This window comes from Dermacentor variabilis, chromosome 2 (assembly GCF_050947875.1).
Source record: "Dermacentor variabilis isolate Ectoservices chromosome 2, ASM5094787v1, whole genome shotgun sequence".
Lineage (NCBI taxonomy): Eukaryota > Metazoa > Arthropoda > Arachnida > Ixodida > Ixodidae > Dermacentor > Dermacentor variabilis.
In genome coordinates, this window is record NC_134569.1 from 113,356,536 (window position 1) to 113,424,708 (window position 68,173).

At 46.7% G+C, this 68,173-nt stretch overlaps 2 protein-coding genes across 3 annotated transcripts in view; one reads left to right on the top strand and one right to left on the bottom strand.

Annotated features, from left to right (window-relative positions):
* The window catches only part of nolo (ADAMTS-like no long nerve cord), a 269,799-nt gene extending 268,492 nt beyond the window's left edge, over positions 1–1,307 (top strand). For both annotated transcript variants that reach the window (XM_075681789.1, XM_075681790.1), the window contains exon 23: positions 1–1,307. This exon is cut by the window's left edge. The gene's annotated coding sequence lies outside the window, so the exon portion shown is untranslated.
* Positions 1,308–16,955: 15,648 nt separating this feature from the next.
* Positions 16,956–49,133, bottom strand: LOC142572577 (cathepsin B-like). The gene is made up of 8 exons (XM_075681791.1): positions 49,048–49,133; positions 47,995–48,129; positions 32,931–33,140; positions 30,058–30,173; positions 27,076–27,308; positions 23,275–23,391; positions 18,284–18,412; positions 16,956–17,059 (listed from the first exon to the last, which is right to left on the bottom strand). Exons 2-8 carry the CDS (start codon positions 48,124–48,126, stop codon positions 16,968–16,970), a joined length of 1,029 nt encoding a protein of 342 aa, XP_075537906.1. The 5' UTR covers positions 48,127–48,129; positions 49,048–49,133; the 3' UTR covers positions 16,956–16,967.
* Between the last annotated feature and the right edge of the window lie 19,040 nt (positions 49,134–68,173).

The window sequence follows — 68,173 nt, forward strand, 5'->3', positions numbered from 1 at the left end:
CATAAGAAGAAAAAAAAATTATATACACATTGTTCAAGCTAAAATTGAGGACTTTTTGTTTTTTTGCTTGGCCAGTTACAGCAGGCAGCGGTGCAGGGTGTGGGTCGTTTGAGGCATCTGCGACTTGAGACAGGGTATACATATCATTTTCGGTTTACGTGCACTTCGTTTAGATGCGCAAGTACCCGCATTCACGACTACTGTGCGACACTTGAGCCATGGTTTGTATATATGCATTTCTCGGTCGATTGGGGCTGTATGAAATTGGTAGCGAAATTCTCGAAGGTGACGGAAAACTTGTGTTTCATTTCTAGGGCCTAGTGGAAGAGAAACGTAGACGAGAGATTAATAGTGATTTTCTCGGCAACGCAGCAACAGATTGATCCGTCTTTACCCCGGAATGTGCTGACTAACGCAAAGCTGAAACAAAGTGCTAGTAATTTGCCCAAGGTATAGCGTTTCGTTTTTATATCCTGCTTTGTGAGTTACATATTAACTAGTTTTTTTTTCGTGCACCTGCGAATAACTGAGCACACCGTGCGGCCACCAAACCATTCAACGCATGTCGAATGGATTCATGGCACTCAGCTGGTGATTGCTCACTTTGGTATTACTTCAAGGAAATTTGGCGCCAAGGAAAGAAAAACAATAAGCTCTGGTTGTTTGGATGCTTGAATTATTTGTGGCTTCTCACGTATCGCAAAGGATGTGTAGTCGGTTCATTGTGCCAGGCGTCATTTATTGCCAAGAACATCAGTGAATTGACTCTGTGAGGCAGCATTTTCTTATATGTATGTTTCAGAATGGGCGTTAGTGCAGTAGCTGTTTGTCCATACTGTTAACGCGTCTCTGAAACCCACACGGAATGCACGCTTAGGCATGTTCCTGTGCCGCAGTACCTTGCAGGAAGTGGCACGCACGATTAAGAAAAAGCGCATGCAAAGCACTATTAACAGTGTGAGTGAATCCCTATTTTCTTTAATTTCTTGCTTCTGCGCGCACGTTTTGCCAAGGCTAACTCTCGCGACTCATAGGATGAGATGACAACGCTTAGTAAACTAATCAATGGGCGAGTGAGTACGCTTTCTAGCGCTCCCACCAACAATTGAAAACAGCAGAGCGCTGCCGTCGACGGCAAGACGCAACGGTTAAGATACGTTGCGTTATCATCTACATTTAGCTAAGAGAAAGAAACAAACACGATGAGCCTGATGTATTGCTGTCAGAACGACAGAAAGCTGAGCTAGTTGGTAAGTATTCATTATGCAAAAAAGAAGTGAGGCGTGCAGACAGGACACAAGAGTAGAGAAGTGGACAACACGAACGTGTTGTCCACTTCTCTACTCTTGTGTCCTGTCTGCACGCCTCACTTCTTTTTTGCATATTGCTGTCAATAGAATTAAACTGGGAACGTTCAAAACGTGTTTCCTTCATCTGTATAGAGGGAGGAACGTAGCACATGAAGCAGGACCAATGTGTTCCCCAATGTTTACCACATTGGTTAAGTTTTCTGTGGCGCGAAAAAAAGAGAAAGAGAAAAGGAGGAAATAAGAAAAGCGTGTGAACGGGATGTCAGGATTTGTTTTAGTTCAAACTCACGCCTGCGGGAAATTATTTGTGCACATTCATTATTTCAATACGGAGAGTCGTGACCCGCGTTTCCCCGAACGTATCAGTGTATATTTATTGTGTTTTCTTTTGCTGCATAGACAAAGCCCGAGATATTAGAATAACAGAAAGATGAGAAAATCGGTAGGGGAGGCAGGAAGCATACAAAACACTAACACAAGACGAAGTCGGCCCTCTCAGCCTTTCTGTCGTTTTTGGGTTCAATTTCTAGCATACTCTGAGCGCCTGCAACTTCTTTTCCAAATTATCTGACCAATCCAACGTTTGCCAAAGGCGCTTGCATTGTCCTTTTCGCTCCCTGTGTGTCGTGTTTTTGTACGCGTACCTTTTTTCAAATCATGCATAAGATCTAGTATTTTCTTTTTGGGGTTTGCCAGAAAGTATCACGAAGTGTTTGAGAAACAACTCGTTCTTTCTTTTTTTTCTCCTACCTCGCAATTCTGCGCATTTCTCTTTAGTTGTATTTTAGAATATTGTGCTCTGCCACCTTTATTACTCAATAGAGTCAAACTGTTGTAGATAATATTTAATAGCATATGCTCTCGCCTCGCTCATTGTCACTTCTTTCCCAGCTGTCGCGCGGTCTTCAAGCGAACACTGGTACCAAACTTGACTTGACGCTTTTGAGTTACAAATCGATATCATGTTGGTCAAGCACGATGGATTGTCTCCACTGGACAAATGTCGTGGCACCCACGATGTTAAGCAGCCATCACGCGTCAGCTGTGTAGTGCTCTGTAACATAAAACTCACGTGTGTTCACTTGAAAGTATACGATGAGCCGCCTGTTGAAAAGGCGTCACAGAGAGCTATTCCCCCGAGGTGTGTATGAAAGTTCACTACAAGAGCAATAAGTTTTTTTTTGTGTGTGTATGTGTCTGTGTGACATGTTATTTATGATCTCGTAGTGCCAATAAATTATGACCTAGAAAAAACTGAGTTGTCTTGCGTCTTACAGCATGCGGGCGTAAAACTGCAGAAAATTGCACCGATACGTATCATTTACAGAGTGATATACAATGAAGAGCTGTATTACTCATGAGTCCTGAACAGTCTTCTGCAATTATGTGGCAAACCGGATGACATGGGATGCTAAAATTTTAGCGTTGTGCTCAACAGATGCGAAAAATGTGTGTTACGTTTGTTATTATTATTATTATTATTATTATTATTATTATTATTATTATTATTATTATTATTATTGTACATAACAGCAAATATTACAATGGAGGGAGTGTAAAATATGGAAGGAGCTGGTTGGCAATTTTCATCAAGAAGCGCCCAAGTCCTGTCTACTCCTTAGGAAGGAGGGACTACAAAAACAAGTTGAAGATAGGAAGAAGGGGAGTAAACACGAAGAAAAACAACAAGATGACGGGTCATCAAGACTGAAATAAAGCAATTAAGGACAAGAGAGAGAGAGAGATAGCAAAGAGAGGAAAGGCAGGGAGGTCAACCAGACGAGCGTCCGGTTTGCTACCCTACCATGGGGGAAGGGAAATGGGGAACAGAAAGAGGGTAGAGGGATAGAGGGAACACTGCGCACGCAGCAAAATGCCTGGAAATCAGTCAAGTCAAAGCAAGTGCTCCGTCGATACGTTAGGCTGCTGTCAATCTTGGTGGTTCATAGCTGGTGATGCACGTTGAAGTTACCAGTGAAGACCAAGGATCCGGTGAGCATTAGCAGTACGTTGCAGTGCGTGGCAATATATTTTTAAGCTAAACCCCAGCCGTTCTGACTTCAGTGCGAATATGATGATGCGGGTGAGCCATGATGCTTACGCAAGAGTTGCAAGTACTGAATTGAGAGCATACAGCACTTGCATTGCATTTCGCGCTGACGGAGTGTGCAGGTTATTTAAGAGCATTCGAAAGGTATTCATCAGAGCTTGGAGCAATATAACGACTTGCCGGTCTTCTTCGGGCAATTTTTCAGGAACCCGCGCTGTTCGCTCTACAACTGCGCGCAGCTGTATCACTTGACGTGGCTCCGGCTCCGGCTGTGACATCGGCTGCGGTATCGCCTCCAGCTGTGACATCTCCTCCGGCTGTGGCATCGGCTGTACCACCGACTGTGGCATCGGCTGCGGCATCAGCTGTGGCTGCGGTTGTGACTTCCGCTGTTGTTCTGGCTTTGGCTGTTGCTTTAGTAGTGAGGACGAAGTTGTATTGTTCTCCGCCATGGCCTTGTTAGATTTAGATTTAATCGCCCCAGGCCTAGGGGGCAGAGGAGGAGGTGTTGTCGGATGAGGCGTACTCTTCATAGAGGTATCAGCGTTCTTTGAAGTCCGGCGGCGTCGGTAGCGTCGCTTTCTAACGACCACTACAGCTTCCCGACGAGACGAATGGTCTCTCGCCATCTGCTTGAAGATCGTTTTTTCCTTCTTCATTTCGGGGCAGTCCTTCGAGGAAGCATCATGGGACCCAAAGCAATTGGTGCACTTGAGAACCGTGACTGCACAAGAGTCTGCAGCGTGGGGCTCGCTGCAGCGTGAGCAAACTCTCGTGTTCTTGCACATGGCGCTCACGTGTCCCAGCCTCATACAATTGCGGCATTGCAGTGGCCTTGGAATGAATGGATGAATGAATGGAATGAAGGGTGTCTAAAGTGGCCCATCTTGACGTGCGAAGGGAGAGTCTCGCCCTTGAATATAATTTTTACACAGCGGGATGTGCCGAGGCGATAGACCTGTGTTATGGCGACGCCACCAACGGCAGGCTTTACTAGAATCGGCAAGTCAGCGCTGGAGATGGAGACGTCCACGTCGTAGATGACACCAGTAGTTGAACCACTGTTCTGGGGGATGTACGAGCGCAGTTTAACGCCCCCTCTTCAAGTTGCACCGATACGGACTGTCTGTTGAGTCGCCTCAGGTTGTCGGTAGCGAGTTCTGGTACAAATAGAATCGTGCTGACTGCGGTATTCTGAGTTGGTCCTAGCGTTGGCGTGCTCGAAGACATGGATGCCCTGGTGGTGTGTCTTCGTTTCGCCTTGCGGCTCCACACAAGCTCGAAGGCGTCATCGGAGAAAGCCTCACTGCTGAGCGAGTAGACGCTGGTGTCATCGCCGTCGGTGTCGCTCTGGAGGCCGGTCCGCTTCCTAGACGCAGCCGCCGCTGAAGTCGTCATTCCCGGGAGAGGCACGGGGACGTCAACTTGCATCCGCCCCACGAACCATGCCGGCTCTTCAATGATCTACGCAGAAATAAGGAAAAAACAGCTGAGCTAGAGAAATAGCGTTCTGGTGATGATGATGATGATGATGATGATGATGATGACGATGATGATGATGGCCTCATGTTATGGCTCATAACCACACTGGGGGATCTGGCTCGCAGACACTTCGACTTCGTCCCCCAAGCATGGATAAATAATACAGTGCGCCAGTAGGAGTAAAGGAGGCTCGTAGGAACTAAAGATAAGAAAGAGCACACAGGTTTATCAAACTACTAAAGAATGTAAAAAATTGAGAAAATAAGCAGAAAAGTATATGTACTAACCATTGACGATGATTGTCAATGTAAGTGAATAGCCGGAACGAACAGACGAACGAACAAGTGAGCGAGCGAACGAAAGTCTTTCCTCCTTCTTGCCCTTCCCTCGATTGCCCGACCTCACGCGCCCTTTACCTTGGCGCCTTCCCGCGACGAACCAACTAGAGAATGACAGCCTCCCTTCCTCCTCCTTCCCGCCCCTCCCCGCAACTCGGTTGCGTGAGATCTCACGTACGGCGGTCCTACCTAATCATAACCCTGTCTAAGCCTATCTAATGTGCTAACCTGCGGGAAGTAGAAGTACAGTGCTTTGGCATGCTTTACCGTAAAATTCAAGCTGTCTTTCTTCCTCAAAAGCACGTCTTGCGCAGTACGGTAGGCGCTGAACTCGATGATATGGGTTGCGAACGCAGGGAGAGCACTGCAACAGGTAAATGAGCCATGGACAGGTATTTGTTGTAAAAGGAAATTCTGCGCATGTGCGTGCAGAAATAAACAAAGCACGTGGAAATGTTCTGCGCCACTCGCAAGTCACACATTTACACTACTCTACGCATAACCAATCGATGTACATTTCCCAAAGCGCAAAGAGACATACAACAGGCACGCCGCACGAAGCAGTAAGTGAAAATACAAACCATACTATTGATGAAATGATCGCATTACATGGACGACCCTATTCTGCGAATTGCTCTGTTGTATTTCTAGCTTCGGGAAAACAATTGTATGTATGGGCTCGTGCAATAAAATGGTTATTTTCTTCCAAGTTCTTTGTTTTTTTTTTGCTGTTTACGCGTCGCAAAAGGTGATGCTGGATAAAGCTTTTTCAATGTGCTCTATGCTGGCAGATTCTCGCGGGACATCATATGGAACGAAACCTATTATGACGTCACATATTGAAGCAACAAGTCTCTAGCCGAAAAGGCGAAGTGGTGACAGCGACAGCAAATAATTAGGCTATCACACGAATTAGGGCCCGTAGTTTCGTTGGCAGTATACATTGCCTGTCAACATTCTCTTGCTAACTAAATAAGAGAGGCGTCACGTGCCGAAAGACAAGCACGAATAGACTTCATTCGATGACCGCATGCACCCGTGGTCCGAACGCTGGCTTGATGAGGAGCGCCGACAAGCGGGCGACGCCGGCGCTTGTCACGAAGCGAACGTCCCATGTTTCCGCACCCTTTGCAACTTCATCTGCGCTACGTCACCAAAAACTGAACTGATCACGTGACCTCCAACATTGGGCATCAAGCTAAACAGACTTCTCCGTTAACCCTCGCACGCTCGCCTTGCACCCCGACTTCTGCGGTAGATCGTGCGACCTCCGAGATACGGCGTGCGGGCGGAACAGATTCGGCGGACTGCGTAGCGCATACTGCGCACGCGCTGACGCTGCATAGACAGCACGCAATGGCAAAAGCATGCCTCGACTGGCCGAATGATTGCAGCAAAAAAAAAAAAAAAAGTAACTAAGCAGTGCCACGCTTGCCTGATGCTTCGAAATACGGTGATGAAATCATAGATGCACATGCACGTGTACAGAGAGACGCGTGTAGACATATATATATATAACCACAAACACCCAGGCATGCCCTGGCGCGCGCAAGCACATGCAAGCTCTTACACTTCAAAAACCTGTATATATTGTAAATGGGAATGAGCCATCTTCGTCTCATTTCATTCATTCATTTTCATTTCCTTAGAGACCAACAACGGTATTACATCTTGACTGACACGCTTCAGAGACGAACGGTAAGCCGGCTAACACATAGTCCTGTCACCGGTAGTTGCGATAACTGCCACCAGGGGCAACAACGTCTGGGAGTGCGAACGCAGGCGTTGTTAGCTCACACATGCGTATTCTCCGGGTTACTCTTCAACAGGTAAGAATTCTCCAACGTGTCCAATGAAGTGAATGCAAGTCCAATCTAACGCTTACTATAGAAAGGACAGACGGACTTCGCGAGAGCGGGCATCTTTTCAAAGACCGAAACACTTCGCGAATCATCAAACGACTACGTACACAGCAATCATGCCCAGTCGAGTCATAAAACTGACTTTATAGTGCACACACATTTAACCCGTAAGTATAAGGTCGAACACTTTGTAATTTAAACGTAAAATTTGTTTAGCCTTTTTCGCACGCTTGCTATAGTAGTTGCAGAGAAGGGTCAAGTTTTTACAACATAAAAGTGGGAAATGTAGAATAAATGAATAAAAAGATCCGCCTCATTTCCACCATGTGAAAGTGGATGCATAGCGAGGCTGCTGCCGACGTTCGCCAAGCACAACCGACGTCAGACAAGCGCCACCACCACGAGCGACGTATGTCACACGCACACGCACGTGTCCGAAAGTCCAGCGTATATCTTCATTCTTCTAGGCCTTCCGACAAGAGCAAGTGCTTTATTGAATTATGTGTACTTTTAAAAGTAAATTGTGCCAGAAAATTCGTAAAGTGCGACTTACACACAAGCTGTAGACGTGATAGCTTCGGTCTGTAATTCGAATATATGAGAAAACACAATTCTGTTACGTGGAAACGTAAAGACGAAACCCTTCTCCAGCTGGCGTTTGAGGTCTGTCTGAGTGGCTGCGGCCGTTAGGGGGCGGTACTGCTTTTCGGTAAGCGACAGAAAGCATCCCGAGAGCACAGGCAGGCAAAGAATACGCAGTTGCCGCAGGATGAAGTATAAATGGCAAATATACCGGGAGAAAAATTCTGTCGTTCAAAAACTCGTGCAAGCAAAGATAGAAAGTGAAAGGGAATGTTGGTTGACAGAAAATACGCGAGAAAAAGGAGGCCGCACCTAGAATATTTTGGAACCACATAAAACTATTAGGCAGGAAGTCAACAACAATACAACAACATATCCTAGACGAAGATGGAAACAGACTGGAAGGGGAAGCGGCATTAAATTACAGCCGAAAAATGATAACCGAATCTTTCCACGGCAATGGCGAGGTTTTATTTGAGGAAAAAAAAAGAGTATGAAAGAGATCCAGATGGGAAGAGGAGCTGGTGCTGACATATTTCAACTGGAAGAAAGTGGAAGAGAAAATTATGAAGCGCACAGCTACAGGACTAGATGAGGTTCCCGTTAGGCTCATTAATGAACTAGGTCCAAAAAGTAAGGAAGCTCTGTTTAAAGTAGTATAAAAAAATCTAAAATATGGGCGAATACCAGACAGTTGGCCATAAAGTAGAATGAACTGAACTTATTAAGGTGAGGGGGAGAAATATAGAACTCACTCGCATAGACCGCTGACCATTACATCGGTAATATACAGGTTAGCAAGGCAGGCAGTTAAGTTAAAGCTGCAAGCTTTGGCAGAGAATACTGGCCCTTGGGGAGAACTTCAAAATGGCTTCAGAATAGGTAGGTGTTTGGGTGATAACTTATTTGTCCTTACTCAGTGTATTGAAATATCAAGAGTAGAAAGGAGACCGTTATATGTGGCCTTTTTAGACATTACAGCAGCGCATGACAACGTAGACCGCAACATCTTGTGGGATATTCTGGAAAGAGAAGGCTTAGGCGACAATCGTCTGCAGCTTTTGAGAAAGATTGACCTAGAAAATACCGTTTGCGTTGAATGGAAAGGGACGAGGAGCGAGGAGAAAGTTGATATCAACAAGGCAGTGAGGCAGGGGTGCCGTTTATCCCCACCGCTGTTTATGATGTACATGGTGAGGATAGAAAGGGTGCTAGAAGGAAGTAATATCGGGTTTAATTTCTCATACAAACAGGCGGGTACCGTAGCAGAGGCTACCAGGTTTGCTTTATGCAGACGGCATTGTGTTGCTAGCTAACAAGAATAGTGATATGCAATATCTGTGGACAGGAAGGCGATAAGTTACGTCTGAAATTCAGCATTAAAAGTTCAGGTGTTATGGTATTCAGTGAAAAAAGCCAACAGACAGTGACAATATAGGGCCAGGAAGTACAGTACCTCGCGTAAAAGAATATAAATACCTTGGTATATGTATAAACGAAGGCAATATATATATATATGGAAATACAGGAAAAAACAATATCAGTAAAGGGGAAGAGAAGTGTGGCCATAATGAAACACAGAGCGCTATGGGGATACAATAGGTACGAGGTGAGTGGGACGCCTCGCATTGGGCGCTCACGGGAAGACTACAAGTGAAACTGTGCAGGGTGATATGGCCTGGACAAGCTTTGAAGTGAGGCAAGCTCACAGTAAAATTAATTAGGAAGAACGTCTGAGAAATACGGAAGAAAGTAAATCGGCTGGGAGAGCGTTCCATGTATTTGTACAGGAATAACATTGATTTACAGCGGAGGAAAAGAACTAGGAAGCGTACCAGCAAGTATGCGGCTGTATGGTGAGCAACGCAGCAACAAAGAACGTCAAGCGGAAAGTCAGAGAGGCTAGGACAATCTCATGGGTGGCGGCAATGGGAAAGGAACCTGCCATGAGTAATTACTTAAGAGGAAAAAACGAAATCAGGAAAGAAGCAATTTATGATAACTCAAAGGTAAGCTCACTACTTTTCGAAGCGAGATCAGGATGCCTTAGAACACGCACTCATAAAGCGAGATATAAGAAGGAAGAAGAAACATGTGCTTGCTGTGCTAAAGCTATAATGAAACGATGGAGCGTGTTTTATTAGAATGTGAAGATGTCTTCCTAGCTGTCGATGTAAGATTCACTGGCCTCCTTGAAGCCCTTGCTTTCAGCGAGAGCAGGAGGAAAGTAAACATGTCCACAATAGAGATAAGTAAGATGTGGTTGGAAGATTGGTGGAGGCATGGAGACGACAAACAACGGCGGCGTACAAAAACAAAGTTCGCAATAGAGGTTCCGAAACTTTGGTTATGGAAATTCATCGTGTTTCTTTCTTCTTTATTTTTTTTTTCTTTTTTGACATAGGTAAGACATTAGGCAATAAAATAACAAGAACTTGGTGGCGCAGCCCACCACCCCGTGCCAAAGGGGATATTCATAACATCCATCCATCCAGCCATCCATCCATCCCAGCATGAGCCCACGAAAAATTCCAACTAATTAGAGGCTGACTGCTTCGCTGTAAAAGATATCGCGCGCTAGTGGGAGCCTTACTCATGGACCTATATACGTGCCAATTTCTGATTATATTGATTCTAACCTAGTTATTTTCGACTAGTGTTCAATTTTTTGCTTTTTTCTTCATTTTTGCTGTATTGTGCTAAGAGACTCTCGGCCGATCCCTGACAGTGGTCATATGCCACTGACGCTTAAGGCTTTACATCTAGAGATCTGCACTTCACGCACAGCGCAATCTTCATCCTATGATGGCTGATACTTCCTTCAGCCACTGTCGCAGCCCTTTTACCCTGATGTAAATGGTTTTAAGTTTAAGGTAATTCCATGCGATGCTTGGTCGTGTTTTCGTATGATTATCAACGTCATCAAAAACTCTCCTTTTAAACACGCTTAATGTTAATGGCCGTGCAATTATGTAGATGTAGCGGGTAGGATTTAGTGGCACATACCCACTCTGGGTAATTGGCCAAAAGCTGGATAGTTCAAAATAAAAGGAAGAAGAAACATAAAAGTATTCGAACAAAATTTTAGAATAGGTAGATTAGAATAAAGAGATGGGTTGTAGAAAATGATTTTATAAAACTTAAGGACAAAATGAAAGCAAAAATACACGTAATGGAACTCAAATTGGTGAAAAGGAAATGAAACATTCAGGTCTAAATGCATACTTTGAATTTCATTGGCCCTGCAAGAAAATTCTGGATGGCTGCGCAAACCTTCCCTTCACTGTGCCCAAGAGTCTAAGAAGACGGAACAGTGTTTCTCGGGTTCTTCATTTTTAAATTAGAAAATGTTTGTCAAGCATTTCGAAAACTATTTTTTGTCTCCGCTTGCCCACAAAACGAACATGTCGGTGAAAATGCCAGGCCAGTTTTGTGCGAGTAAAAAAAAAAATTCAAATGTTATTTGAGAGCGTATAACCTGGTAATTCGACTTCAAGTGTTCGCGTTTGACACAGTGTAGTGTTCCGAGGACGTGAAAATTGTTTGAAATACGTGAATTTTGTTGGAGACGGGGCGCAAAATTCACGCAGCATTAGTTGTCTCCGAAATAGTGTCCCTATGCTAATAGCTAATGACTACCGGATTTGAATAACCGGTCCATTCGGTACACGTTCACAGATGAATCTGACAGTTCATTCACCTACACGCCATTATGTCCAGGGACCCTACCCAATTAAATCTTGTCTTGTCTTGTGCCCCAGACAGTGGCGCATACCCACTATGGAGATTGGCCAAGAAGCAGGCGGTTTTTCGTATGCTTAGTAGTAAAGCCAAACTAGATTTAAATTGTGGAGCGTGAGACTAGAACTGTAATTTAGACGTGTGATGAAAATATTGTGAAGAATTTTGATAAAATAAGTTAACGTAAATAAATGAAATAATAGAAAATATTGATAATTTTAGAAAGTCAGCAAGGTACTCTTTTTGTATCTCTAATAAAATTGTAAATTGCAAGAAAAGCGTCCCTGTGGCTTGATCTAAATAAGTATAATCGCGCTCCTATGTTTTCTTCTTCGAACGCCCCAGCAGTAATCAAACATCATCAGTGACCAGGTACTGGCATTCCCATTCCGCGTGACATCAGTCGTAGTGCATGCAACCCACGTGGACAACAAAGAAGACGAATAACTACTAGGTCCAGATGAAGCAGCAAGCAAGCTAGCAAACGAAACCGTCGGCCACCATGAGACGCACCGCCAGCCAAGCTTCGTCAACGTTTGAAGAAACGCTCGAGAATCGGGGACCCAAGCTTGACGTTGCCACCACCAGACGGTTGAGCTCATTGACGGACACTTCGGGGGGCCTCGCTGTTCCAGCTTCAAGGGCGCCGCCGTTGAGCAATATACTCAGCACTTCTCGTAGCGCGCTTTCTCAAAGGGGCGCATCTCCAGGTAGTCTAATTCCTTGGGGTTCCGTTGATGCGACCATGGCCACCCCATCTTTGGCTCCCAGCCATGCGCCTGACGCCTTGACGTCGGTCGCTCATGTGCCGACTTCGGCTCATAAAAGAAGCCCAGCATCGCGACACGCCAGCCAAGAGCAATTCAAAACGGCGGCACCAAGACCGGTAATTTATTCACTAAAAAGCCAGGAGTTCTCGTCGAGATCATTGCCGGAAGTGAACGTGGATGCGAAAAAAGATTTAAGCTGCATTGCGGAAGGTCGTTCTATGGACTGCGTTCGTGTAGAAAACAGCAACAAAAGCATGGTGCAGGTTCCAGACGAAGAGCATGGTAGAAAGGCTGCCACTGAGTACGCACTAGGGCCGTACTATGCGCGTTCTGACTTTGATGGATCTCCTTCCAGCACAGGCGTCGCTGCGTCAAGTCCAGGAGTAGTCGCGCATCAAGAGTACAGTGGTACGACAGCAGCGTCAAGCCTGCAAGCCTCGGCTAGTCTCCAGAACGGCGGCCGACAGCGGCAGGAAGTGGCAAGAGAGAAACCTCTAATTTTCTCGCAGCCTCGTTCGAGGGAAATCTTCGTAATTCAGGGCCATCGCGGGACAGCTAGCAGAACCTATTCGGATGCAGCTACTGGGCACGATGTCTCGCTGAAAAACTTGGTTCCTGCGACTGTGAGACCGGATAGGGTACTGGCACATCCTCGAGCGGTCAGCGACCAAGTACGTGGACTGAAACACTCGAAGAAGGAAATTCTGTTGGGGGATCCTGACGTGACCGCAGGAGTCATCGGGACGGTCCTTGGATGCAGCAGAGAAACGCCAACTTCGCGACGCCTAATATCGCCGCCTGCTCAAGAAGCATCTTCAACAACCATAATGCTCAGGGAGGAGATTCCAGCAGCAACAGCGCGCATCAGAGCGGGCCCTTTCACGCTTACAAGCAAAGCTGAAACAGTGAAGAGACCGGACGCAAGTAGAAGCGAGGCGCGTCAGAAAACGCTTGCGGCAGAGGACCACCCGAAATATGTCACGCCGTCTCTCGCGCCACGCGATAATTCTCCAAGCAGTAAGAAAGCAGTACTGCAGGTGTCAGAGAAATTTTCACTGCCGAGCGACACATCGGAAAGCACAGAATTCTCATCAGTCGTTACGGCACCGTTAAATCCCATGACATACCGATTGTCCAGATCGCGTGCTCCTGATGCTCCGCTGCTCGTTCCTCCAGAGAAGAAACAATCAAAACTGAGTCTCGCAGGAGGTGGGGAGGCTTCGTCGGACAGTGATGTCTCGGCGAAACGAAAGAGCTCGCAGCGCTCGACCAAGAACAGTCCCAACAGACAAAGAAGTAAAACGACTGCTCAAACACCCCGCCAAGTGGAAGAACCCGCAAGTGCCGCTGCTGATGTGCTTGATGATGGCGAAGCAGAGCTAGTCCCAGCCAAGGAATACCTCCTTTACCCAGTTGCAGTGTGCCTCGCGATTGTTCTTATTACGGTGCTCGGCCTCCTATTCTTCCCCGCTAATTGGCCATCTTTTTGGAACGCAAGTAGAGCAAAAACTCTGAAGGGGCGATCTAATGTAAGATGCAGCTCCGTCGGCTGTCTGCAGAACGCCTTGTATCTGACGACCCTTCTCTCATGGGATAGGAAAAAGCCTTGCAACGATTTTTACGCCTTCGTCTGTTTTCGATGGACAAATGCGTTTTCCTCACCCTTCGAGAGTTCAGTCTCAGCCAACGACGACTACGTAGCATTTCTGGAGCAGAGAGTCCACGCGACGCTTCAAGACAAATCTCGGAAATCTAAGGCGCTCCGGCCGCTCAAGGACCTGTACAAAAAATGCGGCAACTACGAAGTCATTGAAGAATCGGGCTGGGACGCACTCAGGAGTCTTTTCTCCGAGTTATCTTTAGTTGACTTTCCGCTGACGCCCCTGACATCGACTAACCTCTCGGTCTGGAAAATAGCTGCTGAGTTACTCCGGAAAACCGGCACCGCTGCACTGCTTAGCGTCGGCGTCGCCTTCCATCCTGTGTTTACGGCCATAGACATAGCCTCGGTTGGACCACCCGAGCTGATGACCAGAGAAAATGTCGGAATCGGAGATGCAGTCAACCTGTATGCCACGGCCATTTTCTGGGCGACGCGCTTATCGCAGGGCAGATCTTCGTGGCCGTCAGTCGCCGTCGCCACGGAGAAAATTGCGGGGGACATCGAGAGGCTTACTCAGCTCAGGACAAAAGGCAGTAGGGCACAGCTCCAAACCCTCTCGACTCGATCGCCTTTGCTGAAATTCTTGAGTGAAGCTTTCGGCGGATTTCAGGTGAGCTTCTTTGCCGGGACACCAGCAGTTCTTATCCACTCACCCGACCTCGTCGGCCTCGTCGTGAACATGGTGGAACACACAGAAACGCACATCGTCGTGAATTACCTCGGCCTACGACTTATGATCCAGGTGGCACCATTCCTACCCTATTCAGGACTGAACGACATCCACGGTGCTTTCATTTACGGTAAGCGCACCACCAAAGCTCCCCGTTCGCGACTTTGTGTGCGGGCCGTCGAGAGAGCGTTGTTTCCAGCCGTACATATTCACTTATTTGGCGAGACAAAACTAAAGAAGTTAGCGTCCATGTTGGTGAATTTTGTCCACCTCGTCGTCAAGGAGTTCAACGCAGTGGTCGATGATTCTCTGATCTTTGACAACCGCTCCAAGAAGGCCCTCAAGCACATACTGGCGAAGACCGATTTCCAAGTGCTTGCGCCGGGATGGACGAAGAACGCGGCGTTAGTATTAACGTACCTCGACAGCTTACCTGCTGTCGAAGCAAACAGGTCGGCCCTCAGCACCTACGTTGAATACCACCAGCGCACTTTCGTGTACGCCTTGGAACGCGGAGCGAGAACGCGCTGGAGTGGTTCGGCGTTCAGCGACGACTGTTGGCACGAGTCGAACCCTTGGACAGTGTACGTACCGCTTCTCGCCTTCAATGGGACGCAGGTCTTGGACAAGGGCCTCCTGGACGCCATGCAGATTGCGCGACTTGCACCGAGACTCGGACGATGCCTCTTCGACATGCTCCTGGAGGCAGCCGACTCGAACAAGGACGACGAGCGCTGGTTGACAGACAACACCTGGCGGAACCTCATCGATGCCGAATCGATTTTCAAGCAGCAGCTGGTTGACCTGCGATTTGGTCACCTGCGCGACGTGTTGGCATCGCGCACCGCCTTCAGGGTCTTCAAGAAGGTCGTCGACAGCAGCGACGTTGTAGACTTTACCGTTATGCGCAAGGGAGGTAGCATGTTCACCTCCGCGCAGATGTTTTTTGCAAGCCTGATGCTGCAAAACTGCGAAGTTAACGGAACATCTCGTAAAATCAGGCCCTCAGCTGACGGTGAGAGGTGGAGCATTGCCCTCCGAAACACCAAGGAATTTGCCGAAACGTTCAACTGTAGCCTGGAAACCCATATTAACTGATGGTGATGCCCGAGCAGTTGGATATGAGTGCGTCATCACACTAATACCAGAGACTGTAGTGTTCCTGTTAAGAACTTCATTTTCTAGTCACGAAAGAGGTAACTCTTTCTATTATGTTTAGAAACTTTTTCATACTTGTAGTTATGCCATGTCATTAGCTGAATGCTTCCTCGTGATGTTGGCTCGTTAGCAGCGAAGATACCCCGCTGATTGCCGCTGCATGTGGCGATCGGTAAACGTACTAAGAAGCCAACTCTGCGATTTGCTTTGCAGAGTAACGTCTTGATGGTTGCCGAGTCATGGTACTCGAATAATTGCCTCTGAAGCCTATAAAACAGCTTGAAACATCCAGCCTTATTTGCTCTCTTAAACAGCATAAACTGGACTGAAGTTGTACACATTAGAAAGCACAGAAAAGCATATGTCAATACTTCTGTCTAAAAATCTGGCTTTTTACGATGCACGTCGTAGTGGGAGACCCCGGATTAATTTTTACCACATTTTTTTTTTTGACGTATGTGCAATGCACGGCACACGGACGTCTTTCTTTTTTTGCATTTCGTCCCCATTGAAATATGGCCGGCGCGACGTCGTGCTTAACACTAGAACACCATAGACGCTAAAACACCTCGGCGGACATCTCTGTCGTTGTCCGCTTTACGTTGTCTCCTTTTCATCAATACATGGCAGCGTCTACTTTTCTTTCTCTTTTTTAATTTGATAGTTTGTTCCAATTTTAAAGCGAAATTTTCTTTGCCTACCATTACATGCTTTCACCTGATCGGTCGCTCGTTCGCTAGTCCCATTTGACCCCCCCTATCCCCCCCCTACCCCGCAGTATAGCAGCCTTCTGCTGCAATTATTCGGTCACAATCACACATTTGTTGTTGTTGCTGTTGTTGCTCGTGGTGGTGGTTGTGTTGTTGCAACTTCAAGACATGACTCATACCGCGCACGAGGGGGATTCGCCACAATGTTACTTGTTCCTAGGCGACGTGGTACATCTGAATGACAACCTGAAGGGCCCAGACACATGCGCATACAGTGTATAGCGAATAAAAATAGGAGACAGACAAACGGACAGACATATGTTTGCGTCTTTCAGGCAGTCGTTAAGCGGTACCAAAAATTTCTTGCGCATGTATTTGCAACTTTCAGACTGTAATTAAGATGTACCAACTAGCGCACCAAGTTTTGCTAGACTTCATTTCTGGTGCAGTGGGGCCTTCCTTCTGTGTAGGCGCTCCGTTCGTCTGTAGGCGCTCTGTTCGTCGCTCCGTTCGTCTTATTTTGGAGACAGACAAACGCGCTCATCAATTTTTCGAGCTAATGCTGTTCATATTACGCTTGGCGATAACGCGAAGAACGACACGGTAGCTTTGAGTTTTTCTTTTATCTTTATTAGTCGATCGAAGTGCCTTGCCTGGGGATTCCAGCGATGATGTCGTTTTCTATACCACATTCGTTCGTTCCACGAAGAATTTTGAAGTACCCTGCAAAAAGGAAAAGAAATTCTGGCATAAACCATCGTAGATGACCGTCAAAGTCAGCAATAGATTTGTTGCATGACCCTGTTTCCCATAGAGTTTCCTACGATAATGATGCTGCCGATCACCGTGTCATTCCGTGATCCGTGGCAAGCCTTATGGGCACATGCGCCCACACACTTACTGCAACGCGATATCTGCTCACTACAAGATGCGCGAGTGGTCACATAATTGAAACGTGATCCGGTGCGCGCCATGTGCTCGCCCCTGGTAACGTGTTGGAGACGACGTCACCGCACGCATCTGTGTTGGGCGCGCGCTTTCCTTTCAGCGCTAGCGCTTTATCTAGGTGGCATCATCGCTGGCGCTGCTCTCCAATTGCGCGCTCCACTCTCTTCGCCTGCAGACATGTGTGTAATCCTCTAGCCTCCCGCTCTTCTTCTCCATAAACCTTGTTGCCCTCTACGTCTATATATAGACCGTGAAAGAGCCATAATGTAAAGTTGGTAAAGTAGTTTGAAAAAAAAAATATCGCTTTAAAACCGCGCTATTAAAGCAGATATCATGCATAGCTAACGTAGTTTTATTTATTTATTTATTTAGTAATACTGGAGGCCAATAATTTGGCCGAGGCAGGAGGGGTTTTTCAGTAAGCAAAAAGAAAGTACAGACAAGCGTAAATAATGTTGCATAAAATGAAGATAATGCATAAACAGAAGTGGTGATGATACTTCGACATCACTAAAGTTCACAAAAATGCTTTGCCAATGCAGCCACAAAATCATTTGACTCAAACACAGCAATGGGAAGTGAACTCCACTCGCTCAGCTCGAGGGAAAAAAAAAACGTGCTGTAAGGTGGAATGAAAGCCAAGAAAACATCATCCGGAAAATTTTCTATAGAACATTTTCAGCACTCATGTTTTCTAAAAAAGGCTTAACGAAGGAACGACTGAAGGAATGTAAAAACGTTGTGACTGACTGACTGTCTAACAGAATCACTCATCGATCACTTATCGACTCATCACTCACTCACTCACTCACTCACTCACTCACTCACTCACTCACTCACTCACTCACTCACTCACTCACTCACTCACTCACTCACTCACTCACTCACTCACTCACTCACTCACTCACTCACTCACTCACTCACTCACTCACTCACTCACTCATGGATCGATGGATCCATCCCTAAATTACTCAGTGAACTAGTTCATTTCATGTTTACCTTTGTCGCCCCAGTTTGGATTCCATGAGTTGGCTGCAAGCCAGTAGGGCACGCCATTTTCCGTGCCCCATCCCAGGATTTTGACGGCGTGTCCACTCTGCTGGTCGCTGCTAAGCCTCTGGTAGACGCCTGCACGTTATATTAGAAAAGCTCATTAAATTTATTTTCACACCCCATTACATACACAGGTTTCGCGAGTTTAGTCGTGCGTCACTTCCTCCTTTGAATGCCGCTGACCTATGCGCGTTGTCGACGCTGGCTTCGGTGTCGAGGATTAGGGCGAGTTAGAACCACTAGAAGGATTAGGGCGAGTTGAAACAGACAATTCATTATCATTATCATGACAATAGCCATCCTGTCCGTTGCAGGACGAAGGCCTCTCCCAGCGATCTTCCTGTACTCCTGCCTTGATCCATATGCCCGTATGACCCCATCATATGCTCTAGCTCGTATCGTACGCTTATCGTATGACTCCGTCGTGTGAAGACCCAATTTCTTGCCGTCTATCTATTAAACGGCAGTGGGCTTTGGCTGCATTTACTGTTTTTCTTAGGACCCATAGTGCTTCCAGCTCTCCCCTTCAAAAGAGATCTTGCTCCTCTGCGGTTGCAAACTACCTTTGGTTGGATACATTTAGCAGCAGAGTGACCTTTCTCATTCGTCGTTGTATATGTTCTGGTATCTCTGTGGTTTGCGTGCCCTCCTACCTCCTATCGCCATTGTTGCTCCTAAGCAACGCGTCTGCATCTGCTAGAATCATTTGCCAATATTTTAGCATTTAGGTCCACCGCAGGCTAGCGCCCTACTGTGGCTGCGCCACTGCTATAAAAGAAAAAAATAATCCGACATTGCTCTTTGTATACCTTGCCATTAAGGTCACAATTCTGGCTCTCTATTTACTTAAAGCCTTTTTCTGAACCGCGGGAACGTGACTTTCATCATTCCGGATTTTATTAACGCGCCATCTCGCTCGGAAATAGGTTGCCGTTCGCGTTCCGCGAGCAAAACGTTGTCGTCGGCTACATCACACTGAATGAACAATGTTGAAGCGAAACCATCGAATGGTCCATTGAGCAAAAAAGCCGGCGTCTGTCGTCTGTAGCAGCGGAACTGCACCTAAATTCGCATGACATTGGCTGCGATGCCACGTCACGACAGCGCCTCGACGGAGCATATCGGGCGAAAGGGAAACCGCCTGCCTCGATATCGCGCCAGCCATTGTGTGAGGGGAGAGGGCCTCGCCGCGACGCCTCGTCACCTTCACTCTCGCTCTCGGAAGCCGGCCTTGGTCGCTGCTGCTGCTTCCTCGGTCTCTCGTCACGCAGGACGTCGGTGGCAAGCAGCGTTGGGATGCAGGCTGCTGGCTGGCTCGGGCAGCGCGTACCGCTATGATACATTACTCGCAGCGCAAAACTCAAAAGACCGCTCAGCGCCGTTCAATTGGACATTAATGCTTTCACACGCACAACCGATAAGTAGTACTTAAGTGTCCCCGGAATTTCGTGATGGATGAAGCGGACGCGAATACTAACCAATATTGTTAATTACGCGTCGCGTGCCCTCTGAGAGCACGTGGTTGAACCACTTTCTGCCCACCATGAAAGACCCTTTAGATACAAACTGGTGCCTTGGTGTCGTCATCTTTAACAAACCATCACTGCGATAGCAGTTAGATGCTCGAAGCCGGGTTTGCTGCGTCCATCCGCACTTCCCATCATGCCAACGACGACAGCTATCATTGTCATCGTATCGTTCTCAAGTTACCAGCTCATCAACATCACCCTCGCCACAATGCGAAGGAAAACTAAACTCTGCCCTGCACCGCCACTGGAAGAGAACTCATGTTCCTGCAACACTGTGCAGTTTCGAAACCGGACGCCCTAACCACTGTGTTATCCCGCAGCATTGCGGCATGTCAATTTATTCGGGGCTTTCTGCCCTCGACAGCCTCTGAGAGTGATTGTATTTGTTCCTTTATTTCCGATGCGACAACAGTCCCACAACAGACGAGGGCGACGTTGTGTGCAACGCAAAGACGTCCTTTCTGGGAATGTGGCGGTCTCCGCCGTAAGGGCCTGGTGCTGTTGCTGCAAATATGCTCAAAACCGGAGGAATCGCTGCAACCTTCTGAGTTTTTTTTTTCAGTCATGTTTACAAATTCTTTTTTTTTATTTTTTTATAATCGATTTCTTTCTGGAAACATGAAACTTTATACCAGGCTTCTTAGTTTTATTTGGGTGTATACAGTTTTTTTATCGCTACACACATAATGGATATGAGTATTTATATCCGCTATGCGTACTGTACTTCTATCAACTCAGCTCGTACTCATATCACGTAGAGACAAGAAGAACACCGCCATCAAAATTGGAAAAAAAAGACATTTTGCATATAACAGATATCTTACTTACCGTACAATGGAAATAATTAGAAAAGTTGAACGTATGATTGGGTATACTAACGACACCAAGAAAGGGAAGGCGCCAATATAATATGCACGCCCATTCGAGCTAGGGCTACAGGCTATTCGCAACTTTCACAGATGGTAGCGACGCCATGCGGCAGCCGTCGTAAGCCTCAACGAGGTGATGCCCGCGTTTCGTAGCCGCGTCGCCCGTGTTCAGTTAGTGTGGTGCGCTGGAGCCTTTGTTTTGTATTTGACTGGGGTCCCTTTTTACAGCGGTATTTCAGAGCTCTGCAGTCATCTACGCAGCTGAGGCACAGGTTGCCTTTCGCAGTGACACTGTTTTGACGGGTTACGTGTTTGATGAAATGGGCAAGACGTACAAAAGCAACAAAATGTGCTGTGTGCCTCAGTGCACACGCCGTGCAGTCAAAGGCGAGGTAAGCCTTCACTCGTTTCCTTGCGAGGAACCAATGAAAAAGGAGTGCGCAGTGAAATTGCGCATTGGGAAGCCTGCCACAAAAACAATCTGTTAAGTGCATACTCTTCGAGAGCTGGCTTCTCGCACGCCTTGCCATATCTCGTGGCGTCGTTTCCTTGGAAGTTTTGCGTCAGCAGTTTTTCAATTTTGTTTTGCCAGCTGTTTGTTGGTGATGGCGCAAATCTACAACGTGTGGCACTTGCTTCCTGTTATTCTGAGCATTCGCTCTCTTTGCCACTGTGTATTATTTTGCCCAGCAGTCCCGGCACAAATTCTAACTGCTTGTGCTGAGCTCACAGCAAACATGTCCTTATAAAATTTTGCTAGCTGAGCACTCAAATGGTTCATATCAGCTCTGTAAATTCTTAACTTGTCCCAGTCTCTGAATGCGACTTCATAGAAGAGAAGTTCCTCAAACTTTTGTGCATGCTGGTTGGTGAGGATATGCACAATCAGGTACGGCTCACAGCCTGTGTTGCCTGCTTGCTTGCCTGCTTTGCAAGGGCAGTGGCCCTGTAAGAAAAAAAAATTGTTGCGCCAATGCAGGACAGGCACTCTTCATGTTATGTGAATAAACGTGACGTATTGCGCTTTCTCCCGTTTCATTGTGTATATTTTTTCCTTTCGTGCTGCCTTCGTGCAGTATTTTCTTAGCGGCTTTTTGCATCTGGGTTCCAAAAAAATATTCATGTAAGTACTGGAAGAACCACTTTTGAGGTGTGGGCAGGCGAATCGAGTTCTACGGTTCATCGGAGAATGACCAAATCGATGTAATGATCCTACGGCGATGAAATCAGCTTTTCGGCATCATTAAACGTTTGCCATGTGCTGTACGACTGCATAGACGATGCTTTAGCAAATGAATGCGAGCGAATACCCTTTGTTTACTAGCGCATAAAGGCAGCATAGTTTGCCAGGCAACGCGAGGCAAGGGTTCGGACACCGAAGCCGTGGCAGTACACGGGGCCCCTCTTAACGTGTAGCGGTGCTCACAGCCGCGCATCGTAGCAAAAATGCAGACGACGTGAAGCAGCAACTCGTGGTCCCTTTACGCATAAACCAGTCTGCCTGGAAACGCACATGTGTCAGACGCACTTGCAGGCTGAAGGGCGCAGCCATGTGCTCGCGTGTTCAAACTAAGAGTGGACGACCGAACATGTAGTACACGTATACCATGCCACACGCACCAGCAGCAAGCAATTCATTTTCACAGAGCGTTGGGGCCCGCTCACGCCTCTGCAGTAAACGCAGTGAGCTGTTTTAATTTCCTGAAGTGCGGCCACTGAAGCCTATTCGGCGAAGGACTCGAAAGAAAAAGAATACAAAGCCAGTAAATAGCACATGTACCCATTTTTATGGTTTCGTCGCTCCTAAATTCGAACCACAGCTCGTGCGGTTTCTGCCGCACTTGTGATGTTTGCAGGCACAATCCTTGGACGGTGTACTACGAGACTGTGCATTCTTTCAAGCCGCAGCAAACGATGTGTCCTGCGTTCAACACTTCTTCACCTTCAACCAGTCACCGAACACGCGTTTCTGAACCCCCGATGTGGGTCATAATACATCCCAGAGTCAGTGGTCTTTGAAATGAAGACATGACAATACCACGCTGCGGCCGGAAACACTATGCGATCCGATGCAGCGTGTACAATAGCCGGTGGCGTCTGCACGATCCCCTTAACGACAGCCATATTGAATTTCGAGTAGCGCCACCTATAGGCGGTGAAAGTTGCGAATACTCGCAGCCCAACGTAGGGGAGAGGGAGGTGGCACGTGTGTTTGAGAAATCCTATCCCCTGGCGTGTTCTAAAGAGTGCCACTGTTTCCACCAATGCTGTGTGCGGCACGAAGGTGGTTGTGCTATTGGTTACAATGATGTGAACTCGCATGTGTGATTGGCTGGTTTGCGAATCCTTTGTACAACTGAGGGCTTAAAAACTCATGTTTGGTTGTGTGGAGAGAGCGGAGCTTCGGGCTTGGACTCGGACAGCCACCGTGCACTTGAATCATCGAGGGTCGCCGACTTCAGACCTTCAACACCTTCCCTCCTTGACTACCGTTCAAGCTACGAGAGGACAAAGGGAAAGTAAATTAACTGGTCCTTACCGCTTTTGTACGAGAAAAAGTCAGCGTAGACGTCGAAGTCCGCTTCGACGGGGCCATTCTTGAATATCTCGGTCTTTATTTGCGTCTCGTCAGCCGCAATGGAGTAAACTTTCTCCCCTGCGAAGAGAGCGGACGCTGAGAAAGCGCAAGCCACAGCTTCTGCAAAAAGCAGTCACAGGTGTTGTACCATACTACGATGAACCAGTTGGGAAAAAGAAAATTGTGCTAGTCTGTTAAAGGGCTCAGTGTGTCTACAGTAGTGACACATTTTTGTTTTCACTCTCAAGGAGAAAGCAATGTGAACATCGACGTATGCGCTAATACCTTTCTGCTGTGCACTCAAACACCAGCGTTGTAGAACTTCTGCAGAGCCCTCTAACATGGTTGTTGAGGAACTTCGGCCATGGATGCAGATGATCAGCATTTCACTCTGAGCTCCACTTCATAGGTCTCGGCTACGGCGTCTGCCACATCCTCATGAGCTCTAAGCGCTAAATCCAACGAATCAATCAGTCAACCACTTCTTGATCTTTGATCTCTAAACCATTTCCCCCGTGTTCTCCTCGTGTTAATCTTTCCTCGACCATTTTGCTGTCTTTTGCTAATTGCACGCTCGTTAGCTTCATTTCGACTATCTTTGTTGGCCTCAAAGTTTGGCTTTCATACCTATACCGGTAGGAATATAATCTTTTTTTTTTAATGCAAATGATGTTCTGCCTCACATCAGCTACATTGTGGTAGGTGGGTGCTTGTCTCATCTCGTTTCGGGCCTCTCTGACAAAATACAGCGACGTGTGCACCAGGGTACCCCAGAGCAATGACTCCCTACTCTACTAATTAGACCATAAACCCATGCACAGTTCTCTCGTGTCAACTAGTGCTTTGAAACGATGTGCGTCATGTCACGTGCCAATAACTTGCTCAGAAAAGCGAACGCACTTGCGCGCGCGCAAGTTCTCGTAACGCCACAAACGCACCAATGGATGGCGCTTATAATTGTCAACACAACCAAAGTCCTTCACGTGCGTTACGGCGCGTCGCAACGAGTTGCTTTCAAAAGCGGCAGCGCGACAGTTTGTCTTATCCTCTACTCTGCTGCCAAACCGACGAATAAAATTTCCCTTTCACTTCTTTTCAGGAGGAGGAGGAGTAGATTTTAATGAAGAGAAAGGAGGATAGGTCGACTAGCCTGCTATTCTTTACTGGAGAAAGGGGAAGTGGGAAATACAGGGAAAGGTAGGCGGCAGGTGATTATGTTATGGTACAATGAGCTACTATATACACGTTGTCCAATATGCGGATGCGCTCTGTAGACGCAATACACGCAAGAGTAATCTTGTCGACACAAGAAGTTATCGCGCAAACACATTGCGCACCGACTGAACGTCTCACAGGTTCTATAGGCGATCGTCTAAACCAGTCTCGCGTAGAAAGTTCAACAGTGACTTTATGGCACGTTGGGCACAGCCAATTCTTCTCCACGCACTCAAAAACTTGTTCCGAAAAGGGGCGCGAGATCAAGCAGTCAACAGTAGACTTGAGTGTTCTTCGTTCGGCCGCAAATTGAGGGCACACGCAAAGTACGTGAGCTATTGTCTCGGGAGTGTGACAGACTTCACATCTTTTCATGCACGTAACTCGCGTATGGTAGCCAAGAAAGCACTAGCTACCGTTGCAGCAACGTCCGAATAGCTTCGCTGAGAAGATTGAGTACTCGGTGATGCTAAACACGTTAATGGAAACTGTTTCGCACGAGCGTGTGTCGCGTTCCTTCTGGTCTCGGACGCTTCCATGTATGATCCGGAACGCGATGCATAAATGCGTCATGCATATTTAGGACACGCGTCAATGTCACAGCAGTGAACTTAGAAAACGTATTAGATGACACAGGTTGTTTTTCGTATAATTTTTATTATTTGTTATCATTTCTTCCGCAAAACAGGCATTCTATAAAAAAAATTTTAATACGTTTTTTGGCCATTAAAATGTATAAACATTTGTTGTTGTTGTCGTCGTCGTTGTTGTTGTTGTTGTTGTGATACCGTCATCACTCTTTTGCACGCGAGCATAGCATGATACATGCGAGCCTCAACATTTTCCACTAGAACATATTTCAGAGCCGGCTTTTCCACAATAGAAAACACTATGCGGAGAAGCCGACGTCTTTAATTACCGGCGTTTTATCGATGAAAGCAACATTACTGTGTGGACTTGTATGTGCCCGTAGAGGAGTATACGTCACCATGGGAACAACGATTGTCGTCGTGAAACGAAACAGCAGAGCATATTAGCATAACATTACCATTATATCGCTGCCGTTGTCGCCGGCACTAGATGCGATGCGCGCATGTGCTATGATGTATAGCCAACGAATGCTGCTGGCACATGGCCGGTGTGCTAACGGTAAAGAGTTTGCGCTATGCCAGAATAATATACGCAAAATACATGCGCATTGGCTGGCGTCGCACACAAGCCATCCTTAGTCTGAAACTGACGCTGAACAAATTGCGCGATAAGGGTACCTCCGCTGTACCATCAAGACATTCGGTATGTAATGGCGCACGACGGATGCCGAAGGCGTTTCATGCGCGGTGCTCCGAGCCGTTGTGGCGATATTCGTGTCGTAGCATTTTGATCATTTTTTACAATTTCTTCGCGGCACTGACTTCCTTCAAATATTTCTGAACCCGTCCTCACAGCCATTGAAACTGTATGTGCTCTTATTTGACATTTGACATTATTTATTTCATCATAAATTTGCACATCAACATAAACAAACAACTGTTGGGCCCATAGCCAAGTAGCCAAGGCTAGTGTGGGCCCATGTGGTTGGTATACATGCGTTTGTGCTGCGGCGATCAGGACAGTGATGAACATATATATATATATAGCCAAGCTGCAGTAGATGAAGTCAGTAGCAGATTAGTGATGTGAAAAATTGGACGTGTGGGACACGTGGAAAGCTGGACTAATATATGCAGGACAGCGCAAATTAAAGCCTGAAGAACGTCGGTAGAGTAAACAATACAATCTTTAGATGATTAAAATTGTCAGACAGAATGTAAATGCGCCGTCAATGGCTGTCTGATGCGAGAAGAGCATTATCATTGTCGCTAGGGCACTTCTTCGGAATACTACTAGGCGAGGGCGGCTTGTAACATTCCGAAGGTCATGTTGTCATCGCCAGTCGTTCTGTCGGGCGGTAGCACAAAGGAATCGCAAATTATTTCTTGTCTTTCTCTTTTTTTGTCATTTTCGTTTTCCTTGGTTTCTTTAGCACCTTATTCGCGCGATCCACTTACGGTTCGTGTTCAGTACCGAGCAGGAATGGGTGGGTTCGTAGGCGGTGACGCGCCAGAACTACATGCTTTTCGATTTCGAGATCTCTCCCTCTCTCGTCATCTCCCTCTTTCTCATATGTTGCCTTGGTGCCACGCTTGACATTAGACGGCGTGATCAACAGAACAGAGCGTTGTTTTTGATTGCAGTCGCTGTCTGCCACATCTCACTGGCCTACCAGTACTACAACACCACAGAGCGACAAACCTTTAGAACTACCGCTGTGAAACTCTACAAAAACACAAATAACAAACAAAGAAAAGAAATAATGAACACAAACCAAGAATTGGTCAAACTTGTCCGATTTGTGTCCTCTTCTCATTACCTTCTTTGTCCTTCAGTGCTAGTCTAACCAGCAGTTTAAAAGCATTACGGTTTGCCAAGTAAGACCTACTTGGTGAGCCGTTATGCCTTTGAGCTGCTTTTAAACGCAGACGCTGTCAGCCGCGTCGAGCATTTTACCCTTGTACTTGTCCTCGCTGTAGTCCGTCTCGTAGCCCTTGCGGCAGACGTGCGTACAGCGGGGCGTCGTTGAGATGTGTTCGCTGCAGTTTGGCAGTGGCCCCACGGTGTGGTGCTCACAGGGCGGGAAGTCGTACGGCTGGCAGCCGTCGTCGGTACCATGCAGGCCTCCTGATACGATACCCCGGTCCCTGTAGAACTGCCACGCGGCTGACGGGAAACCGCCGAGGCAGCTGCGAAAACAGCGCGGGAACGTTGCTCGGTTGACGGGACAACGCCAGCAAAACGCTACAATGCCTCTACGTTGTAAGAGAAAGCCAGCTCGGGGCCAACTCCGATTTTACCATTGGAATACGCGTGAAACGGGGAAATCGTCTGGTTATACAACCGCTGCACCAATTTGAATTACATCTGCTGAATAGAAGAAAGAAACTGTTCTGCGCATCAAGTGTAGCGAGCAGAATCTTGATTTAGGACTTTATAGATTCTGTAAATATTGCATAAAATTGGCAAGCCTAAAAAAAAAGAAAGTTCTATACGAGGCACGGAACTTGCGAACTTGCACTAAAAACTAATATCTCAATTAGGCAACCGGCATCTGTTAGGGCATCTAAAGTAGACATAATTGACACAAAGTTTCTAGCTTTTGTAAGATTTTTACAATATTTTCGAAGTATTTTCAAGTCTTACTTACAGATTAGTGGCATATATTTGAAAGCAGTGTAAAGTACATTGGTTTGCCCGCTTTGGCGTGATGAACAGCGGCAACAACGGCGAGCGCACTTTTCATCCTGCTGCCTCTCGCTTCAGCGCGAACTATAGGCGCGCAAGAGCACCGCGCGCATGAAGCACTCCGCTATCTCGAATTGGCCTGCCTCCCTTTGTATCCATCGCTGATTACCTCCGAGATAGGACACGAACTGGACCTGGGAAGCCAACTGGCGACCCTCGACCAGGCCCGGCGAGCCGCGGTCGCCAGTGGTGCCCTGTCAGAGGGAACCATCCAGGAATAAATCGCGCGACGATTTCCGCAATAATAAAGTTCCATTCTCCCCCTCCTCCTCCTCCTCCCGCTGCCGCGCTCAGCCGCACGATGCGTAGCCGTAGCCAAAGTAGAAGAGAAGCACCCTGACCCGCTCACCTCCCGCCAGCCCCTTCTAGCGCGCTCCCAAAGCCCGCTTTCCCCCTCCCCCTCTTACGCGCGCAAAAAGTAGGCGCGCTTCCTCCCAGCTTTCCTACCTGGGGCGCAAGGGATCAAGCCACAAGTTCCCTCGCACCTACAGTATATGGCGTGCGGCTGCGACCTTGTCGCACTTGCTCTTTATACGAAACCTCACGGCGACGCCGACGACGACAACGGCGAAAATTTGCCTGGAGTGTGCATATAACTGCTGTCGCGATAACGAAAGAACAAGACTTGCAGCAGGTATCAGATTTCAAACGCAGCTGAAAGAACGGGTTAAGTGTCTAGTTATAGTAGGCACGCATTTCAGCAATCCAAGGAATCGCAACAAATCGACCGACCATATGTCGGGCTCAAATGAGCCTCAAGTTCATCAACTCTTCAGTTGGAACGAAGCACCAGTATACTTAATTGTCTTCTGAACTCGTGACCCCTGGTTCTAAGACTCCGCTCCTGCTTTTCCTTTTCTATAAATTTAAAACGTACAAATAACGGTGATTTGATTAAGTGTATCTGTCTTGTGTGTCCTAAGCGTTACAAATTTCAGCACTTACGATACGTGGAGTGCATAACTAGCGCGCCAGAGGAATTTAATTTTATTGCGATAGCAATTGTATGGACATTCCAAGTGCATTTCTACCATCGCCGTGATGTTGCGTATAAAGCCTAAGTACGATAATATCGTCGCCGCGCGCCGTATGCTCTATGCGCCAGGGAAAGCTTGCGAGGGTCAGCCTCCACTCACTGTACATTTTTTTCTCCGTATAGATAAAGAAAGGAGCGTAGACATACAATCACGGTCGGTCACTGTCGCCTACTTTGTTATCACTTTACCTCCTCTCTCTCCCCAGCGTAGGGTAGCAAACCGGATTTCCCCCTCTGGTTAACCTCCTTGCCTTTCCCTTTCCTCTATCTCTTTCTCTTTTCTCCGTATCTTCTTTCGCCCTCTTTTGTGAATAAACGTTTTCTACTACTACCGCCGATCGCGGATGAATTTCGCGCGTGCGAAGGAGGAAAGCGGGGAGCAACGCGCCGTCTTCTGTCGCGCGCGACGCAAGGGAAGGAGTTGGGGGGGGGGGCAGGGGCGTTCAGCTCCGGCGGCTTCTCCTTACGGCGCGGCCGCGCGGTCGCCCTATCATGGCAAGCGATCTACGACGTGGACAAAGTACGCGCAGCGCCGGTAGCTTCGTGGCAGCGCTTTCGACGCATAGTTGGCTTTGCAGAAAGAGGCAGCACTAAGGTCAATTCGCTCACTGCTGCTGCCGCGTTTACTCACTCCAGCATTTTGACAGCAAATTTCCGCGGTCATCGAGCGACACCCGTTCATGTCTACCTGTATGCTTGACACCATGCTTGTGAATGCAGTTAGTAAGCGAATGTTTACAAGCTTACTAATATGCTTACTTTATATAGCTGGCTACCAATTTGCTATCGCAATCGATGCTTCGCCTTTCAGGCGAAACTGCGAGTTTTTTTTTTTTCTGTACTAAAACTAAAGGCGCACATAAGCACCCTTCTATCGACAGGCACCGTTGCTTTGTAAAACAGTGCTTCGATATGAAAGAGAATACCTGACCAATATTCAAGTGGCATTTACTGCACAACTCTGAGTTAGATTAAACTGCAATATTTCGTATCTTCTGCGATACTTTCCCCCTTGAAGAAGCTCCACTGTGGTAATTTATTAATTTGGGTTCAACACGCAGTTCAACTCAAAGTTCTTCATGCAACTGCAATGCACCGTTGAGAGGTCACAAACAGGTCAGCGAGTTAATTTTCGGTCACCTGACTCAACTTACCCACGACCGCAGCTGCCGCAACACGTCAGGATGTCTTGGGCAGAGATGTTCACTTGCACTTTGCCCAGGCTGTGGATACAGATGCGGTCAGATATGGCTTCGACCGCTCCAAAGGCCTGTGTGAGGCAAGTTTCTGCTCAAACAAGCGTGCTCTCGTTACCCCGTTTGAAAAGATACAGCCGAGATTCACAATGCCTCTCGCCTGCAGGAGCGCTTTGTGATCGGCCGTTGGCTTTTTGCCGAACATTTGTGTTAGCTTTATAGTGACATGGTTATGGCAAATTCTTAACAGTGTTCTTAAATAATGACGATATTGTACCAAAGTATTGCCACTGTGTGATGTTTTATTGCGATTTCATATTCTTAGTCTAAAAAAAAACAAGAAATCAGCATTAAGACACACAGGGCAAGAAGCGCGTCCGTACCTTGCTTATTTTACTCTGTCTGCAGGTTTGTATATATCCATTATTTTTGGCTTACGTCTGGCGCAAGCCGCCGTTTTCGGCTTGCCTACCCTGAATGATGGTGAAGTTCTTGGATTGTTGTTTCTTTTCTCCTTGATATATAAAAAATGCGAAACGCAGCCTGCCGTCGTGTTTAATTTCTTTTTTATGCAAATGACTGCATTGCTTATGCTGAAAGTATTGATTTATTTCTGTAGAACGCTCGTCGCGCTTCCCCATTTGGATTTAGCGATTCAAATATGCACTGCAGTCGATGGGGCGTGAGCACTTTATTTGCACATTTTTACGACTTGATCGAAATTACTGAATGTATCGTTTCATAAAAACATGGCTGCAGTAGGTGCAGAAACCCCACTTGCATAACAGAAGTTAATGGAATCTTGGTCCGCTTCACTAATCCGAAGAACTATCTAAGTATTAAAATTGCGCGGCATGACATGGTCGACATATTCTCACGCGTGCTGTCTGTTGCAACAAATGTTCAGAAAAAAATTACCGATAAAATCACTTGGCTTGCAGGCAACTAAGATATTGTTGGAGGTAATGACTCGGTTGAAAGCAGCCATCGAAAAGCTTTTCGACACAGAGATTATGCGGCGGCATCTCTAACTAAACGCTGTGCAATGACGATTTGCCGCAACTTGTCGCTGCCTAATAGCAATGTTTTACAACAGTGATATAAAACAAAACGCGGACATTTGCCCACGCGCCATTCCTTACAGAGAAGTATACATAAGAAATAGCCGTTTTACCCCCAGTACACCTTTCTACGAAACCAGCGCTACATCGCTCAGGTTTCGTAAAGCCTCCACTGCCACTCTGCATTCGTGTGTGTCGCTGTGAAACTATTTTTTTTTTCAGCACTTACATAAGATGCTTAAAGCGTTAAAAATGACAAATGTGAGCTTCGCTGGGTACCACGTGCCTGTAATCGAACGCCTTTCCAGCCGGCTGACTCTCCCAGGCAGCGTGCTGGTCCGCTCCCGACTACGGGGCTATTTGTACAGCGCGCACGGAGCGCTATAGAAAGCAGTTAAGTAATTATTAAATGCACTGACGACTGGACAGAATGTGTTGTGAGACGTTGATAGAAACGGAATGAACATGATTTATAGTGATAGAATCCAGCACGCTGTTCGGGATTTAAGTAGGAAATATAATTTTAAATAGGCAAAGAAAGTCATAAAACCCAGTAAGTGGCGAGGCCTGGCGGTGACATCTTTATACTTAGAAATGAAGTCAAGAGATTACTGTACGTAAACCGACTGTCATTAGGTACAGTATAATTATTGCTTAAAATCGCAGTTAGTATATTATTAGACGCTTGCGCTTTATTCTATGCGTATTGCGAGGTAAAGAAAGTGCACGCTAACAGGCGGAGCTCGCGTCGTCCCACATGCGTGGCGGCGCTCATGCTGTTGTACGCGCGCGAGTATAGCGTTAGCTTGCGATTACCCGCAGTTTTATGATCTCCCCTTGATACAATATGCCATCGACGAGTCGTGCTGTAAATGTATGAGTTTCTTACCTTCGTGTCGCCGCCTTTGTCACACTGTACCGACGCCGAGCTCTCTGCCAACCGTCGGCAGATTGTCAGCGTAGTGTGACAGAGGCGCCGACACGGAGGAAGAAACGCTGTCGCCGACAGTCGGCAGACCGAAATCAAGTGTCGGGTCGGACTAGCGCGAGTAAGCATTTACCATTCACCAGGCGCGCTGCTTGCGGCGGCGACGATGGCCCATCGAGTAAGTCGGATTCGTCGCTTCCGCTGCCACTTTCGTACATCGAAGCATGACGTTCGGGTGCTACTTCGTAAGGATCTAAATTCTGAGCGCCGACGCGAGCTTAAATCCTTTGTTCCAGCTCACTCAGCTGTGTGAGAGACGACATCGGAAATCAGAAGCACACGCTTGGCTACAGCAACGCGAACCACGTATATAACGTGTAAAAGCGTCGTTTCGTTTTCGATGCACTTGGTTTCGTTTCGACTATAGTCAACTACCAAAGCAGTTGGACAGGACACGGCAAAAACACGTATCCATTATCGCAGAAATATTTTACCACTTTGGAAAACATGAACCGCAGGAACATCGACTCGATAAACAAAATAATGCTGTCTCCCACCTACGCCCGCACTCGTCGTCTGCCTCCCACTAGTGCCGGCCTATAATCGCTATCGTGCTCATCTATCACAGTTTTCAGCATGGTTCCAGTGAACGAGTTCATCCTCACTGCAAATAAAAAAATTCTGATAAGAAATGTTGCACGGCGTTTTTCGCGTTACTACTTCAAGATTAGACGCTCTGGCCGTTAAGCTTTCCATTGAACTAAAAAAAAGTTGGTAGCATGACAATTAGTTGTCAGTCCCTTTAACAACTATTGGCTATAAAAAAATGAAACCAAACTTACCCAGCAAGACCCACAACTCGACTGGTCACGGATAAGCCCGATGCTTTTGCACTCCGGCCACTTCTCGCGAGCGTCGAAGGATTCTGGCAGATCTTTGGGAATCTCAGTGTGGCGAAAAGCAGGTAGCCTGTGAAGCCGGTTGTCCGGGTGGACACCCAGCAGGCCTCGCAAGAACATGGGTGACACGTTCCTATTGAAGTTTCGTCCGGCCTGTTGAGCGCAGAAGATGAAGGTTACAAGTGACGTATTGAAAAGATGACTTTTGAACAGTTGGGGCCGTATAACGTAAAACTATTCATTTATGGCTTTATTCCAATCTATACTGAGGTCAAGTTTACGTAACCGCCGACGGAAGCATCGGGAGGTCACTTACAGCGTTGTTTGAAAAGCGCAATCAAACGCTCCCCTTGTTTATAGGAGGTCACTTTTCTTTGCTTTGAAAGCGAATAGCATTGCCTACATTGAGCAGTTTTTCTTATCTAATTGACTGACAAGAGGCGAGAAGCGCAGCGGAAGTATAGATAACCGGATGCGGAGGGGGGTGCCGACGTCTGCGATTGGTCCGGTTCCCTTGCTTAGTTTTCCGTGGCTCGTCGCAAATCGCGGCGGCGTGCAACGGAAGAATAAAAATACCGCTAAAACTGATCCTCAGCAAATAATAGTTTATGCAGCAATGTTGTATATGTGCAGAAATGGCTCAACACAGTTATAGCGTCACCCAAAAATGTTTCTTATACGTTGAGAAATCTATTCTCTCCCGCGGCTCTGAGTAGCCAGTGCCAGAGTGATTAGTGGGCGGCCATGCTTTATTCTTGGGCGAAAAACAGCGCAAAATAAACGCAGACAAGGGAGGAACACAGGACGAGCGTTGACTGGTTTATTCCTTTAGGAACGGCCCCCCATTCTCCGGTTCTTCCGACAAAAAAATCAGTCAGTTCGGTATAATTATGCATCTTGAGTGCGAGCACGTCACTTTGAGGTGTGAGTTTTAGCGGTTTTTTGGCGTCGCGTGAGATGTAGGCGAAGTGGGAGCAGCCTGAAAATTTTTGACCATTAGCGTAGGGTTGATGGCAAAAAAATGCCTACAGTCCTAAAAAAATTGTTTCTGTTGTTCGGCCTAATCATGCATAATCTGTGGGCATGCGCGATATCAGATGAGGAGGTATCGCAGTTTTGTGACGCCACGTGACTGACGGGCGAAGTGGGGGATGGCCCGAAAAATGTTTAACCAATCCTGGAGGCCTGGTCGCAGAAACGAAATAGAAACGATTGGAAGAGCTTTAGGCTATAGCGCCTCCGACTGAAAAAAGAAGAACAAAGGACTGAGAAAGACGGACAATGGACGTGGCTTTCGGACAGCGAATTCCATGTCTGTTTTCCTTAGTCTAAATTCTTGCGTCAAACTGGGACATGTTTCGACAACTTGTCTCAGAGGCACCATCTCAAGACAGCCTGTTCAAACTGATGAGAGTGTTTACGAGGATCTACGGTACAACGACGAGTGAGTATATCGGCAAACCAAACCCAGATCTAAAGTTTTTGCGACGCCGCGCTTATAGGCGGTCTGAACGACGCACCGACTGGACTATGTATAATCGCACTGATGCAGCCATATGGCGGCACACGAAACAGCTTCGTCGAAAGAACTTGGATGCCTTATATAGCTCGCGTCGCACTGGTAGTGGTTTTGGAAATCTACAGCTCTCCGCTGTCCCGAAATATGCAAGAATCCTATGGTGTATTGTCCACAGCGGCTAGCCAGTCACCAAAAGTTTTAGCGGAGGCGCTTGCAGACGTTTTCGTCTCTCCTTTATTCGATGCACCAGAAATGGCGACTTTCTGTCTTTGTGAAGTCAGAGTACTATAACAGCTTCCCACAATCCAGCCTGCCAGATGGACGATGCAGACTTAACTCTTGAAGAGCTGCGACACGTGCTCAGCCTCTCCAAACACTGCATTGCTCCTGGTGAAGACGGTGTGACGTATCAAGCACTGCGGAACATTGATAAGCGTTTTCATGACCGTATATTGGATGAGTATAATGAAGTATAGAGAACCGGTGTAATCCCTGCTGAATGGAAATCGTCTGTGGTAATTACAATTCTAAAGCCTGGGCGCCCTGCAAGACACTTCATGTCCTACCGGTCAATATCCATAACTTCAAATGTCATCGAGAGCGAACGATCCTGTTTCGCCTAGCTGTCAGGCTAGAGAAGCTGACATTTTTTCTTGATGTCATGAGTGGCTTTCGTCGCCGCCGTTCAGCTCTGGACAGCATCTCAGACATTGTCTCAGCGCTCGAATTCGCTAGAGGAAACAAGCATTCCGCTTACATGCTCTTCTTAGACATACAGCAGGCATTCGACTCGGTTCCGCATAAGGTGATTATTTTCGCTTTTGAAACCACGTGCATATGGGGTCGTCTGCTGTGCTTTGGAGACAATTTATCTATCGGAGCGCCGGATGAAAGTGGGTCTCGAAAGATAGCAAGATCCAGAACCGTGATGTGCTGTGTCCCACAGGGCAACGTTTTCTCGCTGCTTCTGATTAACACCGTACTTGCCGTGCTTCCGAGTCGCTTGACTCGGGACAGTGACTTCCCTGTGAGCATAGCTGTGTATACGCAGATGGTATTGTTCTGTGAATAAGTGGCTCTTCGCACCTTGTGCCGTGCCTTCGTGCAAGCTTGCAAAGAGCTCTAAACGCTACTTCAGAGTACTTGGGTGAAGTTGGCCTGCACATGTCACCTACTAAGTAGGCTGCAATAGCGTATCACCCTAAACAGCGCGCTCGTTGAACAATGCGCCGACTGTACCTTGACGAAACGCCGATAAGCTGGCTCCGATGACACCGTTATTTGGGGTTAATTGCAGATGATCGCATCCTTTGGCATCCTGCCGCAAATCACACTCCCTCCTTAAGTATCTGGCCGCGTTGACTGCTAGAGGTGCTGACTGCGACCAGACAATGACACCCCAGGTGTACCAGTCATCTGTATGCTCTCAGGCATGATGTATGCGTTACCAGGCCTGAACGTACCACGTAGTCTGATGGCCAACTGGAATGAGATAATCGCGTTGCCCTTCGACTAATCCTTGGATTACCTCTTCAGACGCAATCTGTTGCATTACTCACTGAAGCGCATGAGTTACCCCTGAAGCTGCAAGTAGACTACAAAGCTCTATATAATATTGAGCGTCTGCACCGCACTTCGACTGGTCAATCGGTACTTGATCGTCTCATTTACCGCCCGTTATATCACATGGCAAAAATGGCGGTATTATTTATGAACATCGCTGATATTTCTGAACGTGCTGCTTCAGTTACGTCTCCGCGTCCAAAAGATATCACCAAACACCAGGGGCGTAGCCAATGGGGGGAGGGGAGCTTATAGAGCTTAAGCCCTCCTTTCGAAATTCTTTTGGGCTATCATGCACCGCCGACCAAAACAACCCCAGACGCAGGAAATAATCCTGGATTTTGTCTATAATGTCGTTTTCACATTAGAAAAGACATTTCAGTGCGAACATTGTAAACTAGGGCTGGATTTCGCGGCAACGGCCATGCACCGGGAGTCACATAACGCAAGGAGCCCCATCAGAGCACACAGTTTCAAGGGCGTTTTGATGCCGAGCGGATTCGTCGTGGCATCTCGTGGAGGCCGCGTAATCTACGGAGCGCATGGATTTCAATGTCGATACTTTATGGGTATAAAGTTCTCAATCTTTTGATGTGAAAGGTGCATTGACATTTCCAAAGTTGTGCTTTAGATCTTCAATTGCGTAACTTTGTGCGTTTAATGTTGTTAAAAACATTTGACGCCAAAGGTGCGTTAACTTTTCTAAAGTCGTACATCCGACCATACAACGAGACAGACCAAATCAACGCACTACAGACGAGTTGACAAAGCACGCAGCAAGGTCCGATGAAACGAAGCGCTGTGGTGGTTCATTTGTGCCGTCATGTCACAGAAAAGAAAATCAACATATTTTTTTCACCTCCGCCAACGCATCCATGTGAAGACACTGAAGCCAGCAAAGGTAACTACGCTCTTATTTAGTCGGTGGCGAGTGGACGTATGTCACGTCGGCTCTGTCTTCCTGCAGTGATTTCTAGCGGCAAATGTTGTCGGATCGACTAGAGCTGGTTAAAATCATCAGTCGGAAGTTGAGAGGACTCTGCGGACACCAATGTTTTGTCAGTAAGTGGATTTTTTGCCATTTGAGAGCCAAAAGTCTGCCAGCCGTGGTGCCGACACGCTAACCCTAACGCCGGCCACTAGGCCTAACGAGGGCTAATGCTTACCGAGGCCCCCGGTGCCGCCGCGTCAGCAATGCGGCAGCCAACAGGGGGCCCGTGCAAGGTAACAGCGCCGAAAAGGGCGAGCTCGACGACGCCACGGATTGGATCACAGTACTCAACAAATGCAACCTCAAAGATAAATGGGCACGGAAAGCCAAGCTCGCCTCAAAAGAGGGGAAAGTGATAGACACTCCACCACCATCAACGAAGCGCGACAGCAAACAGCAAGCGGAGAAATAGATTGCCTTGAACCAAGTCAAGCTTCCCAAGAATGGCTGGAGAATCATTTTCCGCCCCTAGGGAGGCATGGTAGTCAAAGAGTACGATGGACCGAGACTGACCGAAGCCATACATGTAACCGCAAAGATTGAATGGTACAAGGCGTGCCAGTTCGTAAACAACGAGAAGCAAGGAATTTTTGTCTTCTTCACCGCCAGCACGGAGGCAAAAGACAAGCTCCTACGCCTCACACACCTGGACATTGAAGGGAAAGTGCACGGTATGACCGTTCACCTGGCAGTACCCGACGACTTCTCGAGAGGAGCCATCCACGGAATAGGACTCAACACCTCATTGCAATATATCAAGCAGGCGATAACAGAACATGAGGAGAATCCCAAGGTATTGGAGATCAGACGACTAGGACAGAGCAAGACCATCACGCTCACATTCACTACTAAGGAGGTACCGAGGAAAATCAAATTCCTAGATGACATCCTGAACCGTTACTTGCACAAGAAAAAGTACGACGTATGCTATAAGTGCGGAGACCTAGGACACCGATCCGACGTATGCGAGAGCAAGATGGAGAAGTGCAGGGGCTGCGGCACCCCCATCCGAACCTAGGGACATGACTGCAAACACCACCTGCAAGATATGCAGCCAGCCGCACTTCACCAGCGACAGAACCTGCAAGGAGATCTTCAGAACCCCATACATCGTTAAGAAACGACAATCGGAGAAGCTCCTGCAACAGGAGGAGGAGGAGAAGAAACTATCGGAACATCGCAGCAGGCGTGACGAGAGCAAAACGTGGGCCACGAGCAAGGAGCGACTCCGGTCCACATCCTTCCCGAGGCTACCGCAGCAGGCCACCACCACCCCGCTCAAGATGCAAGGGGCACCACCCACCAAAAAGGTAGGCTGGGAAGCGGGTAATTCCGATGACTCAGACATAGTAAGGGAGCTCAAAGAGCAAATGAAACAACAACACGAAATGATGAAACAGCAACAGGAGCAATGGAAGCTTTACCATGAGCAAGTACAAACTCAGATGCTGGAGCTCCGTAATCACGTTATCGAGCTGCAAAGGGAGAACAATGAGCTCAAAGCTCACCTCCGACAACCGGAAGCGCATCAGGAGGCCATGGACGATAAATCGTCCGAAACCGAGCCAGAACCGGCTGCATCTCCAAAGAAAAAGCGAGTTAAAAAGAGCGATTCGGCCCTTGAGAAGGCCGAGGGCAGGGGAGACAAACTTGAGGTAGACATGGAGCGATTCAAAGAGGTAGTACAACAGGTGGCCATAACTACCCAGCGTAACGCAGAAAGGATAGACCAACTCTCTGCTCAGCTCAGCCAACCAGTCACCCCAATGGGAACTAGAATGGACCAACTGGCAGAACAGCAAAAGCAAATGCTTCTGCGGTTGAATCATAGCTTCACTCAAGACTAGAGCAAACACAATATGGCATTGGAACTGTAGCGGCTTCACAAAAAAAAAAAGAAACGTAGTCCAAGCCTACCTTGCGAGACGCCATGGTCCCGACATCATCGCGCTGCAAGAGTGTGTAAAAACGCTAGACTGAGCGGGTACAAAACGTACCCAAGCCTGTGGCCAAGTACTCAGGCAGCTACCCTGGTGAAGAGAAATATCACTGTCATGCAGCATGATGTAGGATGCACGCAGATTGACTACGTGTTAACGGAGATTATACCGCAGAGGAGGAAAGAACGCAGCCTGCTAGTGCTGAACAACTACAGCCCTCCTAAACTAAGGAAAGGCTGTGGCTTCAGGGAGCTCTTTGCCAAAGCGCAACCACTGGCACAACGGGCAGCAGCGTCTCGTAATAGTAGGAGACTTTATGCGCCCCACCAAGCATGGGGCTACAACCCCTCCCAGATTAAGGGGAGGGAATTATGGGATTCCATGATATAATGCAATTTAACACTCCTCAACGATCCATTCGCACCGACCAGACAGGGGAACAGCGTGTCATACGACATGACCCCCGACCTGGCCATGATCGAAGCGGACGTTGAGGCCACATGACACAACACGAGAGAGAATCTAGGCAGTGATCACAGAATCATAGTGATCGTTGCCCAAAATGGGGTCAAAATCAAACGTGAGAGGAAAACACTCAAATACATCCATTTGCATTCCTTCCGCGACAACGGAGAGGGTTGCGGGGAGGTCACCAACATAGCTGAATGGACCAATGGCATCAAGCAGGCGTGCAAAGAGGCTGAGGAGGAAATAGAATTAGATGAGGAACAAGACTGGGTTGATAGCCACATGATACAACTGTGGCAAAAGAAAAAAGAGGCAGAAACGGAGCTCGCCCAAAAAAGAGGCACCGTAACCTGAGAAGGAGAATAGCAGCTCGCAACAAGGAAATTGAGAGCCATGGCCAAACACTAAACAGACAACACTGGAACGACATCTGCGATAGACTAGGCGAGCAATTAAGCTCCGTCACCACCTGTAAACTATTGAGACACCTCCTGGACCTAGACAGCACCAAAGCTGAGACCAGGAGAAAAACGCAAAGACTGACACACAATTTCCAGGGGTCGGAGGAGGATATGATCAACCAGATAAAAGAGAGGTACATGGGGAAACAAACACCGAAACATTCCCCGACTATAGCGGTGAAAACAACGAGGAGCTAGACCAACCAATCCCCATAAGAGAGGTCCAAGCTGCCTTAAACAAGCTCAGAGGAAAAACCGCGGCTGGCCCAGATGGGGTCAACAACAAGATGCTTAGAAACCTGGATGACAACTCCGTCCAGCAACTAACGGCATTCAAGCAAAATTGTTGGGAGCGGGGGGGGGGATACCCGGGGAGTGGAAGAAAGAAAATCTAGTCCTCATCCCCAAACCAGGGACAAAACTCAAACTAGAGAAGCTGAGGCCAATATGGTTAACTTCCTGTGTATACAAGCTCATGAAGCACGTCACACAGAACTGGCTGAACGGATACTTGGAAAGTAAGGAACTCTACCCAGACTGCATGGAAGGATTCAGAAAACAACTATCTACAAACGACGTCACGCTACAATTCAAAGAACAAGTATTGGAAACGAAGACTAGCGACTCGAGAGTCATAGTGGGAATGGACGTCAGCAAAGCGTTTGACAACGTCAAACACCAAGCGGTCCTGTAATACCCCAATCACCTAAATGTAGGAAGCAAGCTATACAATAATATCAAAATCTTCCATACAGACCATAGGAATCGGGGGCACAATAAGAGAAAACATTAAGCTAGGCAAGAGGGGAACACCGCAGGAATCGGTGCTATCCCCTACCCTTTTTAACATTGCAATGATCGCGCTGCCAGAAAAACTCAGAAAGCTAGAGGGCCTCTGCCACACTCTCTTTGCTGACGACCTCACCTTTTGGGTCGACAGAGGCGGGAGCGATTGCCAAATGGAAAACAGCCTACAAAGGGAAATTTGGGAAACGGAAAGCTATCTGAGACCCATAGGGCTAAAATGCTCGCCAGAAAAATCGGAGATGCTAATCATGAGGAAGTAGCAGGTCAATATCGAGCTCCTGGTCAGCAACATCCCGGTCCCAAGGGTGGACAAGATCAGGATACTGGGTATGTGGATACGAGAAAATGGGAGAAATACCGAAACGATAAACAGACTGGAAGCCACGACCATCCAAACTTGCAGGCTTCCCAAGAGGATAGCAAACGAAAACGCGGGGATGAAGGATGCGAACCTACTTAGGCCTGTCCACTAGCCGATCATTAGCCGAATCACCTACGCTATCCGTACTTAAAGACAACTGAAGCAGAGAGAGACAAGGGTAGACATCCTCATCAGGAGAGGTGCCAAAACCGTCCTAGGTTTACCACCGTGCACATTAACCGAGACGATCCTCACCCTAGCAGTGTCAACACCCTAGGCGAAGTGTGCGAGGCGAAACTCACGGCACAATATGTCAGACTAACTGGCAGCAAAACGGGCAGATCCATCCTTAGGAAACTGGGGTACAAAAGCCCAGAATCACGAGAGGGGATAACCGCCACCCCCAAACAAATTGCCAACAGGTTAAGAATACCCCCCATCCCAAGAAATATGCCCCCCATACACAACGAAGAACGCGGGACGAGCAGAGTCCAAAGACTCCGAAGCTCCCTCGTTCAAAAACAGGGGGTAGTATACACCGATGCGGCAGAGTATCCAAAAAGGCACTACGCTGCAATAGTAGTGAGGGACAAAGGCGAGCTAATCACGAGCTGTAACGTGAGACACTCTACACCAGGGGAGGCAGCGATGGCGGTGATTGCCCTGGCAATCACAAACCCATCAACCAGAATAATTGTCACCGATTCTAAAACTGCAATCAAAGCCTATGACACCCGTAAGGTGCCCAAAGAGGCCGGCAAAATTTTGCAAGCAGGCAAGGAGAACGCACCCAACGACCTAATTAGAATAATATGGGTGCCCGCCAATAGTGGACTCACAGGGAACGAGATCACCATCGAGGTCGCCCGAGGACTCACTCACCAGGCCCCAGCGCAGGCAGACTACTCCCTGTCCAAAAAGCAAAACAGGACCACCATACCGAGAAATTCTAGAACACTATAGAATGGAAAGGAGAACCCGCCCTCCCCCCCCCCCCCCCCCATAGATCTCTCACAATGAAGGAAGAAGTAATCTGGCGAAAACTGCAGGCGGGTACCTTACCAAACTCGTATATCCTACACAAATTGGATCCTGAGGTGCACTCTTCCAAATGCAAGAACTGTGAAGGCATAGCGACCCTAAATCAAATGTTCTGGGCTTGCTCAGCGCTAAACGGTCTACATGGGAACAAACATTCATGGGAATCCTCCCTCCATAGCCAGGAAGAACAAGCCCCAAAACAAGTCATCGGTCATGCCCAGGCCGCCGCCGGAAGCCAACTGAATCTGGCCGACGTCTACGGGGGAGGTAGACGGTGAAAGGGGGAGCTGCATCTCACCCTGATCACCCATACTCTCTGACAGGTATAAATAAAGTGCTTTATCTCTCTCTCTCTCCGGAACGTCTTGTCTCGCCGATGTAGGATACCGAGCAGTATACATAACGTTCTCTGTGCGCCAAGCGCCTCACGTTTTCTTCGATATTCCTTGGGTAGCCACATTAGGTGCCCAAATTAAATTGTAGCCAGCATAGTTTCCTTTGCGTTTTTTTTTTTCATTTCGGCACTCCGGCCCCACAAAAGAAGACATTGTTGCGGCGCCGCGAATTTCCGCATGGTGAAAGTTCGATTTCGTTATCTCTTTTGCGGAAAGTAAAAATAAAGGACCACGGGACGCTTCAGTTGCCGGATACACTTATTATTGCGAGAGCGATTATATGGTTATTCCGGGCACATTCCTGCCGTTGCCGTCGCCCTCATGTTCCGTATAAAGTCCAAGGACGATAACATCGTAACCGCGCACATGCCGCAAGCTGCATGTGCGAGTGAAGGCGTGGCTCAGTCGCAAGGTAAAAAAGCGGGGAGGAAGCACGACGCCTTCCGCCGCGCGCGATACGTCGGGGGAGTGGAGGGAGGGGCGGCGGGCTTTAGGATTCTGTGACTTGTGGATCTGTGATTGCCCAACATGTTTATTTGCCTTGTTTGACGCATTATATACAGTGACCTTTTCTTAGATAGGTTGATTTATTGCAGACTTATACGTGTATTTAAATAATTGTTGCGAGGTTTTGTATGTACACGCATGCAACTTTGTTTCCGGTGACACTTGCCCTTTATCAAGCTATATCTTTGTATTTGTATATTTCATTGTATCTCCGCATTTCTAATGCACGAGGGCGAGTCAAATGGCAGTGAGCCAACCCACCCCGCGCAATAATCGTTCGGTTCACTATCTGCGAGGGATGCGCGTAACACAGAGACATCTCTCATTTACAAAAGTGACACGAAGGTGCGATGATAAATGTTCTTTATTGCTATCATACACTGGGTTGAACATGGTTGCATGACATAATGGACGCTCCAAAAGTTGAACAGCGTGGTGTCGTGAGGTTTTTGACAGCGGAAGGTGTTTCTCAAAAAGAAATTAGTCGCCGTATGGCTGCCGTATTTGTTGAAAATTTCATTTCATTGGTCACTGTGAAGCGTTAGAGAAAATGGTTCAAAGAAGGACGCGAAAGTTGCAAAAACGATCCAAGAACGGGCCAAAGCCACCGTGCAATCATCCCGAACGCAATTGCAAAGGTTGATGAGCTGATTAGACAAGAACGGAAGATAAGCACCGATGAACTGGCAGAACGTGTGAACATCACTCACGGTTCGGTTCATACCATAATTCATGAACGTCTCGGTTATCGGCTGTTGTGTGCGCAATGGATGCCAAAGATTTTGAACCACCGCCCGAAGACCAAGAAGTTCGGCTCTGCCTTGAGTCATGTGATCCGGTATCACAACGAGGGTGACGACTTCTTGTTTGCAATTGTAACCGGGACCGAATGCTGGTGCCACTATTACCAGCCTGAAACACGACGGGAATGCTTATAGTGGAATAATTCGAATTCACCATCCCCAAAGAAAGCGAAGGCCGTCATTTCCACGGGAAAAGTGTTGTTGACTTTTTTTTCGATCGCCAGGGGCCATTACTGATCAAATTGGCTAAACTTGGAGAGACTATCAATCGTTTCCGATACTGTGAAACGCCGGATCGGTTGAGTGTCGCAATCAAGAACAAATGACGTGGAAAATTGACGAATGGGGTCATCTTGCTGCACGACAATGCCCGTCCCCACGTCGCTGATGTGGTTAACACAAAACTGGCAATGTTCAAATGGGAAATGCTGCAACATACGCCATACAGCGCCGTTGCGACTTCCACAATTTGGGGCGATTGAAAAAAACAGCTCAAAGAAACCAGATTTATGTCGGACAATGACGTGAAGAAGTCAGTTACAGACTTTTTGAAGCAGCAACCCAAGGATATTTATGAGATAGGAATCTCACGACTCGTTAGTCAGTGGAACAAATGTCTCAATGCTCATGGAGACCACCTTTAAATAAAGCGCCGCATTCGTCATATATTCGCATTGGCTCACTTTCATTTGGCTCGCCCTCGTATATTTTGCAGAACTCCTGCTTTTTATATGGGCTCTCTGTTGCGACTATAATTGTGGTGCAATTACTCACAATACGCGACTGATGGCTGCTCCTCCTGCGCAATACATTGAAACGAAGGACAGCGTCATTGAGATTCTTCCCTGGCTGTTGCAGATGTACAAAAATGAAACAAGTTTCGTACATGACAAAGCTTCATTAAAATATTTGTCCTTAACTTCTTCATTTTACGGCCTTTACATTTTTCATATCAGTGGCATGCACTGCTTTGCTGGTTTCGAAGTGATATAGTTCTAAAGTTGGTATGATATTTTCTTTACTTATTAAACAAACAAAACACATGGAAGCATTGATATCAGTTATTTCGGGCGCAATTTTCGGGGCATACGAGTATAGTCTTTCATGACAAGAAATACATATTTTACTCCTCTTGACAGTGCGTAGCGTTCAAAAAATCTTTGGCAATTTCAATGCAGTTATTATTCATCTATTTGATCCGTCGACAAATTCTATAAGTAGGAGGCCGAGTTGTAATGCGAGCCTCCCCCCCCCCCCTTTGAAATTTCTGGCTACGCCACTGCCAAACACGCATTCCCCGTTTACATCGTAATCCCTGACATGCACAATAACTCTAATATGTCGGATTCGGCAATGTTCCAATCGGCTCAATCTCGCATGTTCGAAAGATTTCCACATTATCCTAAAGTTTTCACAGATGAATCTGCACACAGCGACGGTCAAGGTGCCTTTTCAGCTTTTTTCTGCCCTTCGACTAAAGTACGACATATCTTTCAAATACCCCATCCAGCTTCCTCGACAACTAGCAGTTAGCAGCGATTAATGTTGGACTAAAATACGTGCAAGAGGAGCTAACAGCATCGAAGATTGCCATATTTGAGGACTCCCGCGCTGCCCTTAGCAGGTTACAACACAGTCAGATTGATTGTCCAGTTGTGCGCAGCATTACTGACTCCGCAAGCAAAATTTCATCACGTGGGTATCTCTCGTTGCTCAGTGGATACCTTCACACGTAGGAATCATCGGAAATGAAGAGGCTGATCGACTGGCTTCAACTTGCACTCATAACAACTCTGTCTGCCCTAAAATTTTGTGCAAGCTTGATGACGCTCGTCTGCTGACTCGTCTTCACCTTCTGAAGTAGCATCCAGACAAGCGCGTCGGAAATAAAATGTTCCCGCCCGTGTTTGCGGTCAAGGCTTGCCTCGTTGCGCTGAAGCACAACTACTCAAGCAGAGGGTTGGCTGTTTGAACGTGTGCGAACATCTACACAGACAAGGTCGTGTGGCCAGTTCGTCGTGTATGTCTTGCGGTTGCTGCGAGACACTTCAGCACCTGATGTCGGAGTGTCGCGCTTTCAGTGCGCAGCGCATGTCGTTAGTGAGGGACTATCAACTCCTTGGCCTGCGGTGTACGATATTCGAAGAATGTTTGTACCCCAGTAGCTGTGCGTCTCGACGCGATCAGGCTCATCGCGAGCTCGTTACTTTTGTAAAAGTAACTAACTTAGGCTCACGTTTGTAGTTCAGACATTAGTCCCTCCCCAGTCTAGGAGGTCCCTCCCCAGTCTTCGACTACGGGACCTCCTAGAGTTACTTTTTCTGTAAAACATTTCAAGCGCATCAATAAACTGAATAAACTGAAAACTGAAACTGAAATTTGAAATTCTGTAGTAGCGTGACCTTCAGGATCGGCCCTAATATGTATGGCCTGTATTGTGTATCCTGCTTTATTCTTTTAGATTTGTCCTGTTGCTCTTTCTTTCCTCTTTCCTTCTTTCCTATCTTCCATTTCTGTGTTTCTGTCGCCTCCTTTCTGAAGACTAGGCAGGCGTGGTGCCCCTTCTGGTGGCAGTTGCCAGCCTGCTCCTTGTTTTCCCTTTCCTGTCAAATGTATATATGTTTTCAAAACAAAACAAAACAAACAACAACAACAACGACGACGACAACAACAACAACAACAACAACAACAACAACAACAACAACAACGACGACGACGACGACGACGACGACGACAACAACAACAACGACAACAACAACAACAACAACAACAACAACAACAACAATAATAATAATAATAATAATAATAATAATAATAATACCTATTATTTGTCCAACTGTTAAAAACTCGTCTTAGCTGTGAACAAACTAGCTCAGTTAAATCATATTCTCATGTACTGAAGTTTCGAACGAGTATTTCATGATCAGCCCATTTTATGTCCGCTGTAGGACGAAGTGCGTCAGCTGATTCCATCATATACGGCCAAATTGCCAATTTTTATTGCACCATCTACAATTCGTTGCCGTCCTTTGCGGCGTTTCTCTTCCACTGGTACCAATTCTGTAACTCTAGTGTGACAGCCATTATCTATTGCACTTATTATATTACCTATTCAACTCCGTCTATCCTTTCTAATCCTAACTAGAATATAGGCTATTCCCCTCTTTCTCTCTATTCCACTCCGCTGTCTTGCTGTCACTTAACGATAAGATCATAGTACTTCGTTCTACCCTCGTTGCGAAGTCCTTAGCGTACTCGCAAGCTTGTTTGTTTAGTTCCAAGTTTCTGCCCCATATGGTAGTACCGGTAAAATGCATTGATACTATACTTCCCTTTTCAAGACTAACGGCAAGCTGCCAATAATGGTTAGGTGACGCCTGCCGCATGCGCTCCAGTCCATTTTTATTGTTCTATAGCTCTCCTTACCACAATCTCTTGTGACTTGTTTGTCACAAGGAACAAGTACTTTATTATTTGGCAAAGCGCTGCTCACTGCACAAGGAAAATGGTCCCTGAGGATAGACGGACATTCTAGCTTGGGAATCAGGGATGTAGATCGAGGTTGTGCGGGAATGGTATCAGTAAAATTTAATGTTATGTTGAAAATAACCGTTCTAAAGAAATCACAAAATGCTCCTAGGAGTAACAACACGTATACGCGCTTTGTATAATTCTCAGAGTTTGTTAGTGTGCAATATGCTTTACAACGGGATACAACCGTTTGAACAAAAGACCGAGCTGCTCGCCTTTAATGAAATAAGGCGAAGCTTTCTTTGGCTGTTCCCCCCATTTGGCGCGGACAGATGTCTTACCAGGTAAACTTGGCCGACTACGGTTTCAGTGTTATTAAATCTGAGGTGACTCTGGACACCAGTAAAGGACAAGTGTCCTCGCACGGGTTCTAACGTGATTCCTGATGCGGGCTTGTTCTGGCGAGTGTGAAACGTCGCTGAAGCCACACGCCTCCAGACATTAACCAACAGAGATACCAAGTAAGCCTTCCCAGTAACATATCTAAGCAGGTCTGGCAGGAAGCTCTCGCTTGATTTTGAGAATCATCCTCCAATGGTTTATGCCATCTGTTTTCTATTTTTCCCTGTCGTTCTGTTTGTGTGCCAGACAGTGCAAAAACAATCAATAGCAGTGCTCACCTTCCACGTGGTATTGAGCTTGTTGATGAAGGACACCATGCCGTCGGACACAGGCCTCAGGTGGGCTGGGTGGAAACGACGGCCGTGAACGACCGCCCCAAGCAGTGCGCACGCGAGCACACGCTTCCACATATTCTGCAACCAGAGAGATACATTTTTATGTGCCTTTTGTTACAGCAATGATTGGTAATGAAAAGTAGTTGTCAGAAAACGTTATTTCGAGCGAGCCGGAGGGGGCATCGGCAGGACAATTAACGCGCGATCGGCGCCGATGCATCCGAAGCTGTTCATACTTTCGTTGGCGATTTCGTGCTAAGGTTACTTTTTCGCGCTGACGAAGCGCTTTTGCCATACAAACTTAATAGTCGAGTGATCACCAGTGGACACGAACGTGCGAAGTCTTAGCCTGGCGCCAACTTTTCGACTACGCGCTTCCCTTCGTCAGTGCCTCGGCGAACACAAGTTTTCGTTGCCTAAACATTGACATCAGGATGAGGCTTCTCATGTTCGCTCGCAGGTAATAACTTCCGCTCTTCATCGTCCTGTGAGACGTATGTCTTGCTCGAATATCTAAAATTTAGTTGTTTAACATACGAGTAACGTGTCCTAAGCAGTCATCAACCGCGATATAACAAAGAAACGTTGCTGGAGCCAGCATTTCGACAAGAGGGCTTCTTTTCGTCAGGGCAGCACGAATGCTGCTCTGTCGAAGAAATGCCTTTTGTGGAAACGTTGGATCCAGCGACATTCATTATTCAAGCGCTGTTCATCGCTTGAAGACCACATGTTACTGTGAAGTTTGGTCTCGTTCGGACGCTCTGATTTGTGGTTTCTTAATGCTCATTGTCATCTTCAGATTTCAACTTGGCGTTAACCATAATATGCACGGCCGCTGAAAGGGATATGTTAACATTATCCAGGTTCTGAAGGTCTGGAGACCTTGAACCTTCAACTCTGGCGTTTAAAATGATTTTCCGTCAGAGATTTATTGCAGCAAACCAAACTTTACTTTTCGAAGTGTTAACGAGGCAACCAGCGTGCTAGCTTGCTTACCTGAGATTCTGTCGGCGGCAACCAGTTGAAGATGTTGTGCCTTGCATCCCACTTCTTATACGCACGGATGAAGAGAGCAGTTATCGCCGTTATCATTTACGTTCCGAGTCGCCTTGTGCTCATAGCGCACAACAAAACCTCGATGTACTTATCTGTAGCTACACAGCTCGGGCACGTGAGCGTCGTGTCGTTAAAGGCTTGTTAAAGTGACAATCTCGTTCTCCGAACGACTTCTTAATGCTTATAGAAAAGAAGAAAAAAATACAGGCGAGAGGCAGTGAAGGACGAAATAAAGACTGCGATTGCAGAGAACTTCAGCTGTTGCAGAACTTCAGCCTCGTGCAGAGTAGGGCACTTGCCTACATGGCATGAACAAAGTATGGTAGACACGTTGTTGTTCAAGTCCACCGTCGCTGTTCCTATTTGCAAAATTAACATATAGATATATTGGAGACTAAACAGATCAATATAATTTTAATTTACGAAAGGGAAATGACCTAGTGATTGTTGTCGCGTACCTCTAGAACCTGTTTCCAAGCGGTAAAAGATGTCTGTATTCAGTTTTCCGATTTTACCTGCAGAATGTGCTTAGTAGCAAGAAATGCTGATGCAGAATTCTGCTCTAAGTGACTGGCCTGCAGTAAGTGCAGATGGAAGCAGCGTGCATAGTCAGTGCAGCGGGGGAAAAAATGCCAGAAATGCAGCAATGACCTCACCGATTCATCGTTTCTGCTGTAGAATTTAGTGCGCACAGCTTTATATTTCTTTGAGCCTGCACCAACTCAGACAACAAAGCGTCATATGCGATCCTATTCAAATACGCAGCAGCGTATTTCCACCGTACTAGTGCCCCATATACGTAGCAGTGGTCCCTTCCAATGCCACGAAAAGAAATAATTAAAAAAATAATTGCCATCAGGACAGGTGCAGTCAGGTTTATACGTTCATCAGGTAAATTTGGAATCCAGGAGTTCCCTCTTGTGTTCTGCACGTTCTCATGTTTTACGGCATCGGCTGCACGCAGTAAGCCAAGCATATTTCACTGTAGGCACTAACGAACGTGGCTCGCCTCGAAGGAAAAAAAAAAAAAAACTCCTCTGTTGTGTTAGCTCGTCTGAGAAATTCGCGCACTGGGTCCGTTTCCGAAACAGCATGATTTAGTATCTGTTTTCCCCTCTTCGTCGTTCTGCGAGCTTTGCGAGACTGTAGCTGTGGTGCATTTTCTTTCTTGGCAGCGCACTCTGTACTTCGAACCATGTGCGTCATCCAGCTCACATGAACGGGGAGGTATGCGCGCTTCAATATTCCATGGTTGCCACTATACGGAAAAGGCGGCTGCATAAGGATGCCTGCTGCCGAGATTTACACATTGCGCTAATTGCTTCGGCGACAGTTTAGGCACTTGCTGCACCAACAGATGCCTTCAAGGAAAGGGAGCTGGACAGGTGGAGGGCAAAATCCAGTGAGCTTCCGAGATGCTGCCTACGCCTGTATAATTAGTGGCATGAAATACCGACTTTCTCATCAACCAGCGCTCTGGACAACGTGACTTGTTAGTGAAGCACGTCAACGCAGAGACTTTGTCAAATAGTAAAACTGCGAAAAACAGTAATTATACACAATGTCTGCACGCCTGCATTACTACCACGACTACTGGCCTCGCGCGAAGAGAGAGCCACGGAAACAGGCAGTGAAAGTTGTCAAACCGCTCATACAATACGAGCAGGGCTTTCATTCCACTCGTATCTTTCGTCAAATCTTGGGTGGCACCGTAAGAAAACAAGGCGACCCTCTTGTGGACTTCAGCAGGCCGGCGGCTCAGTCTATGACTGCTGATATATGCGATGTGTTGTTGCAACAAAACGTCTCGAGTGCCTGCTAGCACATGCACATGTAGGCATACTGTAGGCATACCATGCGCTTACGATAAGCCGTGCCTTCTTTTACTCAAAGATACTGGCGGTATGCGAGGCCACACTTTCCTACGACGTATTCTCAACTTCGCTCCACCGAAGCATGTTTGTGTCACCAATGCCAACTTGTGTGTATGTGTTTTCCTGTCTTCTGACGACAGTAGGAGACCCTAACACGAGATGGGATAACGAATCGGTGCTACATTAGGATGCTCCCCGTTGTTAATAACAACGTACCTTGCAGCAACCCTTCACTAAACACGTGAGGTTATTTAGTGACTTCTTTTGAAGATGTGTTACTTTCTCGTTCCCCAATTCCTTCCACTCGCATTGTTTTGTGTTTCTTTCGAAGAAGGAAGATAAAACTGGGTGCCGATAGCACCGAGGTGCGCCATTTCGTGACTCGCAAACACCTTCCTTAAGCTATTATCGCAACAATACGGGCAGACTCTGCTGGCGTCTCCCCAACAAGCACTGGAAAGAACCCCTACCTCACCTGGAAACTTTATTTTGCGAGTCTCTCGATTGTGGCCGGTTGCGAAAAAATGACAAATAATGTATGTGTTTATCTTCGCTGGCTTATTCTTCAACCCCTATGCTTGAGCGGAGCGCTTGAGGTCACGGGTTCGATTCTAAACCATTATTTACGCATTCCAATTCGTGCGACAGATAGCGAAGAAAAGAAAAAGAAAAACAGGAAAGAAAGTTAACCAGATGCACGTACGGAATGCTATAGCCTGCACTATAGGGGAAGGGGATAGATGGATGAAAATAAAGAAAGAAGGAAACAGAAAAAACTACTTGCGCGCCCTCGTCAAGATGCGCAGCGACTCTGCAAACTGTTGTAGGGACCTGTCGACTTGAGGCACTGCAGAAATAGTGTCGTTGCTTTATGCGCCAGCGATGCACACGGCCATAGTGCGAGGATATTTGTTCCTGAATACCGTTTTGAGACCAATAGGTTTAATTCTGCCCGAAGAGGTTCACGCTCGACGCCATACCGGAAACAAAACCCGCCGTGGTTGCTCAGTGGCTATGGTGTTGAGCTGCTGCGCACGAGATCGCGGGATCGAATCCCGGCGCGGCGGCCGCATTTCGATGGGAACGAAATGCGAAAAATACCGTGTACTTAGATTTAGGTGCACGTTAAAGAACTCCAGGTGGTCGAAATTTCCGGAGTCCTCCACTACGGCGTGCTTCATAATCAGAGAGTGGCTTTGGCACGTTAAACCCCATAATTTAATTTAACCGGGAACTAAGCCACATAAGGATGTTCAGCAGTTTCTACGCTTCCGCATCAGTCACACATAGGCGCATCACCCATTTCAACCAGGAACGGGTAAGCCTTTGCGAATGCCACCGGTGAGACAGAGGCGGCACAGCAATATCGCATCAGCGCGGGAATCTTTCATGGTACTTGCAGCTTTCAGTTCGGCAACTTATTGGTCTTCTGCTGGCATCTCGAACTGCCTTCTGTATTTAGTGGATCTGATGGGGTGATGATTGCGAGAATGCTATGCCTGGCACTTCAACACATTTGGCTCGTAATAAAACCGGCGTGCCTCCAACGAACTCATGCCTTCACACTCAAGGTGTGGCTTTGATGCGGAAAGTACAATCAATGCTTAATAAGACTGAATATTTTGTTGTAACTGTCATTGTTGCAGTGACTATACATGTTTTACACAAACAATTGTAATCGATGGGCATTGCAGATATAATCGCCAAGTCACTATTAAGTAATGAGTTAAGCAGTAGAGACACGAGATTGATAAACGGGGAATTATATTCATGTAATGAAGGCAGGGCGAATGCAAAACGAATGCTAAGTAAATCAATATGCTTCTGGGCAATAGAGGGCTGGCTTGAAGAGTTACAGAAGATAGAAGCCTTCGACTGCTATTATTTAGTCATGTTACCTTTTGTAACCCTTCTATCGTTCGGGTAATTTATTTGACCAAGCTCTGATAGCTTTAAGTGTGGCAGGGTTGTAAGAACCACCGCTTACCTCCCTTTTACCTGTCTTCTCAAATTTGCAAGTTATTCCAGTTTTCACCCAGCGAACACGCCGTTATACAGCCGGTTATCAATCTCAATTAGCCGAATTCTCCTTGTCCGCGACGCTTGCAAGTTATCCTACCGACTTTACTTTTCCGAAGACCAAATTTGATGCTTTTCTAACGCAGTGAAGGGCACAAACTTCTGGCAGCAATGCGACTTCTGTGTATATCGGTTTTACATGAAGTAGGTGAGAGTAGGAATCAACGAGCAAAAAAATGTGCGTTGCAGGTTGAGACACTAACTTTTTCAATACCGCCACTTCCGCGGAGACTATATTGCTTACCGTACGGACATGCTTCCAATATAGCCTGGATTAAACAGAAGACAAACGTATGATGGAGTGACCTTCAACCTTGTTCACTGAAATTGCTCCATGCGCTACTATTTGTCCAAACAGTAGCTTCTCACGAAAATTCAGATCGCCATAACAAGAACAACTGCGTTGGTAAGATTCCGCGTCAATGAAGGGAAGTCAATACTTTTGATATCGTTCGCGGTGTTTTCTCTGGAAAACAATGGCCTAGTTTTATAGGACGGTCGATGCCAAAGTTTGCAAAGTTTCTCTTCATCTACAAAAGCGGATGCCATTTTGCGCGTGCTATAGGATAAGAGTGAAAACAGAAATCTATACTGCCCTTATATGGAGGAATTTAGACAGTTTTCAGGCTTTGTATGAACATTATATATACCATGTCTCTCCTTTTTTTGAGGGTAAGCACCTGACGGGTGTAAAGAACAGGTGATCGAAATAGGAAAGCCTTAAAGAATGTTACATGTATACGCCCTAGGACTATATCTGTAGTGATCGTCTATAAGCTGAAAACATTGTACGGACTTTCTAGATATATTCTGACCTTTTTACGGATTACAAAAATAAATAAAGAACCCTGTAAGGGATGCAAGCTAGTAAAGCAAGTGTCCTCATTTCTGGCCAGCCTACGCACATCACAGACCAGTTACTTGTAGTCAGACAGAGACCGCAAAGCTGACCGTCGACCCCGCGTTTTGCGCCTCTTAACCGCATTCCGCAAACATGGTGAGGACGCGCCAGCTTCATTCCTTACGTTAAAATGAAAATAATCTGAACGACAACTCACTCGCCGTAGAGGACAATCCACTGTATACTATATATTGAAAACAACCTCGAGGCTATTAATAAAAAAATAAAACAAAAAAGAAAGATTAAGCACAAGTAGCGCTTAAAAGCGCTGAAGCCTTTTTGTAGTCCTTTGTTGCCTTTTGTAGAGGACTCAAGGCTCCCGCTATTAGCAATACCTGCCTGTGTTCCTGCAGTATTGTGGCGTTGTGCATTGTGCCTCTTGGTTATGTATACTTAGCTGAACATGCCGTATGTATCTAAAGTGCTGTACCCACATGCCGAACACATCTTCGGATAATTATTATTTTTTATTTTAGCTTTTTTGTTATCTGATGGTCATCAAACGTTTCTTCTACTTTCTTGGAAAGAATTGGACATGACTGGTTGACCAACCAAATAGTTAAAAATTGATGCGCACGCTTGCATGACAACCTAAACCTACAATGAGTTCTTGAACTCTATATAATTAGGTGTTTCCTGTAAGAGGTCGCTTTACTCTCTGAGTAGCTGTGTATTACCTAAGTTATAATAAACGTCTAAATGTAGTCTCATCTTATAATTTGACATTCTCATTTGAGCTTACTTTTAGTAGTTGATCATGGCAGTGTATTTCGAATACTATCTGTGAAAAAAAAAAAGAGCACTGGGCATCAACCAAAATAATAACATCTCTAAAATACACAATAAATTCAGTTAATGAAATATATTTAGAGTAGCTGTTGTGTTTTGAACAGAAGTATAGCTATACTACCAAGGGGGGAGGGAGGGGGGGGGCAAAGTCAACAGCAAAATACGGCCGCTATTTTGTCTTGCGAAATGGGATCATCGTTAGACAGCAGCCACTGGCAATAACGCGACACACGGCTGCATAACTACAAACAGGAAGTGATCTCCAACTTTACAGCCCTCAATGACAATCCGCCTTAAGAGGGCACCTTATCATGTGCCAAGAGAAGTATATGCGGCAAGAAAGCAAGAAAGCGCATCATTTGCAACTTCCGTTTTTATTTTAATTTTACGATACAATGTCCCTGCCCACAACTTAGGAATTCCGGCGACAATGCTTGCTTCGATGCCGCAGTCGTTCCTTCCTAGAAGTATTCTGAAATAACCTGCGAAAAAGAAACAAAAATAGCAATGTAAATAAAAGACGCGCACCAGTGCGTCTTGGATAACCTTTATTAAATATTCAGAATGGTCCCTTACCTATCAAGGCTGACAATGCTTAAAACACTAGGAAGAAAATTTCAGCAATATTTGCCTCCTATAACGTATGCAAGAAAGTACACAAGACCTGACAGACGTACTTGGGGGCGGCATCGTGAGCATTCTCTCCAAAACTCACCTTTCGCTACAAAGCGAACTAGTGCGCTATGTCTGCGCTTTTCTCGTTGTGACACCACTTTGGATGGCACTGAAGATTATACATGCACAACTGGTAGGGATACTCCCAGTGACTAGCTTAAATCTTAGCTACCTCCGTTTCTTGCTTTTTTTTTTTTTCACGAGTAAGGTGAGCAAAAGCAAAAGCAAACTTCAAGCTCGCCTGTATGAGACGAACGGCGCTAGTGGGTAGCCAGGTCTGCTTCCCGGGGTCTTCACTCGCTGAAGAAGTCAAATTAGTATAAACGACCAAACTCCGCACAGACCACAGTGATGGCCTGCTTTGTTAAGCTATAGTGCTAAACTAGCAAGTAATGAGCTGAATGTTTATTAAACGAATTGCGTTACTGCAAAAAGAGTCACTCCAGGCCTTTCTTCAACAAAGATTATAACCGAAAAATATTACCAATGGCTTAATAGACCATTAGTTTTGCCTTTCAGAACACACTTATAGTTAGCCCCCTCATTATGAACATACAGTATTGATTAAGAATCCGCTCCAACGCAACGTAAAGGGGACAGATAACGTTCAAATCTGAAGCCAGTAATAGCAGCTAGATTGAAGGTCCGGCTGAGGGCCGTTGCTATTTATTGCAGTGAGTCAATAAAGAGAGAGAGAGAGAGAGAGAGAGGGAGGGAGAGAGGGAGATTTGATACTGCATACGACTTGCTGCATTTCTTGCTTATTTCTTTAAGAGGGGGGAGGGGGTATACGGCAATGAATTTTGCACTGTAGCTTCCCAAGATGAGGCCCGTGCTGTTTTCTACACAAAGCAAAACATGAAATGATGCCGGATACTAAGCTAATCACATCTTTCTTTTAACGGAACAACTTGTTTACAAGCAGAAATGAACTGTGAAATAAAATTTCGCTCCGCTACATCAAATGTTCGGCATCAAGCGTGTCGCTTGGTAAAAAGCGTCGCCATCGCATACGTAGACTTATGAGCAAGCGTATAGGACAAGGGATTGCTCGATAAAACCGATTTTTTTTCGTGTGCTTATGAATGTAACTTGAAATTGAGGACTGCTGTCCAAACTTGGCGTTGCGAACTTTCCATTGTAGTTTCCAGCGTCCGTAAAGGCGGACACCACGAGCGCTCGTGGGGTCGGTTTTACGTTTCCTGTGTTCTTGTCTTCCTCGAGCAGCTGCGCTTAGCAAGTCGAACCAACAAACCTATCAACTCGGGGTCTTTACACGTCTGCGACAGCCTGTGCACAGCGGACCACAATGGAGGGCAATACCCTATAAGCCCTCGGGATCGTCAAGTGTCTTTTTTTCTTGAGCACCAAATTAAAAAAAAAGAAGTAGAACGCTTTCCTTAACAAGAGATTTACTTAGCCGCAGGGCAATCTTTCGAACGAAAATAAAATTTAAAAAATGGTAGGCGACCCATATGTTTCACTTAGGTGCCTCTTAGCGGCACTCGCGCCTCCGGCGCTGGTGTTCTTTCCGTTAACTTTAAGCGAACGCAATGCACGAACCGAACTCGGAGGCAACTGTTTTCCATTAATTAGCTCGTTAAATATCATACCACCTTCTTGTGTGTGACGTCACTAGTGATGTCATTACTTCCGCTTTATACTTCCGAGTTTCCAGGAATTTCGCCAAATTCTTGCTCACACGGCGAGTCTCTAAAGTCTACGATTCTATGCTTTGGTGTGCGGTAATAAGTGATTTATAATTAATTCTAATTATTCCAGACACTTGAGTAACTCAACTTGTAACTGAACTTATGCTCTGATATCATATATATAATTAAACCCATGAATATTGTACTGTGCATTTTCTTTCTTTTTTCTTTTCTGATTTAGTTTGAATTTCGTCCCCGGTCGTCTCAGTAGGTGAAACGGAAGTGCTGCGCACGAAACAAGAGTGTCACTCGGTGCTAGTGCCACTAAAAAAAAAAGATATATTTAGCATGCATTAGTAAGTAAGGTTTAAAGATCACGTTTCAGTAGTTGTTGCTTGACTACCAGTTGGGTGATCCATTTCAGACTGGCACCTAATGGAAGGTGTCCTGTTAGCAGGGCAACTAGAAATCACTGAAGGTCGCCCTGTGGAGAACTAATAGACCAAGAAAAAAACAGCCCTCTGCCCATGTACACTCTATAGATTCAAGAGAGGGAAAACAACATAGTATTCATCTACCTGAGAAGCTTTTACATGAACACCAGCGTCGGTGTCTCAGTGAATATACGGAGCACGAGGTGGGGCGCGGGTTCGGTCCCTGGCCCCAGCAGCCGCCTTCCAGTGACGTTGTAACGCAAACGCGCTCGTGTACCGCGCTTTGACTGCACCTTAAAGAACCCCAGGTGGACAAAGTCGACCCGAAGCCCTCCATTACCCCACCCCTCGTGGCCCACTTTGCAGCTTGGAGAAGATATAGGCCCCACAATTTAGTTCTTAATTCTGAAATCTGCGGACCTTTTTAAATACCTTTTTAATAGTAATGCCAGACTTCTTCACCAGGGCAGAGGTTGTACGTGCCACACCGGCACTCACTGTAGTTGCGGCTGTATTATATACGTACGTGCGCGTCGTATACGTACGTATGCGCATGCTACCTCTAAAATCATGATGCGTTCAGGCCGTCCGTCGTACTCGCTAGTAGTCAGAAACTACGCTATAGCACTCAGCAACTACGCGTAATAAAAGGCTCGGCATAATTTGTGGGCGCCCGCACTTGTGTGTGCGTGAGTGAGCGCGTGCACTCGTGTATCGACTCTATATGTACTCACACAAAGCCTCGTGTTATATAGATTCCAGCTCGTTCGATCTGCTGAAATTTTTAGAGAGGACCCTGAAACAATTTTGCCGATTTGGTACAAACGTACTGAGTCGTTAGGGTAGGTCTTTCCGATCATTAAGTGATCCATTTAAGCACTCCGCCTAAAGCTTTTAATTTATTATAAGGTTTGAAAAATGCGCATCTTACTTTATTATAAGGTTTTCAAAATGCGCGTCGCTACCAATCGCGGCGGCGCCGCTCCCCTGAGTTTCCAGCCGCCCGGTCACCATCTTCGTAGCGAGCGCGCGTGACGTCAGTCGGGCGAGCTATCCGATTGGCTGCCCTCGTTGCGTCCTCGATAACATTTCCAAATTCATGGTGAACAAGTGTTGTTCGAAATAGTTAAAATATTGTTAATTTCTTTCTATAAAATAAAGTAAGAGAAAAAGAATGCAGGACGACAATTTATCACTATACTCAAGCACTTCCGGCACACAGCAAGTGAACCGTCTTAGAGCCTTAGTGGCTTTGGTTTTGCGCTGCGAAGCACGAGGTCGCGGTGTCAAATCCCGGCCGCGGCGGCCGCATTTAGATTGGGGCGAAATGGAAACACACTCATGTACTTAGATTTAAATGCACGTTAAACAACTGCACGTGGTCAAAATTAATCCGGAGTCCCCCACAACAGCGTGCCTCATAATCAGATCGCGGTTTTGGTACATAAAACCCCGTACTTTGTTTTTTAACCCATCAAGTGTTGTCTGCTTGTTTTACAACGTGCTCCATATTAACGCCAGCTACGCGGTCAGTGTTGGCCTCGAGGTTTCTTTTCGCGAAAGCCATGAATCGCCCTTGTTGCGCTATAGGCTGCGAATCTAGCGATCGACGGCATGTCAAGCAACGACATCGTGTCCCTCCGTAAGGCAACAAGCGAGCGGAGTGGTTGCAGCGCATCGGGCTGTCGGTATCCGATGGGCGCCAGGATCTACGCGTTTGCGGCCGTCCCTTCACGCCGGAGGATTACTACTACAGCAGGGAGCGCGTCCGGTATTCCGGTAAATGCAGGCGGAGCGGGCGTTTTGCCGGATGGGCGGAGGCATAAACGTGAGTAGGGTATCTCGATCTCCTCCTCTCCCGCTTCTCCCTACAAAGCTCTGTGCTTAGCTGGTTGAGCTCTGCGCCACCACGTGGCTACACCGTGCAGGCCGCTCCCGTTTACGCCTCCGCCCATCCGTCAAAACGCTCTGATGGACTGCGTTTCCCCAAATACCAGACACTCTCAGCGCTGCGACAGAAAACTCACAGCGCACTCTGTCAGTGCATCCTCTGTATAAGCATAGAGGAGGCACTGACTCTTTTTTTAAATCGCTCTCGCTGTGGATCGACCGCCAGGTGGCTAGCGGAGAGGCTAGAGAGGCTTCACGCGCTTGCTCCAAGACACCGGAAGTAGACGACGCGACGTCACATCATTACACAGAGTCAGTGAAGGTGGACTTTAGCTCCAATCGCTCGGCGAACGAGTTGAGGAGGAAGAGCACGGCTAGGAAGGAGGGTAACGTGTAACTATCCGTAACTCTCTTAATATGAGAGGCTTCACTTAAAACGTGGCGTGAATGTTTTACTGCAGCTGTACCCTATGCGTCTACAAAATGTGTTCAAACCCCTGATCTGTACTATGTTTTCCCGTGGCTTCAATTGTGGGCGCTTAATGCACTATCCGGCCCCCTAAAGTACCGATCAGTGGTTCAAATCGTTTCATGGACCCATTAAACAAAATACGAGAGAAAAAGCTTTTCGGAGTTGAAAATACGAGCTGCTACATATTTAGTAACTTATGCCAAGAGAAACTTCATTTTAGGGATAACTTATCAGTCGATATGAACGTTGCTTCTTTTTTTGATGGCGTTAATGTATTAATAGATAGCGCACAGCTACTGAGACAACAGAACACTTGCAACTACTTCCAGTGCTTATTTGTGCTATTTTCTGCCACGTATTAAATTTGATGTTGGCCCACTCGTTTCTCTGAGTTCATTGTCTGAGTGTACAGGTGGGGACAAATATTGCGGGATCTGCAACATGCAGTGCACAAAATTGACCTTCCTGAATGATTTAGTTCTTCAAGTACTGCCACTGTGCCGAAGGCTGTTCCCGGGGTGGGCGTACTTGTAACAGTGCGACCAAAGTTTTCACATAGAAGGATGAAACTACAACACTCGTACCAATGCGAACAAATTACACAGCGTTGCTTTTATTTTCCACCAATTCGAGTATCACAGACCAGCCTAAACCTATGTTTGTACCTCGTGCTAACACATAACGAGAAGTTATAGGTACAAGGTTTCCAGATTTATTGGAAAATCAATGGTATGCGTACTCTGCTGCAAGTTCACTTCTGTGCACTGTACAAATTCATGCCTAATAGCGGCACCAGACATCGTTCAAATAAAAGCGAAGCTGCGCCAGTTGATATTACATCTCCTAAACCTGATAAGTTCGCTCCACATGCCTGGTCATTGTAAAATTGACTACGCTGCCGTTAGCTCGGCAATTACCAAAAGCAATAGGAAGCGTGAGGCCATCACAGCATCGTAGATAATCGGAAGATGTGTATACAGCACATAGATCCATTCATCCCCTAAATAAGAACACCTTTATCGGTTAGAAAACCGACTAATTAAAGCGGAAAGGTATACTCACCCCTAAACTTGACGACAACGTCTCTGAGGTGCATGCTAATGGAAGCATTCGCATTAATTTCAGTCTTCCCAAGAAATCGCCCGAAATTGCAGACATTGGAAACGAATAACCGCACTGCAGGATTCCCACTGGCGTTGCCAGGCTATGAAATTCTGCCGATGACGCATCCTCGCAATAATCATTGAAGAGCGTCGTTACCAAAGTAATCTCCATGAAGGATTTGATCACCGCCAGTTCGGAGTTGGCACACGTACTTAGTTTTTTTCAATAAGTTTAAACAAAAACAACGAGGCTGCGGTCTGCAAGATCACAGCACCATATAGAAATACAGGTTAACTTCGCGATGTCCACAACCATTCTGGTAAAGTCCATTGAAGTGACGTTCCGCTCAAATGCAACGTAATTACGGAAGGTATTCTAAACGTACCTTAACATAACATAAAAGTACGATGGCTAGATGTTGCCAAAATAACAAAAGCGTTATGTCCTATCTCTTTCGATGGCGTAAAAAGAAGTTTTCAAAACCCATATATATGCCCTTTCAGTCAAGCACAATATTGTAAGCGTCATAGCGATACGGTGACGATGTTGCAGGATCCCAGGGACAATATTGGAGAAATCAGTCTATATCGGCAGCCGTAGACCTGGACGCGACGTTGATGTCGGGCATGCCTGTCTCGTTCATCTTGGAGATCAGGCACCGCCTCTTGCGCATTGGCGACAGAGGAACCACCGACAGCGTGACTTCAGGTTTGGCGGCGCTCAGCAGGTGATCAACCTGCGGCCGCGACATGCCGTCCACCGGTGCGCCGTCGATTTCGAACAGTACATCACCCGGGAAGACCGCCTTGTTGTTGGAACTGACCACGTCTGCGTACTCGGAGGCGAATAACGGGCATATATTTCAGTTTAAAAAGTAGAAGCGCTATCAAGATATCTGCAAAACGTCACTGAAATGCGGTGCTTCGTAGGTTCATTTAGGCCACGGTCGAAGTGTGGATTGAATAGTGAGGTTTAATTAAAATCTTAAACCAAATGCAAGGACCGTAAGTGGCACCGTAATAGAATGTTCCATACAATTGCTGACTACCGGTTTTTTTTTTTTTAACCTGCAATTATTGCTTGGCGCACGGGCCTTTTTGCATTCCGCGAACATGAAAATATGTCCCCGGGGCCTGTTGTTGAACCCGCAAACTCGTGCTCGACAGCAGGACGTCAGAGTCACGCAGTGAAACTACCTTGGCGAGTTTGGCGGGTCGTATAACAAACAGATCGGTAAATCGTTTCTTCTTCGGGTTTTCGCTTATCCAGGCTCAGAATGCGTTAGGTGTGCTGACCTAAAACATGCCGCACACGCCGATGAAGTAAAGCTGCATTCGCACGGGGGCACGTGGATTCAAGCAGGAACGAGTCGCGGCAACAAAACGTTTCGACTCACGCTTCCGCGAAAATCGCGTATGCTGCGGTTTCGGAAGAAGTTGAAAAAGAAAAGTTATTTAATAACTCCCCGCACTGACTCCCTGCGTAGTGTTGCGATTACGCGCTTAGTCGCGTAACGCTCCCCACGGTGCGTCCTGTGTATCGACGATGAAGACACGCGCAGGTGGTGCAATTATGAAACATCGTTCCAGCATACAATTGAACACGGACGAGAAGAGAAGGACAACACGAGCACAACACGAAGTTTCAAAATGACAATCACAACCAACTAGCCCACATCCCCATACTTAGCGGGTGGTGTAAACGTACGTGATATCTGACCTCAGTATTTAAGCCTTGCGATGGGGATACCTTTGTTTTATTTGAAAGTGTTTTTATGTAGACTGCATCTTAGGCCGATGGCAAAAGGAAAATGCCTAATTGAAAAGCAGGGCCGGCACGGCTTTGCAAGACATCAAATAAGAATCCGTTTCATAGCCAGATGTTTATTCCGAAATCAGAAACGGCAGCGTAAAGAACGACGTGCTAAAATACACGCACGATTCAGTTTGTAGGTCACGCATTGAAAGAAGAAAATTTAAAAAAATAAACGCACGAGACTGCGCGGTTATATCCATACCGTCATGTGGGTAAGTACGAAGAATTGAGCAGCTAACTTACAGGAACGAGGGATTTGTGTTTTCGTAAGAGCTCTTAATAAGGAACTTCGTCAATCACGCAGAGTTAGTTCCGGTGACCCTTTACGCCGCGCTGTATCATCAATGCATGTCAACACGTTCGTATCTCAAGATTTACAAGTATACGCATTACTGCAACATACAGTTTAACGCAACGTCGCTTCAGCGCCTAGACACTAAGCGCGCCGTGCAATGTTCCAAAGCTATTCGATGCGGGACGCACCCTTCCAGCCTCACCAATAGCACGAAGCACTTGGCCAACTGCTTCAGCTTGTCGTCTGCGACGTCGACGTCGAGGACGTCGATGCCGTACGGCCTCCCACCGAAGCAGCCGGGCGTCGCGGCCTTAACGACGGCAGATTCCCTGGGTATGCTGCGCATGATGCCCAGCATGTCTCGACGGCTCGTGAGCAGCCGATACGGACTCAACGACATCACCGACAGCACCATCTGGTCGCCGGCATCGCTGATGATCTTCTTGATCCGGGCCAGCGGCGCATCTGTCACCGCGATACCGTTGACGTGAAGGATGAAGTCCAGCGGCAGCACCTTGGACATGTCGGCAGGCGAGCCCTAGGTCACCGTCTAGCCGCCGGTATGCAGATAGACACAGCGGCACACGTCAGCCTTCGCGCGGCCCAAAGCGTGGAGCAGCGATGCGACAGCCAGAAGGCCGTTTCTACAGAGTCCATTTACGCATCGGCAGTTCAGATGGGACACTAGCCCAGAAAGCTGCTAGTATGGTCAAATCGGTGCCCACATTCCTAAGATATAGGAGCTACGGCTAAGTATAGACGGAGCAATATCGTTAGGCGATCCAATATTGTATCGAGTACTTTCCTCGATTTTCTAGTATTTGAGTCGGCTCAAGAAAGGCATGCCGTCACAGCCACAGATTTCGAAAGCACAAGCTTTCTGTGTGAAAGCTCGTGCGTGCGCGTTCGTACGTAAGTAAAGTGTATAAAGCACCTCGGAGCAGATGTGCGGTGTTTTACACCTCTACAATGTCTTACATTACTAATTTAGTCCGAATGCCGCTTTGTACTCAGTTTTATAGGAACAAAGAGCTGCATCGATATTAAAATATTTAACCCGTTGTCGTTGTAGATATTTTAAATTTGCTCTCGCTTACATCACAAGCGTCACACGAGCGAACGCACCACTAATGAAAATCGGCCAACTCTATTCATCATCATCGTCAGCCTGGTTGCGCCCACTGCAGGGCAAAGGCCTCTCCCATACTTCTCCAACAACCCTGGACATGTACTAATTGTGGCCATGTCGTCCCTGCAAACTTCTTAATCTCATCCGCCCACCTAACTTTCTGCCGCCCCCTGCTACGCTTCCCTACTCTTAGAATCCAGTCCGTAACCCTTAATGACCATCGGTTATCTACCCTCCTCATTACATGTCCTGCCCATGCCCATTTCTTTATCTTGATTTTAACTAAGATGTCATTAACCCGCGTCTGTTCCCTCACCCAATCTGCTCTTTTCTTATCCCTTAACGTTACACCCAACATTCTTTCCATAGCTCGTTGCGTCGTCCTCAATTTAAGTAGAACCCTTTTCGTAAGCCTCCAGGTTTCTGCCCCGTAAGTGAGTACTGGTAAGACACAGCTATTATACACTTTTCTCTTGAGGGATAAGGGCAACCTGCTGTTAATGATCTGAGAATGCCTGCCAAACGCACCCAAGCCCATTCTTATTCTTCTGATTATTTGCGTCTCATGATCCGGATCCGCCGTCACTACCTGCCCTAAGTAGATGTATTCCCTTAGCACTTCAAGTGCCTCGCTACCTATTGTAAATTGCTGTTCTCTTCTGAGACTGTTAAACATTACTTTAGTTTTCTGCAGATTGATTTTTAGACCTACTCTTCTGCTTTGCCTCTCCAGGTCAGTGAGCATGCATTGCAATTGGTCCCCTGAGTTACTAAGCAAGGCAACATCATCAGCGAATCGCAAGTTACTAAGGTATTCTCCATTAACTTTTATCCCCAACTCTTCCCAATCCCGGTCTCTGAATACGTCCTGTAAACACGCTGTGAATAGCATTGGAGAGATCGTATTTCCCTGCCTGACGCCTTTCTTTATTGGGATTTTGTTGCTTTCTTTATTGAGGACTACGGTGGCTGTGGAGCCGCTATAGATATCTTTCAGTATTTTTACATACGTCTCGTCTACACCCTGATTCCATAATGCCTCCATGACTGCTGATGTTTCGACAGAATCAAACGCTTTCTCGTAATCAATGAAAGCTATATATAAGGGTTGGTTATATTTCGCACATTTCTCTATCACCTGATTGATAGTGTGAATATAGCCTATTGTTGAGTAGCCTTTACGGAATCCTGCCTGGTACTTTGCTTGACAGAAGTCTAAGGTATTGCTGATTCTATTTGCGATTACCTTAGTAAACAGTTTGTAGGCAACTGACAGTAAGCTGATCGGTCTATAATTTTTCAAGTCTTTGGCGTCCCCTTTCTTATGGATTAGGATTATGTTAGCGTTCTTCCAAGATTCCGGTACGCCCGAGGTCATGAGGCACTGCGTATACAGGGTGGCTAGTTTCTCTAGAACAATCTGCCCGCCATCCTTCAACAAATCTGCTGTTACCTGATCCTCCCCAGCTGCCTCCCCCTTTTGCATAGCTCCCAAGGCTTTCTTTGCTTCTTCCGGCGTTACTTGTGGGATTTCGAATTCCTCTAGACTATTCTCTCTTCCAACTCTATTGCCTGGTGCTTAATACAGACAGGTCAGCCAGCCATTCAATGCGCGTTTCTTTGCTTTTTCGGTTTTTGTTCTTCTATGCAGCTACAGCATGCATGTGGTTAACCTGCAGGGCATGCATAAAGGATTGGCAAATGTTTCACGCCTTTCATAATTAACAAATGACAAAACGCTGTCAAATGCAATATTTTGCCTCTGACTATTGTAATAAAGCGAGCTGTTTTTGTTCAAAACACTGCACAGAAGACAAGGCATGGTCATAGCGCGGAATCAAGAATTATGGGCGCATTCACCAAAGCTTTTCCTTCGTAAATGTTGTTTGCATTGACCGGCCGCCTTCGCTGCATAGCATGTCCATGATCAGGAAGTCGCTGGCTTGTGCTCTTAAGAACGGTTCTAGCGTAAGTACTTCTTTTTCTAAATAGGAACCCACACGGCACAAAAATACAACAGTGTGCTCGAAAAATATTGCACAGGCCTGCGATGTGTGCTGACTCTTTCTTTTAGTATACAGGGTGTGCCAGCAAACTTTAGGCAGAGTTTAAAAATATGCCAATGCCATGTAGCTGGACATAACTCAGGTAATGTTGCTTGCCGTCGCTTGGAGATGCTCATCTTTTTCCTTCCGCCTAATACGATAATTAATCCTAATTAATTAGTGAACTTTTCAAACATTATAATTAGATGAAACGTGTCAATGAGGAAATTGTAGAGCGACATGAAAAACTGCCGATACAGCTTTCTGTTGCTTAATACGTGCTACATAAAGTGTTTTTTTCGAGCGTGAAAGAAGCCCCCGAATACACGCGCCGAACCTGGCAACGTTTAACGCTAGAACGTTATCTAGTGAGGCGAGTCTAGCAGTGCTTTTGGAGGAATTAGAGGGTAGTAAATGGGATATAATAGGGCTCAGTGAAGTTAGGAGGCCAAAAGAGGCATATACAGTGCTAAAAAGCGGGCACGTCCTGTGCTACCGGGGCTTAGCGGAGAGAAGAGAACTAGGCGTCGGATTCCTGATTAATAAGAATATAGCTGGTAACATACAAGAATTCTATAGCATTAACGAGAGGGTGGCAGGTCTTGTTGTGAAACTTAATAAGAGGTACAAAATGAAGATTGTACAGGTCTACGCCCCTACATCCAGTCATGATGACCAGGAAGTCGAAAGATTCTATGAAGACGTGGAATCGGCGATGGGTAGAGTGAAAACTAAATACACTATACTAATGGGCGACTTTAATGCCAAGGTAGGCAAGAAGCAGGCTGGAGACAAGGCAGTGGGGGAATATGGCATAGGCACTAGGAAAATCAGGGGAGAGTTATTAGTAGAGTTTGCGGAACAGAATAATATGAGGATAATGAATACCTTCTTCCGCAAGCGGGATAGCCGAAAGTGGACGTGGAGGAGCCCGAACGGCGAGACTAGAAATGAAATACACTTCATACTCTGCGCTAACCCTGGCATCATACAAGATGTGGACGTGCTCGGCAAGGTGCGCTGCAGTGACCACAGGATGGTAAGAACTCGAATAAGCCTAGACCTGAGAAGGGAACGGAAGAAACTGGTACATAAGAAGCCGATCAATGAGTTAGCGGTAAGAGGGAAAATAGAGGAATTCCAGATCAAGCTACAGAACAGGTATTCGGCTTTAACTCAGGAAGAGGATCTTAGTGTTGAAGCAATGAATGACAATCTTGTGGGCATCATTAAGGAGTGTGCAATGGAAGTCCGTGGTAACTCCGTTAGGCAGGATACCAGTAAACTATCGCAGGAGACGAAAGATCTGATCAAGAAACGCCAATGTATGAAAGCCTCTAACCCTACAGCTAGAATAGAACTGGCAGAACTTTCGAAGTTAATCAACAAGCGTAAGACAGCAGACATAAGGAAGTATAATATGAATAGAATTGAACATGCTCTCAGGAACGGAGGAAGCCTAAAAACAGTGAAGAAGAAACTAGGAATTGGCAAGAATCAGATGTATGCGTTAAGAGACAAAGCCGGCAATATCATTACTAATATGGATGAGATAGTTCAAGTGGCTGAGGAGTTCTATAGAGATTTGTACAGTACCAGTGGCACCCACGACGATAATGGAAGAGAAAATAGTCTAGAGGAACTCGAAATCCCACAGGTAACGCCGGAAGAAGTAAAGAAAGCCTTGGGAGATATGCAAAGGGGGAAGGCAGCTGGGGAGGATCAGGTAACAACAGATTTGTTGCAGGATGGTGGACAGATTGTTCTAGAGAAACTGGCCACCCTGTATACGCAATGCCTCAGGACGTCGAGCGTAGCGGAATCTTGGAAAAACGCTAACATAATCCTGATCCATAAGAAAGGGGACGCCAAAGACTTGAAAAATTATAGACCGATCAGCTTACTGTCCGTT

Excerpts from the sequence above, each read along its gene's own strand:
- LOC142572577 (XM_075681791.1), bottom strand. The coding sequence starts at position 48,126 with ATGTGGAAGCGTGTGCTCGCGTGCGCACTGCTTGGGGCGGTCGTTCAC. Across the intron at positions 30,174-32,930 it reads CGAGTTGTGGGTCTTGCTGG|GCCTTTGGAGCGGTCGAAGC; the intron begins GTAAGTTTGGTT and ends TGCCTCACACAG. Across the intron at positions 27,309-30,057 it reads TGCGGCAGCTGCGGTCGTGG|CTGCCTCGGCGGTTTCCCGT; the intron begins GTAAGTTGAGTC and ends CTGTTTTCGCAG.